Source organism: Nicotiana tomentosiformis, chromosome 7 (assembly GCF_000390325.3).
Source record: "Nicotiana tomentosiformis chromosome 7, ASM39032v3, whole genome shotgun sequence".
Classification (NCBI taxonomy): domain Eukaryota; kingdom Viridiplantae; phylum Streptophyta; class Magnoliopsida; order Solanales; family Solanaceae; genus Nicotiana; species Nicotiana tomentosiformis.
Genome location: NC_090818.1, coordinates 46,854,175 through 46,926,263, shown reverse-complemented (window position 1 = coordinate 46,926,263; position 72,089 = coordinate 46,854,175). Strand labels below are relative to the sequence as shown.

At 39.6% G+C, this 72,089-nt stretch overlaps 3 protein-coding genes and 1 long non-coding RNA gene across 6 annotated transcripts; 3 read left to right on the top strand and 1 right to left on the bottom strand.

Moving 5' to 3' along the window:
• The first annotated feature begins 686 nt into the window (after window positions 1-686).
• LOC138895561 (secreted RxLR effector protein 78-like) lies at window positions 687-1,094 on the top strand. The gene has a single exon (XM_070180263.1). The coding sequence runs from the start codon at window positions 687-689 to the stop codon at window positions 1,092-1,094; it is 408 nt and encodes a 135-aa protein (XP_070036364.1).
• Window positions 1,095-14,813: 13,719 nt separating this feature from the next.
• LOC138896480 (uncharacterized) lies at window positions 14,814-34,813 on the top strand. 2 transcript variants are annotated; one of them, XR_011409662.1, is made up of 4 exons: window positions 14,817-19,398; window positions 28,192-28,861; window positions 33,561-33,628; window positions 34,577-34,813. It is a non-coding gene; the product is annotated as an uncharacterized lncRNA (long non-coding RNA). The 2 variants fall into 2 exon arrangements; XR_011409661.1 differs by having other exon boundaries at window positions 14,814-28,861.
• Window positions 34,814-54,672: 19,859 nt separating this feature from the next.
• LOC138895560 (uncharacterized) lies at window positions 54,673-55,434 on the bottom strand. The gene has a single exon (XM_070180262.1). It carries the CDS (start codon window positions 55,432-55,434, stop codon window positions 54,673-54,675), a length of 762 nt encoding a protein of 253 aa, XP_070036363.1.
• Window positions 55,435-61,281: 5,847 nt separating this feature from the next.
• Window positions 61,282-65,713, top strand: LOC104104925 (G-type lectin S-receptor-like serine/threonine-protein kinase At4g27290). 2 transcript variants are annotated; one of them, XM_009613120.4, is made up of 7 exons: window positions 61,282-62,863; window positions 63,485-63,625; window positions 63,742-63,905; window positions 64,215-64,425; window positions 64,654-64,891; window positions 65,005-65,155; window positions 65,258-65,713. In XM_009613120.4, exons 1-7 carry the CDS (start codon window positions 61,588-61,590, stop codon window positions 65,525-65,527), a joined length of 2,451 nt encoding a protein of 816 aa, XP_009611415.1. In that variant the 5' UTR covers window positions 61,282-61,587; the 3' UTR covers window positions 65,528-65,713. The 2 variants fall into 2 exon arrangements, with proteins under 2 accessions (XP_009611415.1, XP_009611414.1); XM_009613119.4 differs by having other exon boundaries at window positions 63,479-63,625.
• Window positions 65,714-72,089: the final 6,376 nt, after the last annotated feature.

The following is a 72,089-nucleotide window of genomic DNA, read 5'->3' as shown; positions in this document are numbered from 1 at the left end:
TGGTTTCAGGAGGGAGACTACAATACTAAGTATTTTCATTGTGTTCTAAGAGAAAGAAGAAGAAGATTACAACTTCATAGAATAAAGGATAGCAAGGGAAGATGGGTCGAGGGGGATGAAAAAATTGCCAAGACTGTCATTAACCATTTTAAAAAGTTGTCTAATCTTCCTCAACCTGTGATCAAGCACAATGTACTTATTTGCATTCCGAGGTGCCTAACTGATTTTGACAATTTAATACTCTCATCTATCCCTGATGAAACTGAAATAAAAAATGTTGTTTTCAGTCTTAGTGCATAGAGCACAATTGGTCCTGATGGCTTCAATGGGACCTTTTTTCCAACACTGCTGGGAGATAATTAAGAAGGATGTGGTTGAGTTTGTCTTGGAATTCTTTAATGGGAAGAATCTTATAAAGTTTTATTCTCACACATGTTTAGTTCTTATCCCTAAAGTTGAGTCCCCTTCTAGTTTTTATGAACTAAGACCGATTAGTCTTAGTAATTTCACTACCATTATTTCCAAAGTTTTGGCAGAAAGACTCAACGTTCTTCTTCCCAATCTCTGCTAATCAAAGTAGATTTGTTAAAGACAGGCTCATTTCAGAAAATATTTTGTTAGCCCAGAAAATCATTCAAAATATTTCCAAAACCAATAGGGGAGGGAATATGGTTATAAAACTACATATGGCTAAGGCATATGACAGGATGTCCTGGTCATTTCTGGTAGAAGTTCTAAAAAGATTTGGTTTTGATGACCATTGGATAGACATGATTTGGAGGATGATCTTAGATGTTTGGTATTCAATCATCATTAATGGCACTAGAAGAGGGTTTTTTACTTCGTCTCAGGGACTCAAGCAAGGGGATCCCATTTCCCCCTCTTTATTTATCCTGGCAGCAGAGGTCTTATCTAGATCCCTTAATGCCCTTCATGAAAGTGCTGATTTTGTTCCTTTCACCATGAGCTCCAGAGACCCTCTTATTAATCACCTGGTATATGCTGATGACATAGTCATTTTTACCGGTGGCAACAATAGATCAGTCAAACTCATTATGAAGCAGATAAGAAACTATGAAACCTCCTCAGGATAAAGAGTTAATAAAGATAAGAGTTTCTTCCTCACTGATCCAAAGGCTGGGGCATATAGAATAAACAGGATGAGGGAATGCACGGGGTTTATGGAAAAAAACTTCCTATTCAATTATCTTGGTTGTCCTTTATACATATGAAGGAAGAAACTTGAATATTTTGATGGAATGTTGACTAAAGTGACCAAAAGACTTAACAGTTGGCAGGAAAAAATGTTGTCTTATGGTGGCAGGGTGATTTTGATTAAAAGTGTCTTGCAATCCCTGCCTTTGTACACCTTGTCTGCTATGAGTCCTCCTAAGGGCACCTTGAACCTACTGGAAAAACACGTGGCTAGATTTGTTTGGGGATCTACTAGTGATAAAACCAAATACCACTGGAGCTCTTGGAAAAATTTATGTCTTCCCAAAGATGAGGGTGGTATTGGCATTAGAACCATGGTTGATATTAATAATATGCTTGCTATGAAAAGGTGGTGGAGACTCCGAACTCAACCATCGCTATGGGCTTCTTTCCTTAAAGCCAAATATTGTATAAGGTCTCATCCAGTATCTAAAGTTTGGGCTTCTGGAGACTCTCATGCCTGGAAACATCTTACTCTAGTTAGGAAGAATGTGGAGTCAAATGTCACTTGGAAAGTTAATGCTGGCAATTGCAGCTTTTGGTGGGATAATTGGATAGAGAAAGGCATTTTAGCAACTTTGTTCCCTGAAGTAGTTGGTAATAAAATGAGCTCTGTTAAGGATTACATTATAGGAGGTCAATGGAACTTGAAAAAGCTTGGCAGGGTTCTTGATGTACAAACCGTGCAACACATTACCAGTATTAATATTGAAGATCAGAATGAAAATGATTATGCCATATGGAATCCTACAGAAGATGGAAAATACTCCAACAAATCTGCCTGGCAGATCATAAGATGCAAGAGAATAAAAAATAAAACATTGTACAAATTATGGCACAAATGCATTCCTTTTAAAATTTCCTTCTTCGCCTGGAGATTATATCATAGTAAATTACCTTTTGACGAGGCAATTACCAAGTTTGGCAATCAGTCAGCCTCTAGATACAATTGTTGTCAAAGACCTAATTGTGATTCTATTCATCATACTTTTAGTGAAGGTGAGGCTGCTTGTAATCTGTGAAAGAAGTTTGGTATGCCTTTGGGTATTAGACATAAAAAATGTCTGTTAAGAGGATTCTTCAAGAGTGGTGGGAGGTGAAGCCTAATAACAACATTCATAGATTTCTGCTACACATTGTTCCTATTATTATTATTTGGGAAATCTGGAAAAGCTGGACCTCTTGCAAGTTTGGAGATAAAAAAAGATTTATGCTAATTAATATGGAGCAGAAGGTTAGCTGGACAATTCAAGCAGCAATGACATTTGCCTTTCCTAACTGCAAACTTAATGGGCCTTGGGTGAAAGTCTGTAAAGAGGTGGAGAGGATGCAAGAGGTAATGAAATACTGGACAGTCACAGGGACGAAACCAATAGGAGATATGGTAAAAGTAAATATAGATGGTAGTTTTATGGACACGGGGAGAGCAGGTGTAGGAGGGGTGGTAAGAGACTCTAATGGAGATCTCCTCATGGCTTTCTCAATATTTGTTCAATGCAAAAGCAACAACGAGGCAGAAGCTGTAGCAGCTAAAATTGGTGGTGAATGGTGTATACAACTAGGCTACACTAGATTTCATCTAGAGCTTGATTCTCTGATTGTGGCCAACATGATTACAGAAGGATGTACCAAAAATGTAAAGATGAAGCAGATCATCAGAGATGCCAAAAGAAGTATCAACCAAGCAGAAGTTGTGGTCTCTCACTGCTATAGAGAAGCCAATCAGGTGGCTAACGCTTTAGCCAAAAGAGCTGCAATCTCTGGCAACAACTCCTATTTCTACAATTTTCAGCATCTCCCGAAAGAAGCTAGAGGTCCTTTCCTACTAAATAAATGGCAATTGCCTAGTATAAGAAGTAGATATGACAAAAATAACTTTTCTGTAAGCTAATTCAGTTAGTTTTTCTCATGGAAGTGTAGTAGTAAATTTCTCTATCTTCCATGGGTTTTTTGAAGACTGTCTTTGCAACAGTCTTGGGTATATGGAAGGTCAGGTCTATGCCCCCTTCTTTTGTCAATGGTATATGCAGAAAATTAAAATAAAAAAAAAGTTTGTTCCTTACTTAATCGAATAAACATAAGCATGTACCTTTCTTGATCCAAAGTGACATGTAATATATTATTTTCATATTGATCTCAAGATAATTTCCAAGATTTTATGTAAGCTTAATTCATGTATTACAACCTTGTAAACAATCTGCACATATTTTCATGAACGGTACCTAAATACCTAATCTATACCAACACACTAATTTTATTTGGTTAAAGGAATATAATAGCAGAAATTTACCTCCAACCACATGTTATGTTTAATCATGTCATATAATATAATAAAAATATATTTTGAGATGCTGACATAACGAAAACACATAACATTTGTAGAAACAAGATATCATAAATTAGAAGGATAAAAAATTAAAGAGTGAACAATATTAAGAAAGTAGAACCCGTTTTTATGGACACTTTCTTCTCATATCATGTTAATGCTGTGCCTTTGTTCATCTTCATAGTGAAAAGTATAAACACTTTCACCTTTTTTTCTTTCTCGGATATGCAATTCTTTGAGTAATGAATTTGAAGTTGCATTGTCCTTTGGATTACGATTATACCACCACCATCGATCCTTAATTATTGTCCTTTGTTGCTCAGCCTCATATGTTCACATTCTAATACTTATTAGATGTACATGATAATTGACTTCTACTTCCTCCATAATAATCCAAGCGTAATCAGACACTTGTTACTTGTTAGGCTAAGTGCACTTGGTACCATTATCATACCTTGCAGAGTGGAAATCAAAATCGGAGACTTTAATTTGGTCCCCATTAACAACATCCATTTCCCCGCTTGGACATGCATGCAATGCCTTCTATGTCCCATATCATAATAAACTCTTCCCTATGTCAAATATATACTCGGGGATCTATTTTGAACCTGAGAAAAATGTTTCAAGCGTAATCTTTTATTTTGCTTCTGGATAGCTAGCGTAAATTATTCCATTCTTCTTGACTCATGAAACCGACGTCGACTTCATCATCAAGATGGAGTTATTTAATTTCTGAATTTTACTTCTCTATTCATATTTCAGAGTAATTCCATGTAATGATGGAACAAAGTGTCTCCAAAGAAACTCCAATTACTAATGATCTGTGGATTCCAAAACTAAATAATGCAGCGTAACTCTTTGGCTGAGCAATGTCTGAAACGGGGTTTTCTCTAAATTAGGCTCTAAAGCTTGTTGTAGGCATTTTTTTTTAGAATCAAAAGCGTTAAACGTTGGTTTCTGTTCGATTTCTCTTGTTCTCAAAATTGGACAATGACCATGTCAGAAGACAACAAAGTATGAAGAACCAGTAAAATAATGACAAGAAAAGTATAACACAACAGAGAGATTTATAGCCTATTTGGCCAAACCGGAGAAATCAAACTTATTTTGATAAGTATTTTTTTTCAAAAGTATTTTTGAAAAAAGTAATTTTGGAGAAAAGCAGATTGTGTTTCGCTAATCACTCTGAAAAGCACTTTTGAACAATAATTTGTGTTTGGCCAATCTTTTCAGAAAGTGTTTTTAAGTATCAAATTACGAATAAGGACATGAATAGATTTACTTAAAAATTAATATTATAAATAAATAAATAATCTTAAAAATTTGTTATTACAGGAAATAATTAATTCCCTTGCTTTCTAATAAATTAGCTGCAGCAATCAAAATTTGCTAAAAGAAAATATCATGAATCGAGTTATTCTTTTGTTTACAGAAAAGAAAGCAAAATACTTGGCAAAAAGTGAGGCCTAGTATACTAAAATAATGCAAAATAATATAATACACCAAATAAAAATCTTTCATGCCCAAGCAGCGAGTAGCCAGGAATTTTGTCAAAAGTGTTCAAACTTAAAGAAGTCAATAATTTTTTTTCGATGAATAGGTGCACCAAAATTTTAAAATCAAACTATACTACATTTAGCTAAACAATAAAAACACTTATAATCGAACTATAATTTTATAAATCAAAACTAACATTAAGAAGATAAGAATAAAAATTTTACTGACAAAAGTAAGCATAAAACTAAAAGAAAGAGAGAGTAGAAAGGATTTTTTGTAGTATGCGGAGAGCTTTTGTTAAAGAAATTTTTGTAGAGCTTTATTTTTAAATTATAAAATTTATTTAAGAAACAACTTTAAATTAAAAAAACTACTTTTAAGACTACTTGTTTGTTTTTACACATACGATTATCTCTGTTTAGTTTTGGCAAACAAAATGAGCAAATATTTAAACAAGAATTTGAGTCCGTGAACAACACCTCACTATGAACACCCTAGACTACTGGACTGTCTCACTCAACTATATTAGAGGTGTTCAAAATGTAAGATATAACGATATAAAGTTGTAATATTCCTCAAATCTATAAAAGTTTCAAGGCATACTCAATATAGAATTTATTTTTATTTTTAATCTTGCCTTGAATGCATAAAAATTATACTATTATTAAGAATTTAAACCCTTATGATTGACTTTTGAGTTACTTCTCTATTTATAAATAATGTGATATACAAGCAGGAAAATATTAATAATTTTAATATTACTAATTATTAAAAGTGAATATCATCAAATATTAGTTAAGTCGGGGCGGGGGACAAACCTAAAGCCCATAAAGTGGGCCATAGAAAGGCAAAAGGCTTAAAGCCTTATACGAAACAGAATTAGTGCTCTGTTTACTCACGAAACAGAGGCAGCCTTGCTGCTTACTCACGCATGCAACGGAAAGTTCTAGGTTTCTTTACAAATCACTAGTTCTTGAACTTAGGTATATAAAATTTTCTATTATCAGTTATCCTACAATAGTAGTAGAAACGAATTGAATAGTTAGTTCCCTTCTTTCTCTGTATCAACAGTAAGTTCCATGTTTAGGTGTGAAACTTTAAAATTAATTAAAATGCATTGGTTGTTATAGAATCGATTGTTTGACGGGTATAAATTGGACTGGGGCCTACGCATTAGCTTGAGGAGTTTTGAGGTGAGTTGATATAATCCTTTACTAAAGTGGTTTAACTCACAAAAACACACATACAAGGTGTTTGATGAATTGGTTAAAAGAGTTAATATGTACTTAATTGGAGCGAGTGAGTACCTATTAACTTAGAATTGTTCTAGCTAAAGTTTAGATAATTTATTCTGATATATGTATATAAATTTTTAGATTTTTTTGTTATTCTTATATGCCATTTTCATGTTGAAAATTCATGAAGAAGCAAGAATCTTTAGAAATACTTTTGAATGTGTATTTCATGCTTATGCCATGCTTTACATTTAAGGATATCAGTATGAGTATGTATTAGTTGTTCGAGAAAAGAATTAGACTTGAATGGTCAATAAAGTTGAGAAGTTAATTTAGATCCTAGCGAGGTCACACAAAATAATTTATTATTAAAGTATTTTTGGTAGTATCTTCTATTCTGAGAAGGGGTCATCGTCGAGGCCGAGGGTCCTGATCAAGGCATTGACTTCCTAAAACTACTTGTGTCAAAGTAGGGGGTATACGAGCCGAGGGACTCGTTGCTAAGAATTTGCCTAGCCAGGCTAAGGTATGATACATGAGAGCTGAGAACCATGAAGCGAGTGGCACCTCGTGGATTGGGCTTATTCAATCAAGTTGGGATCGAACCCGTGCCGATCACAGGGTGACTAAGATAGAAATAAGTCGGGATAGTTGGAACCCGTGAAGCATAAAGTGAAGTACTTTTTTAGATAAGAAAGAAAAAGAAAAGACTTTCTTTTAGAATATTCATAAACTGCTGTTATGCAATTATTTTAGAATTGTTCTTAGAAGCTTTATATTTTTCATGCATTTAGAATCTTTGCTTGTAATGTATATTTTATTAAAGTTTCGTTCCCTGTCATTGAGACTCACTGAGTACGATGGATGGTACTCACATTCTCTTTTAAGAACCTGCGTTGGTCTGTGGTACAACATAGGAACCAGTTTTGCAGGCGAGCAGGCTACGTGTTAGGACTTCCCTCACTTCCAGTACTATTGGTGAGCTTCGCTTTTGTTTGTGGAGTATTCCTTTGAGTCATTATTATTTAGCTATATCTTTGTTCACTTAGAGAACTGGCCAGGAAATCTCATATCCTGAGCAGTGCGTCGGTTTATCAGTAGAGGCTTCATAGACATAGTCGATAGGTTAAGATTCAGGTATTTTTGATAATAACTTTGTAGTATTTCAGTAGCTACTACGAATAAAGTTTTGGAGTTAGTTTATTTTAAATATTCAAATTAATTAAAAGTATTTAATTAATGTATTGCCTTGTTGCATATAAAGTCTGAAGTTATAATAGTTTTGATAAGCGCATATGGTTCGCTCGGTCAAATTTAGCGATCGGGTACCGATCACAGCTTGTTTAGAAAATGGGTCGTGACAAATTTGGTATTGGAGCATTAGGTTTATGGAGTCCTAGGGGTCTATAAAGTCGTGTCAATAGAGTCTTATTTATGGGTATGAAGTGCAACATACTTATAAATAGGAGGCTACAAGCATTTCAGAAAAGTCTCATTTTTTCATACTTTAGATCGTGTAGTAAAGCCTACCTCTAAGAAATTATCTAATGTATTTGTTTCTCCAAAACTCGTAGAAATGGCTCGTACTCGCAACTATGATACCGATATTCAGGATGCTGCTTAAGAAACTATTGCTACTATTGTGGCTCAAGGTAGAACTAAGAAGGATTCAACTCAGAAATGGAAGGGTAAATCCACAAAGGGGGTTCAAGTACCCCGGATTGAACATGAAGAAGGGGTGGAGCATGATGAGCAAGTACTTTAGGATCCAGTGCCACCCCCAACATTAATTCCAACTCAAACAACTATATCTCCAGAGGTGGGTCAGATGTTTAATGTTGCCAACAATGCTATGGAGTTGTTTAAAGCCTTCATGCCAACCAAAACGAGACAAGAGCTAAGATTCCACCTCAATCAAATAGACAGAACAATTCTGAGTCCTCAAGAGTGAATGAATTTTTGAAGTTAAGTCCTCTATTGTTCCGTGGTACTATAGTTGATGAAGATCCAATGTTGTGGCTGGAGGGTGTCAAGAAGGCCCTCGGAGCATTGAAGGCATTTGATGATGAAGATGTGGAGATGGCTGCCTACCGACTTAGAGATGTGGCTAGATCTTGGTTTGAGATGTGGGAAAAGGAAAGATATAAAGATGATAGTCCGCCTACTTGGGAAGAATTTGAAGAGGCCTTCATGGGTAATTTTATACCAGAAGAGGATGGGGAAGCTAAGGCTACAGAGTTCGAGCAGCTCAAGCAAGGGAATAAAAGTGTGCAAGAGTACTACATAGAATTCATAAGTTTGGCTAAGCATGCTCCCCACATGGTTAAGACAGAAAAAGCAAAGATTCGCATGTTTGTTGGCGGTTTGGCTTACCATATTAAGGATACAACATCAGCTACAGCAGTAGGAATGACAGCTTTATACTCTGTTGTGGGTTTCGCCAAGCACCTTGAAAAAGACAGACAACAAAAGAGAGAAGAAAAAGAGCATAACAAGAAAGCTCGGACAACGAGCTGGTTTAGTGGTACATCCAGCGGAGAAGGAAGGGGTTCCTTCAATAAGGGGTCATTAGCACCTGCTCAATCCAGTCATCAGTCAGGTGGTGGGTCTTCCTTCATACGTACTCAGAGTTATGCACACCATTCTCCCCAGAATCAGAATTTCAGGACACCATCCTCATATAGCCAGAGTCATATTGAGCAACATTCACAACAGCAAGGTCTTTGTGGTACAAGTAAGTAGCAACATTCGGGTCAGTGCAAGCTAGGGTTTAGAGGTTGCTATCATTGCGGAGACAATGGTCATATAAAGGCAAACTACCCAAAGTTGCGACGTAATTTTAGTGGGGGTCAAATCATCCTTCTAGTTCCTTAGCTACTATAGTTGCACCACATTAGGCTTATGGTTCTTATAATCAGACCGGGCGTGGGGCAGGTAGAGGCGCAGATCAAGTTACTTAGGGAGGGGGACAACCCCGTTTGTTTGCTACACTTAATCGTCAGAGTGCAGAGGCATCTACAGAAGTTATTACATGTATACTTCTAGTCTACTCATATAATGCTTATGCCATAATTGATCCAGGTTCAACGTTTTCGTATGCGACTCCATATTTTGCAATTAACCTCAAGCTAGAACCTGAACATCTTAGTGAGTCATTCTTAGTATCTACTCTATTTGGTTAGTAAGTGAAATCTACAAGAGTCTGTAGAGGTTGTATAGTTTCATTCCAAGGTCGCAACACCGAAGCCGATCTCATAGAGTTAGAAATTGTGGATTTCGATGTGATCATGGGTATGGATTGGTTGTCTTCCTGCTATTCCATGTTAGATTGTCATGCAAAGATAGTCAGGTTCTGATTTCCAAATGAAGAAGTCTTAGAGTAGAAGGGTAGTTCAACATCGTTTGTAGGTAAGTTTATTTCTTACCTTAAGGCACAACGAATGATCGGTAAGGGGTGTCTCGCCTATTTGGATCACATCATTAATCGAGAATCATAACCACCATCTCTTCAGTCTGTGCAAGTTGTTAGCAAATTTCTAGAAGTTTTCCCAGATGACCTTCCGGACTTCGTCCTGAAAGAATCATAGACTTTGGCATCGATCTCATGCCAGGCACTCAGCACATATCTATACCTCCTTATATAATGGTTCCAGCAGAACATAATGAGTTGAAGGAACAGTTGAAAGACCTTCTTGACAAGGGCTTTATCGCGCCTATTTTTCTTGTGAAAGCGGGTTTCGACGTGTGACAACTCTTTTAAAGGAGGTATTAAAAGAGAAGAGTCTCTACCTAACGATTTTAAGGTGTATTAGGGAACCTACTTGCAAATAACTCTGTTTGACTAGTCAACGCAACCAAAGATCGGGTAAGGGCTCAAATTACCTCAAAGAAAAGGTGTTAGGCACTCTTCGAGGTCCACAACTGTAGGTCCCGGCCAAACTTTAAGCTAAGTGGATTATGTAATTAGGCTAGGTGATCAAATAAATAAAGGAAAATTTAGAAGTCGAAGAGTCTTATTATAACACATGAGAATCGGTATAAATCTTAATGACTACAAGGATGCAACCACATTGATCTATGTTAAGTGACTAAGTGTAAATAACAAGTACATAATGAAAGGGGGGTCCTAAGTTTTTTAGTCGAAAGGATCACCCCGCGCAACATAAATAATATTTCTCAACTCTCTTAAGGTAGGGATTGCTCATATTATTCAGCGGGCACATACTATCATCTCCTACTACCTAATTACTATGTTGAGGTTGTTACTTAAAGACGCTCTAATTCAATTCTAAATCGTACCCTATGCATGCACTACACATCCCATACCTATGGTCCAGGAGGCTTTGGACCTAATATTAGGCGGTTGTAAACTCAGCTTAGGTTGCTCAAAATGATAAAGTTAGGTGACATTCAAAATAGATAGGACTTCACGTAAAGACAATTAAAGTCCTAAGTTAGCCTCCACACATAAACAACAAATGCACGCGGGCGGTTCAGGCAATATATAATTTCAGAATCAAAATTTAAAGTCCTATAGGCATGGTTTCTAGGTGATTCTGGATTCCAGTATTATATAAGCAGCGTATAAGCATGTTAAAATATCGCAAGTCCTATAGACATGATTTCTAATTGTTGGTGAGGCAATAAAGCTATACGAGTTACCACGTTACTAATGTTGATTTTATAAGCGCGGTTCTTAGGCAGACGTTAATGTCCTATAGGCATGGTTTCTAACAGTTACATAATTGGGCAGTGAGACAACTTTGAGAGTCTAGTACTAACAACGTTGATATCATAAACAAGTTCTTATGCGCGTAAAATTATCCTATAGGCAGGATTTCTAACAATTGACAATTATGCTTGATTTTATAACACTTTATTCCTATAAACATATCATATAGGAGGGGAAGCGTAATTAAAACAACGTAAATAGTCGATTAAAGATTAGAATCCTATAGTCATGATATCTATATGGGCAATACACTAAACTAATAGAAGCAATTGACCAATTGATTATTTGTAGTCCTAGGGACGTGATATCTAGATTAACAAAAACATATACATCCTATAGGCATGTTGTCTAAATATACAGTAGTAACATAGAAATGAGTATGGTAGATACTTAGACTAACATGTTTGAACAATGTACAAGTGAGGTGTGCATGATTCTTATAGGCATGCTTTCTATTTGTAACGACCCGGCCGGTCGTTTTGAGTATTATAACCCTATTTTCTCATTTACTGCTCAATTTATACTTTATAGTCATTTTATGACTTACCGGGTTAGTTGGTTCGGGTCCGGAAGGATTTCTGAGTGAATTGAGACAATTAGTCTCATAATTGAAAACTTAAGTTGGAAACGTTGACCGGATGTTGACTTATGTGTAAACGACTCCGAATTTGAATTTTGATAGTTATACGTATTATGCTATTTTAAACAAGTGATAAGTAAGAGTCGTGAAGGTCAGAGGGCAAACGAGTTGAAGAAAATGAGGTTGGTCGAAATTTGATTTTTTGGGATAAAATATGGTCCAAGCTATAATACCCCATATTTATGTACTAGTGTTATACTATATGGCTTTGATAGTAAGGTATATGAATTATATTACTATTTAAATGAAATGAGATTTAGAAATTAATTATGTAGATAATTAGTTAAATGCAAGGATGTAATTAGGGATTAATAGAAGACAAGTGTCCGAAATAGGGGACAATTATGGAGTCCACGTAGGACTACTCAAATCTCCACTTTATGACTCATGTTCCATGGATAGGTATATCTTGGTGGCTGCTCCACGACCAAGCTTCTTTTTCTTATTAAATGATTATTATGTGGGCCCCACAACCCACTAAGTATTAGTAAACTTCAAAGTTTTATTTTCAGAATATGTATATTATTAACAAGCATCACCACCTAACCTTAAATTCACAAAAACGTGAGAGATTGAGAGGCAACTTTGGGATTTTATTTTCAAAAAATTTCTATCTTTTGGTGGGGCAAAACTTGGGCAGTAAAATCATAATAGAGAATTTATCCCTCCATCTCTCATAGATTAGCTTGTCGTAACTGCTTATGGTATGACTGTTTGGAGCATAATAGGTAGGTCCTAGTTTATTAAGGTAAGATTCCATCTCTCCTACATATTCTTGAAGTTGTTGTTGTGTTATTATTGATATGCTTCTTGAAGTTGGAAGATCTCTCCTACATATTCTTGAAGTTGTTGTTGTGTTATTATTGATATGCTTCTTGAAGTTGGAAGAAGGAAGTGTATACGGTGCCGTATAAGAAGTATTTATTGGATTATCATTAAGTATTTCGACTAGATTACGTGTTTTTGAGGTGAAATTAGAGGATTTGGACCTAGGAATTTAAAAATAAGATTTGAGGATTTGAAGGTTGAGTTGTTATCGGAATTTGGTATGGTTGGACTCGTGGGTGAATGGGCGTTCATATTTTGTAACTTTTGTCGGGTTCCGTGACATGGGCTCCACAGACGATTGTTAAGTGCAATTTCGGGTTTTTATTTGAAAATTTGTATTTTCATATGAAATTATTTCCTATAATTTGTATTGACTGAATCAAATTATTTGTGGCGAGATTCGAGGTATTTGGAGGCCGATTCGAGAGGCAAAGGCATTGCAGAATAAAGAATTATACGGTTTGAGGTAAGTAATAGTTGTAAATTTAGTTCTGAGGGTATGAAACCCCGAATTATGTGTTATGTAATTGGTTTTGAGGTGATGCACATGTTAGGTGATGGGTGTGTGGGCGTGCACCGTATAAATTGTGACTTGGTCAATTCTATGGATCTCTGTTGTTGAATAAATTGTTGCTACCCGTACATTATTTCACGTATTAGGAAAATTGAACTATAAATCATGTTTAAACTATGTGTTGATACTGTTGGGACCTACAGAGGTCTTGTACATGTTGAATTATCTGTTAAATTACTATTTTGTACTCAGTCACGGTTTTACTTGAATATTACATCTTAGTCTCTCTTGTTCATTATTGATACATCATATTATTGTTGTTGGGCTGCTTATCATGATTTTTGAAAGCCCGAGAGACTGGAGAGGTTGATGACCGAGTGAGGCCGAGGGCCTAATTATGAGGATATTTATGGGATCGGGTTGCACGCCGCAATATATTTTATTAATTTATGCCATGATTGGCTTGTTATAGCGCTTGGGCTGAAGGAGCCCCTCCGGAGTTTGTACACACCCAAGTGGGCGCAGGTACCTACTGAGTGCGAGTGCCGAATGCCGAGTGCTGAGTGATTGAGAGGAATGAGTGACTGTGAGGAATGAGTGACTCTGAAGAAAGAGTGACTGTAAGGTTGGAGTGAATGGGAGGACTGAGTGACTGTTGCTCTAAGAGGATGCATTGATTTCATTATTGCTGCATTTCAGCGGTCATATATCACTGTTTTGAAATTTTTTGAAAGACATTATCTTCTGTTTCAGTCGAAGTTGATATGAAATTACTGTAAAATTTTAAATGTTGAACTTGAAAGCATGCCTACCTTTTTATGTTGGAAATTACTGTATTTGGACTTAGTTGTGAAGCTCGTCACTATATTCGGTTATTTATTTAGTATTGTTACTCACTGAGTTGGTTGTACTCATGCTACACCCTGCACTTCGTATGCAGATCCAGGTGATCCCAGACACAGTAGATGTTGATTCTTTCACACAATTGATTTTACGGAGATTTTGATGTAGCTGCCGTATTTCGCAGACCTTGTCTCTCTTTTCCTATCTCCTTATTTACTGTATTTGATCTCAGATTGTTATAGATTGTGTTGTCTAGACTTGTAATATATAGATGCTCATGTACTCAGTGACACCGAATTTTGGGAGTGTATATATTTTCAATATTTGTGGGATTTACTCTTAAACTTAATTATTATGTTTTCAGTATTTAAAAGAAATTGTGGATTATTGTAGACATGTAATTTTTGACCCTCTCCGAAATTTTACACATCTTAGTGCTTATATATTTCTTTTTGGTCTAATTTGCTATTTTTATTAGTTTTGACTCTTTTGCTTTATCTTATCTTAAAAATCAAAAACTACAAAAAATATTTTCTTAGTTGATATTTTGTCTAATTAGTTGTACTCTTGAAAAAAAAAATGCAAAAAATAGCCTTGACATTTTATTTTTTAAAAGATAAGAAGAAATGTTTTAAAAATATATTTACTTAGTTTAGTTTTAAAGTTGTAGGCTTTTAATAAGTATTGAGTAGTACTAAAATTTCTTTAATTTGGCTATTTTGTTTTATTTTTAGTTATTCCCTATTTTTTAGACAATTAGTATTTTTGGTTTAACTTTAGGAAAAAAGAAAGGAAAGAAAAATTAAAAACAAACAAAAGAAAAAAAAAGAAGAAGAAACGAGAATAACAAAGTTGGAAATGCAAAAGTAAGAAAGAATTTTAAGTGGTCCCCTTTCCCTTAATTTTTGCTCTCAAAGATTCTTTTTTTTAGAACCAATTGCTTTGTGACATCTAGCCTTTCTCCATAACCATATTTATTCCCTCTTATCCAAATTCACCTACACGCTCCCGTTCAGCTACGTAAACACACAGATTGATACGGGAAGGGCCTGGGGAAAACAGAGCTGGAAAAAAACAGAAAAAACCAGAGAAAAAAACGGGGAAGGGGGAAAACGGAAATAGAATATGGGAAGGGATTGATACCAAAAAGCACAGCTTCCTTATTCATTAAGAGACCAGCCTCCAACCATCCAAAAAAGGGCACCTTTCTCTTCGTTAAAAATTTCAGCGAAAACAACCTGAAGCAGCCCGAAACAACTCCAAATCATGAGTTACTGTCATGGAGTTTGTTGGGTTCGTTTTTTTGGTTTAGTTTGAGTTTTCCGGTGAGCGTCGAGGTCATCGAAAGTCCATGTTCGAGTTTCCCTTTACGGTCCGAGTCCTTCTTGCCGAATTTCCGTCGAAATCTGATTTACAATTTCGTTTGGAGGGTCTGTTCATTGGCCTAAATTCACAGGAAAGTTAATCTGCTTTGAGTTCCATTATCTCATCCTTTTATTTATTGACTTTATCTTATTCTTATCTGATGTTTGTGTGATAAATTTGTGAGAATTTCATTCTTATTTATGGTACCTTGAGCTAAAATTGTCTAATTTGGAAACGAAATTTCATTACTTGATTTAAAGGAGATTAACTTAATGTTCATTAATGCAACAATTTACACAAAATGCTTGCTGTTGGTGTATGCACTTTAGACTCATGCTTAATTAGGTAGTCACTCGGAAGGAAACTGAAATTGAAAGGAATCCGGGCACAATAACATGAGGCGACCCAATTTCTTTCACAAACAATTTTCATAATTCTGAGACCGATCAAAGCAATCTCAAACTTAGGAAAATGAACAACGCAGTAACATCATAGCTTGCTTTATGAGCGATTAATAATAAACTCATCTTGATTATGAGTACGGTTCTTGTGGCATAGTTGCGATACATAAATTTCAATTCGAGTGCGCGTTTCACGCGACTCGATCATAACTTCAAATAATAATAAATCAAACATGTTGTAAGTCGCGGGTGCGTTTCACGTGACGCGATTCGCAATATATACAAAATCAACGAGTGCGCGACATCGTGACTTGTTCAATCAAATTTCATAAATATTAAAAGCGGTCAAAGGAGAAATGCACAATATGTTTTAAATATGTATTAAATCAGATAATTAAGTCAAGTATTAATTGTTAAGCGACCGTGCTAAAATTACGAAATCCGGGAGTGCCTCACACCTTCTCCCGGGTTAACAAAATTTCTTACCCGGTCTTCTGTGTTCGCGGACCATAAATATAGTCAATTTCCTCGATTTAGGATTTTAAAATAAACTGGTGACTTGGGACATTATAATAATTATTCCAAGTGGCAACTGTGAATAAATAAATAATCCCATTGTGATTAGCGTCACTTAAATTGGAAAAACTCCCTATCCCCTCGGAAAAAAAAGAGGTGTGACAGTTATTGGTATTGTCGGCTTGCCTAGTATTGAGATAGGCGCAATCACGACAGGTTAGGATTTTGGTTCGTGACAAGTTGGTATCAGAGCCTAGGTTACATAGGTCTCACGAGTCATGAGCAAGTTTAGTAGAGTCTTGCGGATCGATACGGAGACGTCTGTACTTATCTTCGAGAGGCAGTCGAATCCTAAGGAAAAAACATTCACTTTCTTGTATTCTGTCATGCGAATTTGTTGATTCCGAAGACTAAATTTCTATTATTCTATTCTCTCACAGATGGTGAGGACACGTACTATCGGATCGGATGGTCAGCCACCAGTGCCACTAGTTAGGCCGCGATAGGCCGGGGCTGTGGTAGAGGCCGAGGTAGAGGTGTAGCTCGTACATGAGTTGGAGCAGCACCTGTAGTACCACCAGTTGCTCCAGATCAGGAGAAGATTCCAGATATAACTGAGCCGACAGGACCAGCTCAGGCACCAGCTGTGCCCATTGTGATTCCAGGCCTTCAGGAGGCTTTGGCCCAGATATTGACAGTTTACACTGGTCTTGCTTAGGTGGTTTCGGCTCAGGCCGCACCAGCCACTTCTCAGGCCCGGGGAGGTACTCATACCCCTATTGCCCATACTCCAGAGCAGTTAGTCCAGGGACTTTAGATATCAGAGGCCCAACTGGTTGCAGCTATTCAGGCCCCGCTAGTCCCCGTTGTGGCATTACGATGAGCAGAGGAGACTTGAGAGATTTGGGAGGCTTCGACCTCCATCATTTAGCGGTGCTAAGTCAGAAGATGCTCAGGGTTTTCTAGATAAGTGCTAGTGGATGCTTCGGACAGCGGGTATTCTGGAGACCCGTGGGGTCTCGTTCACTACTTTTCAGTTTTCTAGGGCTGACTTCAGATGGTGGGAGGCTTATGAGAGGCGCATGCCGGTTGGTGCAGTACCACTTAGATGGCAGGAATTCTCCGTTCTCATTTTGGAGAAGTTTGTGCCGCAGTATCGTAGAGAGGAGCTGTGCAGACAGTTTGAACAATTATGCCAGGATGGCATGCCTGTGACGTAGTACGAGATGCAATTTTATGAGTTGGCTCATCACGCAGTTTGACTGGTTCCCACTGATAGGGAAAGGATTAGGAGATTCATTGATGGCCTTACGTATCACTTGCGGTTGCTTATGACTATGGAGAGGGTATCTGGTGCTTGTAATGACCCGATCGGTCGTTTTGAGCTCTAGCACGTCATTCAGCAGTTTGAGGCCACGAGTAGCTTCACTTCAGGTATTATGACTTGCACGCGTGGTCGGAATTGAAATTTTGGAAGTTCAGAGTTGATCTGAAAAGAAAATTCTCATTTCAGAAGCTTTAAGTTGGAAGAATTGACTAAAGTTGGATTTTTGAGTAAACGATATCAGAATCGGGATTTGAAGGTTCTAGCAGGTTCGTATGATGATTTCGGACTTGGGTGTATGTCCGTATTAGATTTTGGATAACCCGTGAGTGTTTCGGCACCTATTGTGGAAGTTAGCATTTTGGAAGAATTCCATAAATTTGGGTTGAAGTGCATTTCAAGGTTATCGATATCCCTTTGGGATTCCGAGTATGGGTAAAGCTCCGTATAGTGATTTTGGAATTGGGAGCGCGCCCGGAAGTGGATTCGGAGGTCCGTAGTTCATTTTGGAGTCATTTGGCTAAAGCTAGAAATTTGAAGGTTTTTGAGAAGTTTGACCGGAAGTGGACTTTTTAATATCGGGGTCGAATTCCGATTCCGGAAGTTGGAGTAGGTCCGTAATGTCGAATGTAACTTGTGTGCAAAATTTGAGGTTAATTGGACGTGATTTGATAGGTTCCGGAATCAAATATAGAAGTTTGAAGTTCTAAAGTTCATTAAGCTTGCATTGGGGTGCGATTCATGATTTCGATGTTGTTTGATATGATTTGAGGCCTCAAACAAGTTTGTGTTATGTTATGAGACTGGTTGGTATGATTGGACGGGGTCCCGGGGGCCTCAGGTGTGTTTCAGGGTGGTTTCAAATCATTTCGGGCTGTTTTGCAATAGCTGATACTGGTGTCTGGTGTTGTTCTTCGCGTTCGCGAGGATCCTCTCGCGTTCGCGAAGAAGGATTTGGCTTCTGGGATTTTGTTCTTCGCGTTCGCGAAGAAGAAAATTTCTGTTCCGCAGGTCTAACTTCGGAGGCTCATATCTCACAATCTATAAGGAATTTAGAGATGATCCAAACATATAAATTGTAGTCTTTTGTGTCTAGTTTTCAGAAAGGTAAACCAATGAGAATTTGGATTTGTGTATAAAAAGTTATTGTTGGTACACTACAGGTTGTCCAGGAAGATGAAGAAATTTATATTTCACAAGGCTGACTTTGACAGCTTATATCTCAAAATCTATAAGGAATTGAGAGATGATCAACATATGAAAGTTATTGCCCTTGTTGTCTAGTTTTCAGAAAAACAAACCATTTGTTATTTGGATTTTTGTACAAAATGTTATGACCATTATACTAGAGGTTGTTTGAGAAGAGTTTGAAAATGGTTTCTGAGAATTTTGTTCATCGCGAACGCGATGGGGGTTTCGCGAACGCGATGAAGGGTCGCATGGGCAGTGTATAAGTTTGAAAAAATGGGTTTGGCTCATTTCATCTCATTTCCTCCATGGGAGCCGACCTAGGAGCGATTTTGGAGCTCCATTTTCATCATTTATGTCAAGTTAAATGATTCCTACCTATTGCAAGTTAAATACTAGGTTTATATACGAATTTAGGCGTGAAAATTCTTGGAAATTAGTAGACATTTGGGGTTTTGAAGAAAAACCTAGAAATTAGTATTTTTGGATTTTAACCACGAAAATTACTATGGGATTGGATGGAAATGGTATATTTGAGTTCTTGAGATTATGGGTAACGATTCCCTCCGAAAATTTCTGAAATTCGGGCACGTGGGCCTGGGGTGAATTTTAAAAATTTTACTATTTTGGATTGGGTAATTTATTTAATAGATAAACTTTGAATTATTTAACATGTATTAATTATTTCATATTACCTTTGGATAGTTTCGGATTTTCGGCACCGAATTTGGATTTTTACATGACATCGTGATCGGAAGTGGGCATTGAGACAAGGTAAGTCTCTTGTCTAATCTTGTGAGGGAGAAATTACCCCATAGATAATTAAATTAATAATTATTGCTAATTGTGGGGGCTACGTACGCACGATGTGACGAGAGTCCATGCGTAGCAACTATTAATGCTAAAGTCGGGTAGTTTAGGACTCAAAGCATGAATTACTTGTGTAAATTGTATCCGTTATTTAATTACATTATTTGATATATATCGTAAATTGTTAGTGAGAGATAGTAAAAGATGAAAATCTCATATGCTTATTTCTGTTTAAATTAATTAATTGTTAAAAGAAAATTGTTCATCATCTTGAATTTATCTTATAATAAACATACTCTCATTACGGAGGTACATAAGAAAATGTCCTCATTTCTTGTGGAGCGGGCCGAACGCCTCGGCAGGATAGATGCATCTATGGATCGTGCCGCACGTCCCTCGGTAGTGTACACGACACTCTGGATCGGGCGGTACGTCCTCGGCAGAAATCGTGCATAATAATAATAATAATAATTACACGATACTTTGATAATTTATTGTAGCTTGTGAAGCTAATTGATAAATTAAAAATTATTGGGATTTAAAGAATTTATTTATCTCTGTTTGTTAAGGAATTAATTGTTATTCTTATAAATGAGATTAATTGATAAATTGGAAATTATTTGAAGTGAAGGAATTTAATTAATATATTGAGAATTGTTGCATTTGAAGGAATTTAATTGTTTATGCTGGTTCAATAAAAATTATTGTTAACTCTATGAATCATGTTGATAAAAATATTTCTACTTTTATGTTACTTGTTATTATTGACCCTTAGTGAGTGTCAAGGTCGACCATCTCGTCTCTACCACTTCGAGATTAGACTTGATACTTTCTAGGTACACGTTATTTTCGTACTCATACTGCACTTGCTGCACATTTTATTGTACAAGTACATATATGTATAGCGGCCTTGTAGGTACAGAGGTGTGGTTAATAATTGTGGGGACATAGGTGAGTTGCATTCTATATTACGATCTGCAGCTAACAGAGTCTCCTTCAGAGTTATTATATTTTCCTGTCTAATTTGTATTCTGGACAGATGCTGTATTTTATTTTAAATTTTCTAGTAAATGCTCATGCACTTGTGACACCGGATTTTGGAATTGGTTATGAATTGTTTAGAAATTTAGTTGCTAAAAATATTTATCATTTATTCTATGAGTTTTATATTTATTATTTCATTGAGGAAATTTTGATTTCAAAAATACTAAATGGGTAATTAAGTTAATTGATTATGGTTGGCTTGCCTAACAGTGGTGTCCGGCGCCATCACGACCTTTTTGGATTTTGGGTCATGACAATATGGTATCAAACACTAGGTTCACTTAGGTCATAAATTCTCGAATCAACGATATTACCACAGTCTTCATACTTGGTTTCAATCTTCACCCAATCAAGTGACTACATGTCACTCTTACACAATCTTTCCGTGAGACACGCTCCCACGACCTTCCACACCAGGTAACAAGTCTGCACATCCATGCTACCGGTTACACTAATGCTGTAAAGCATATCAAGAATCCACAAATCCATACACAAGGTCTCTTACACCTAACATCGACCTTAGATGATGCCGAAAACAATACCATCTTACTTTAAACATCTAAATCCTTTTCCTGCTCATCCGAGCTCATGACATCCTTGTCAACACCGAACCAAAATCTTGAATCCTCAACTTTCGAATCCCATGCTACTTAGTGCACTTAACCACGCCAATGCGCAGGAGTACAAGAATTCCATCATAACTCCCGAACCACTAATAGGGTAAACACTTCATCATATAGAAGCCTTCTGCTTAACTTATTTCAAGAGAACCATTACAACACCTAACTGAATTCCCATATCCGCAGAATATACCGGCCTCAAGTAGTGGTCTAAACCACCGTATCTCTTCTGGGATCCCTCTACACATAACATGTCATAATACTTGAATTCCTCCAAATAAAATCAATTACGGCGGCCGTCGAGCCTCGCACGTACCGCCACAAATCACATGCATAACTCAATGCGCTGAAGGAACTGATCATTGCCACAATCATGCCGATTCAACCATTGTTAGCAGGTCATCTTTTCTCAATTTATTCTCAACTTGCCTTAGAAATAATAATAGCTCCATTCATTACATCATGAACTCAAATCCGTACTCATCCCGAGTGACCTTATTTTACGAGACCACGCTGTTTCAAAATCCACAAATCATCTCATACCCCTCATTGTGCGCACTTTTATATCTTCAACTGGTACACCCATTCTGATACTCCTTTTATGAATCCGAAGTTATTTTCTTCCATTTCTCAAATGCTACACCACAACCTGAAGATAAAGCAGAGTACTCCAAGCCCCGTTTCATAATCTGTTGCAAAAGCTCGATACTCAACCATACTACGGACTCGAGATCCTTAGACACCGCACTTTAAATTTTTGAACCCGCTAAGACCGTTATTGAGAGTCACTTGTTCTGATTTGTTCCCAAACATGATCAACTCCAAGGCCCTGCTAGCACATGGATACTTTCTCAAGGAGACACCCGACTGTCTCACTTTCCCTGTGCATTACATCTACACGAAGCATAAACTCCGAGTCTTCCAAAAACCTGAATATGAATCGATACGGCCAAATATGGTACACATTCCCCAAATTCTTTGCTCAGATTACCACTAATGTTTTCTTTCCTTAGTTGCAATGACCCATCAATACACCGATAACCAGGAACCTCACAAATAGACAACCATGCAATCTAATTGTAGATAGTGCGGCTCTCCCACTTAGCTTGAAGATACAATTACATAACTCTGGAACCCACTGAGATTCTTTCTTTATTGTTGACATGATCCTGCACATGCAACTCGCCAAATTTCTCAAAATCCTTCTATTAACCTTTAATAAACACTCCGAACCACTAGCCACATTTACATATTAAATCTCTTACTGGGTAGCCAGTAGAATTTTTCGCAGAAGCTTCGTCAATACCACGCAACTGCTAACTTGCTCATAGGAGATAACCCACCTATGGAAATTACATGCCGACATATTCCAACGCCACTGCATTGGGTGCAAATACTACAAAATCAGTAGATCATCCTGAGTCCGAGCTCATTCACCAGCTGCACTAGTCCGTTCACTCCTCATGAACATCAACTAAAGGTGCAACAATACATTCTAATCCAAAGTCATGTTGTATCATTCTTCATATCAAGCAACTCCCTCCTGTTGTATCCAATCTTCCTCAATATAGCAGTTAATATTACAACTTAAGTTTGTAGACCTAGTCACTATCCATCCTAAATCCCAAATCACTTCAAAATTTCCTCAAGCCGTGTAGTTATCCTACCACGTAACTCATATGCTACCTTGCCACTCTTCTTTAAGCAACTACTCAACTTCTGTTTCTCACACTTGGCCACCTAGGAACTTAACCACCACAAGACACCTTTCACATGTCCTTCCTCATCCTTCGCTGCCCAGTTGTTGCCTTAACTAAAAATCCGTCTCTGTAGCACTTGATCCAATTGCTCGTTACCAGCTTTAAACCTTTCTGACGATCATCCTTCTCGGGACATCAATACTAGGAACGCTGCTTCGATCCTGAATCACTGCACACCGTGATCTCTAACGACTGCTTCCCCTATAAAAATTCCTAACACCCTGTCGTGAAGGCGAGTTGAGGAAAACCATAACACTGGCGAACCTTAACGCATTTTACAAGGCGATGACACTACATCAAAATTGATAACTCTACCATACTCGAAAATATCAAGCTTCGTTACTCCATCAGCCCCAAACCTGAACATTCATAGTCTGATTGCCTTTTTCTCCTCTGGAATTAAAACTTGGAACCTCTGAATCATGTACTGAGAAAACCTTCTTTCAAGTCGTTTACTGTCCTGGTACATAGATATGCATTCTACCATTACATAAACAATGTGCGATAACAATGCACGAATCGTCGTAACAATCAATGCCAAATTTTAAAACCTTAGGTAGTATTGATACTTAACTTGAAACGACAGAGCGTCCTTTCGCAAGGCGACGACAATAGCCTAATTAATTACACAGGGAGAAGCATCCTGCACTACATCTGTAGTACCATTAACAATTTCCTCGATCCCCAATTTATAACAATCGCTTCGCGTCGCATAAGATTGAATAAGAAGGAAATGAAGGCATAAGCCTCAAAGAAATCAAATCGCATGATGAGGAATCAAAAGGGAGGTATTCCTAACAACCTTGTAGCCTCTCGAAGATAAGTACAGACGTCTTTGTACCGATCCGCAAGACTCTACTAGACTTGCTCATGACTCGTGAGAGGTATCATATTTGGGTTTGTAGCTTATTAGCACATTGTGGTACCGTATGAGACTTTTGGCAGCATCTGTGGTGGCTTATTGCCCGAACATCTTATACTGGGTGAGTTGAGACTATTGGACCGGAAATAAGTACAATCAAATTTATATAAGGTATAATAAGGAACAAATATCGTTATTCAGTTCAGAAGAAGGTAATGGTCCTTGTCAGGAGGGGCAACCCCATGATTTGATTGATTCAGCAGGTGGTTATGAATTTCTACACATCTCTTCTGTCGTGGCGGTATTGCAAGAGTTGGAACAAGACTTATATATGTCATGAGGTGCATTGTGAGCATCAGATTCGTGGAAATTCAACTATTGTTATCAGAGGATGTTATTATGGTCATGTGAGTTATGCAGTGCATAGTGTTAATTCAGCAAAGGTATGCAATCATGTATCAGTGCATCGTGTAGTGATTGATACGGTGTTCGTATGATGGGAACATGCCTAGCAGAGAATTCCGGATGTTGGAATTGGACTCTAAGGCTTATTTGGCTAAGTAAAAAAGGAGAATCTTCAGACTGGCTCGAGCTAGTGTACTCAACTAAGTTGTGGAAGCACAGGTAAGTGCACGAGGTATTAAACAATAATTACGAAAAACCCTAGAGCAATCCTTAGCACGTTCGAGAACGAACGTATATTTAAGTGAGAGAGAATGTAACGACCCGACTGGTCGTTTTAAGCTTTAGCGCATTGTTTAGCAGTTTGAGGCCACGAGTAGCTTCACTTCAGGTATTATGACTTGCACGCGTGGTCGGAATTAAAATTTTGGAAGTTCAGAGTTGATTTGGAAAGAAAATTCTCATTTCAGAAGCTTTAAGTTAGAAGAATTGACTAAAGTTGGATTTTTGAGTAAACGATATCAGAATCGGGATTTGAAGGTTCTAACAGGTTTGTATGATGATTTCAGACTTGGGTGTATGTTCGTATCGGGTTTTAGATAACCCGTGAGTGTTTCGGCACCTATTATGGAAGTTAGCATTTTGGAAGAATTCCATAAATTTGGGTTGAAGTGCATTTCAAGGTTATCGATGTCCGTTTGGGATTCCGAGTATGGGTATAGCTCCGTATGGTAATTTTGGAATTGGGAGCGCATCCGAAAGTGGATTCGGAGGTCCGTAGGTCATTTTGGAGTCATTTGGCTAAAGCTAGAAATTTGAAGGTTTTTGAGAAGTTTGACCGGAAGAGGACTTTTTGATATTGGAGTCGGATTCCGATTCTGGAGGTTGGAGTAGGTCTGTAATGTCGAATGTGACTTGTGTGCAAAATTTGAGGACGTGATTTGATAGGTTCCGGAATCGAATGTAGAAGTTTGAAGTTCTAAAGTTCATTAAGCTTGCATTGGGGTGCGATTCATGATTTTGATTTTGTTTGATGTGATTTGAGGCCTCGAACAAGTTTGTGTTATGTTATGGGACTGGTTGGTATGATTGGACGGGGTCCCGGGGGCCTCGGGTGTGTTTCGAGGTGGTTTCAGATCATTTCGGGCTGTTTTGCAATAGTTGATGCTGGTGTCATGGGCCCAAATTCTTACATTGGGTAGTGGCACCTGCTCGCCCGTGCGGCGCCCGCGGACTCCCCTTCGGCCGCGGGCCAGCCTTCTTCCTGTACTAGGATTTCCCAAGCACGATCCTGTGCCTATCGGTGGGGCTCGCCCGCAGGCTCGCCCCAACTTGTGCCGCCCGTAAGATGCCTAGGCCCTTGTCCCTAGACATGTCGTGGCACTCCATCTTAGGATCACAATCCATGCGCGCCCTGGGGACTGGCTTAGGACATGCCTTGTCCTTAGCCCAAGACTGAGCATCGCTCCCGCGTGCACAGCCCAATCCTCAAGCTTGACACTCGCCTAGTGCATCCGCGACTAGCTCGTGCCTCGCCCGAGTAAGGCAACCTTTAGCCCTTGGCCATTGTCATGCGCCTCTTTCGTGCCATGCCCATACATAGCCCTCTTGCAGCACGCTTTCATTCCGAAGTAGTGCAGTGTCGCCCACACCTGCACCTTTAGGCCAACGGACCCTTGCTTGCATGGCTGAACCAAAGCCATGCTCACAAGTCGACACATGATACCCCTATGACAGGCGCGTCAAGTATCCAATCGGCATCAAGGATCCTCTCGCGTTCGCGAATAAGGATTTGGCTTTTGGGATTTTGTTCTTCGCGTTCACGAAGAAGAAAATTTCTGTTCCGCAGGTGTGATATTGGAGGCTCATATCTCACAATCTATAAGTAATTTAGAGATGATCCAAAACAAAAAATTGTAGCCCTTTGTGTCTAGTTTTCAGAAAGGTAAACTATTGAGAATTTGGATTTGTGTACAAAAAGTTATGGCTGGTACACTACATGCTGTCCAGGAAGATGAAGAAATTTGTATTTCACAAGGCTGACTTTGACAGCTTATATCTCAAAATCTATAAGGAATTGGGAGATTATCAACATATGAAAATTATAGCACTTGATGTCTAGTTTCCAGAAAGTCAAACCATTTATGATTTGGAGTTTTGTACAAAATGTTATGACCATTATACTAGAGGCTGTCTAAAAAGAGTTTGAAAATGGTTTCTGAGAATTTTGTTCATCGCATGCGATGGGGGTCTCCCGAACGCGATGAAGGGTCGCCTGGGCAGTGTATAAGTTTGAAAAAATGGGTTTGGCTCATTTCATCTCATTTCCTCCATGGGAGCCGACCCAGGAGCGATTTTGGAGCTCCATTTTTATCATTTATGTCAAGGTAAGTGATTCTTACCTATTGCAAGTTAAATACTATTTAGGCGTGACAATTCATGAAAATTAGTAAAAATTTGGTGTTTTGAAGAAAAACCTAGAAATTAGTATTTTTTGATTTTAACCACGAAAATTACTATGGGATTGGATGAAAATGGTATAGTTGAGTTCTTGAGATTATGGGTAACGATTCCCTCCGAAAAGTTCCGAAATTCGGGCATGTGGGCCCGGGGTGAATTTTAGGAATTTTATAATTTTGGATTGGGTAATTTATTTAATAGATAAATTTTGAATTATTTAACATGTATTAATTATTTCATATAGCTTTTGGATAGTTTCGGATTTTCGGCACCAAATTGGGATTTTTTCACGACATCGTGATCGGAAGTGGGCATTGAGACTTGGTAACTCTCTTGTCTAATCTTGTGAGGGGAAAATTACCCCATAGGTAATTAAATTAATAATTGTTGCTAATTATGGGGGTTACGTATGCACGAGGTGACGAGAGTCCGTGTGTAGCAACTATTAATGCTAAAGTCCGGGTAGTTTAGGACTCAAAGCATGAATTGCTTGTGTAAATTGTATCCGTTATTTAATTACATTATTTGATATAAATCGTAAATTGTTAGTGAGAGATAGTAAAAGATGAAAATCTCATATGCTTATTTCTGTTTAAATTAATTAATTGTTAAAAAAAAATTATTCATCATCTTGAATTTATCTTATAATAAACATACTCTCATTACAGAGGTACATAAGAAAATGTCCTCATTTCTTTTGGAGCGGGCCGATCATCTCGGCAGGATAGATGCATCTATGGATCGTGCCGCACGTCCCTGGGCAGTGTACACGATACTCTGGATCGGGCCGTACGTCCTCGGCAGAAATCGTGCCTAATAATAATAATTACATAATACTTTGATAATTTATTGTAGCTTGTGAAGCTAATTGATAAATTGGAAATTATTGGGATTTAAATAATTTATTTATCTCTGCTTGTTAAGGAATTAATTATTATTCTTGTAAATGAGATTAATTGATAAATTGGAAATTATTTGAATTGAAGGAATTTAATTAATATATTGAGAACTGTTCCATTTGAAGGAATTTAATTATTTCTGCTGGTTCAATAAAAATTATTGTTAACTATGTGAATCATATTGATAAAACTATTTCTGCTTTTATGTTACTTATTATTATTGACCCTTAGTGAGTGTCCAGGTCGACCATCTCGTCTCTACCACTTCGATATTAGACTTGATACTTACTGGGTACACGTTGTTTTCGTACTCATACTGCACTTGCTGAACATTTTAGTATGAAGGTACATATATGTATAGCGGGCTTGTGGGTGCAGAGGTGTGATTAATAATTGTGGGGACATAGGTGAGCTGCATTCTATATTACGATCCGCAGCTAACAGAGTCTCCTTCAGAGTTATTATATTTTCCTATCTAATTTGTATTTTGGACAGATGCTGTATTTTATTTTAAATTTCCTAGTAAATGCTCATGCACTTGTGACACCGGGTTTTGGAAATAGTTGTGAATTATTTAGAAATTTAGTTGCTAAAAATATTTATCATTTACTCTATGAGTTTTATCTTTATTATTTCATTGAAGAAATTTTGATTTCAAAAATACTAAATGTGTAATTAAGTTAATTGATTATGGTTGTCTTGCCTGACAGTTGTGTCCGGTGCCATCACGGCCTTTTTGGATTTTGGGTCCTGATAGTGCTACTTTTAATGAGGTAGTTGACATTGCTCGGCAAATAGAGATGGTCCGTAGCCAGGAGCGTGGAGAGAGGGAGGCCAAGAGGCCTCGTGGACCGGGTGGTTTCAGCAGTGTTCCTTTAGGGGTTCAGGTTTACCGCGGTAGGGGTCGTCCTTACAAACACGCTCAGACGGGTCGTCCAGCTCACCGTGGTGTATCATCCAGCCATGGTTCATATAGTTCTCATCAGAGTCAGTCATCTCTCAGTGCCCTTCCAGCCCAGAGTTCGTCCCGTGCTCCTTCAGTTCAAGGTTCATTTGCACCGGGTGCTTATAGAGGTTATTTTGGTTCTCGGGGCCCGATTTAGTCCTCACCACCACCAGTACCGGGGAGTTTCTTTGAGTGTGAGGTGTTTGGGCATATGTAGAGGCAGTGTCCTTGTCGCCCGGGAGGTCCAGTGCCGCAGAGGAGTCAGACTACGACTTCAGCACCAGTTACTTTGCCACCCGCCTAGCCAGCTCGGTGTGGGGCTCTGTCATCTAGGGGTCGCCCAAGAGGGGGAGTCTGATCAGGTGGCAGTCAAACCCGATTCTATGCTTTTCCTGCCAGACCAGATGTCATTACCTCATATGCAGCAATCACAGGTATTGTCTCAGTGTGCCATAGGGAGGCTTGTATATTATTTGACCCTGGTTCTACTTATTCGTATGTATCATTATACTTTACTCATTATTTGGATATGCCCCGTGAGTCCTTAGTTTCACTTGTTCAGTGTATCTATTCCGGTGGGCGATACTATTATTATGGACTGTGTATATCGCGATTGTGTGGTAACTATTGGGGGACTGGAGACTAGAGTCGATCTCTTACTACTCAGTATGGTTGATTTCGATGCAATCCTGGGCATGGATTAGTTATCTCCATGTCATGCTATTCTGGATTGTCACGCAAAAACCGTGGCGTTGGTGATGCCGGGGTTGCCGAAGGTCAAATGGAGAGGTTCTCTAGATCATGTTCCCAGTAGGGTAATTTCTTATTTGAAAGCCCAACGTATGGTTGGGAAGGGGTGTTTGTCATATTTGGCTTTTGTGAGAGATGTTGATGCAGATACTCCTACTATTGTTTGTTATTTCCTGCAGACCTGTCGGGTATGCTGCCCGACAGGGATATTGATTTCGGTATTGACTTGGTGCCGGGCACTCAGCCTATTTTTATTCCTCCGTATCATATGGCACCAGCTGAATTGAAAGAATTGAAAGAGCAACTTCAGGAACTTCTTGATAAGGGGTTTATTAAGCCTAGTATGTCACCTTGGGGTGCACCGGTTCTGTTTGTGAAAAATAAAGATGGTACTATGCAGATGTGCATCGATTACAGGCAATTGAACAAAGTTACAATCAAAAATAAGTATCTTTTACCGCATATTGGTGATTTATTTGACCAGCTACATGGAGCGAAGGTATTCTCCAAAATTGATTTGAGATCGAGGGATTACCAGTTGAAAATTCGGGATTCAAATATTCTAAAGACGGTATTTAGGACTCGTTATGGTCACTATGAATTTTTTGTGATGTCATTTGAGCTGACCAATGCCCCAGCAATATTTATACACTTGATGAATAACGTATTCCAGTAGTATCTTGATTCATTTGTCATGGTATTTATTGATGATATCCTGGTGTACTTACGTAGTCAGGAGGAACATGCACAACACTTGGGTATTGTATTACAGAGGCTGAGATAAGAGAGACTTTATGCTAAATTCTCTAAGTGTGAGTTCTGGCTTAGTTCAGTGGCATTTTTAGGACACATAGTATCTAGTGAAGGGATTAAGGTTGATCCAAAGAAGATAGAGGCAGTTCAGAGTTGGCCCAGACCATCTTCAGCTACTAAGATTTAGAGTTTTCTCAGCTTGGCCGGTTATTATCGTCGCTTCGTGAAGGGTTTCTCATCTATTGCATCACCTATGACTAAATTGACTCAGAAAGGTGCTCCGTTCAGGTGGTCGGATGAGTGTGAAGAGAGATTTCAGAAGCTCAAGACAGCTTTGACTACAACCCAAGTATTGGTGTTACCTACTGGTTCAAGGTCTTATACTGTGTATTGTGATGCGTCGCGTATTTGTTTCAGTGCAGTGCTTATGCAAGACGGTAGGGTGATTGCCTATGCATCCCGACAGTTAAAGGTACATGAGAAGAATTATGCGGTACACGACCTTAAGTTAGCAGCTATTGTTCATGCCTTGAAAATTTGGCAGCATTATTTGTACGGTGTCCATTATGAGGTTTATACTAATCACCGGAGTCTACAACATCTGTTTAAACAGAAGGATCTTAATTTGCGGCAGCGGAGGTGGTTGGAGTTGCTTAAGGATTATGATATCACCATTCTTTATCATCCTGGAAAGGCCAATGTGGTGGCCGATGCCTTGAGTTGTAAGGCAGAGAGTTTGGGCAGCTTAGCATACTTACCGGTAGCAGAGAGGCCTTTAGCCTTGGATGTTCAGGCCTTGTCCAACCAGTTTGTTAGATTGGATGTTTCCGAGCCGAACTGAGTTTTGGCTTGTGTGGTTTCTCAGTCTTCTCTTTATGATCATATCAGAGAATGTCAGTATGATGACCCTCATCTTCTTGCCCTTAAGGATATGATTCAGCACGGTGATGCCAAGGAAGTCACTATTAGGGATGACGGTGTATTACGGATGCAGGGCAGGCTATGTGTGCCTAATGTAGATGGTTTGCGTGAGTTGATTCTCCAGGAAGCTCACAGTTCGCGGTACTCCATTCATCCAGGTACTGCGAAGATGTATCGGGATTTGAGGCAGCACTATTGGTGGAGGTGAATGAAGAAAGATATAGTTGGGTTTGTAGCTCGGTGTTTAAATTGTCAACAGGTGAAGTACGAGCATTAGAGACCGGGCGGATTTCTTCAGTGACTTAAAATTCTGGAGTGGAAATGAGAGTGTATTACCATGGATTTCTTGGGCTCCCACGGACCTTGAAGAAGTTTGATGATGTTTGGGTGATTGTAGATCAATTGACAAAATCCGCGCATTTTATTCCAGTTGGTACTAATTATTCTTTAAAGCGGTTGGCTGAGATTTATATTCGCGAGATTGTTCGCCTACATGGTGTGCTAGTGTCCATCATTTCAGATCGGGGCAAGCAGTTTACATCGCAGTTTTGGAGAGCAGTGCAGCGAGAATTGGGCACACAAGTTCAGTTGAGTACAACATTTCACCCTCAGATGGACGGACAGTCCGAGCGCACTATTCAGATATTGGAGGATATGCTACGCGTTTGTGTCATTGATTTTGGGGGTTCTTGGCATCAATTTCTGCCACTGGCAGAGTTTGCTTACAATAACAGCTACCAATCGAGCATTCAGATGGCTCTGTGTAAGGCTTTAAATGGGAGACGTTGTCAGTCTCTGGTGGGTTGGTTTGAGTCGGGTGAGACTAGGCTATTGGGTACTGATTTTGTTCAGGTTGCTTTGGAGAAGGTTAAATTGATTCAGGAGCGACTTCGCATGACGCAGTCTAAAAAAAAGAGTTATGCCGACCGAAAGATCCGTGATGTTGCTTACATGGTTGGGGAGAAGGTTCTGCTCAAGATTTCGCCCACGAAGGGTGTGTTGAGGTTCGGGAAGAAGGGCAAGTTGAGCCTTCGGTATATTGGGTCGTTCTACGTGCTTAAGAAGATTGGAGATGTGGTTTATGAACTTGCCTTGCCACCTAGTCTATCATATGTTCATCCAGTGTTTCATGTATCTATGCTCCGAAAGTATGTCGGGGATCCGTCTCAAGTTTGGGATTTAGTTCATTTGGATGGTAATTTGACTTATGATGTGGAGACGGTGGCCATTTTAGATCGACAAGTTCGAAAGCTGAGATCAAAGAACATAGCTTCAGTGAAAGTGCAGTGGAGAGGCCAACCAGTCGGAGAAGCTACCTAGGAGATTGAGCGAGAGATCCAGAGCAAATATCCACACCTATTTGAGGATCCGGATATGATTCTAAACCCGTTCGAGGACGAACATTTGTTTAAGAGGGGGAGAATGTAACGACCCGGCCAGTCGTTTTGAGTATTATAATCCTGTTTTTTCATTTACTACTCAATTTATACTTTATAGTCGTTTTATGACTTACCGGGTTAGTTGGTTCGGGTCCGGAAGGATTTCGGAGAGAATTGAGACACTTAGTCTCATAATTGAAAACTTAAGTTGGAAAAGTTGACCGGATGTTGACTTATGCTATTTCAAACAAGTGATAAGTAAGAGTCGTGAAGGTTAGAGGGTAAACGAGTTGAAGAAAATGAGGTTGGTCGAAGTTTGATATTTTGGGATAAAATACGGTCCAAGCTATAATACCCCATATTTATGGACTAGTGCTATACTATATGGCCTTGATAGTAAGGTATATGAATTATATTACTATCTAAGTGAAATGAGATTTAGTAATTAATTATGTGGGTAATTAGTTAAATACAAGATGTAATTAGGGATTAGTAGGAGACATGTGTCCAAAATAGGGGACAATTATGGAGTCCACGTAGGACTACTCAAATCTCCACTCTATGACTCATGTCCCATGGATAGGTTTATCTTGGTAGCTGCTCCATGGCCAAGCTTCTTTTTCTTATTAAATGATTATTATGTGGGCCCCACAAGCCACAAAGTATTAGTAAACTTCAAAGTTACATTTTCAAATTATAAGGGTTTTATAACAAGCATCACCACCTAGCCTTAAAAGCACAAAAACATGAGAGATTGAGAGGCAACTTTAGGATTTTATTTTCAAAACATTTCTATCTTTTGATGGGGCAAAACGTGGGCAGCAAAATCATAATAGAGAATTTATCTCTCCATCTCTCATAGATTAGCTTGTCGTAGCTGCTTATGGTATGACTGTTTGGAGGATAATTAGCAGGTCCTAGTTTATTAAGGTAAGATTCCATCTCTCCTACATGTTCTTGAGGTTGTTGTTGTGTTATTATTGATATGCTTCTTGAAGTTGGAAGAAGGAAGTGTATAATTGGATTATCATTGAGTATTTCGACTAGATTACGTGTTTTTGAGGTGAAATTAGAGGATTTGGGCCTAGGGATTTGAAAATAAGATTTGAGGATTTGAAGGTCGAGTTGTTAGCGGAATTTGGTAAATTTGGTATGGTTGGACTCGTGGATGAATGGGCATTCATATTTTGTAACTTTTGTCGGGTTCTGAGACATGGTCCACGCAGACGAATTTTGAGTGCAATTTCAAATTTTTGTTGGAAAATTTATATTTTCATATGGAATTAATTCATATAATTGGTATTGACTAAATCGAATTATTTGTGGCTAGATTCGAGGTATTTGGAGGCCGATTCGCGAGGCAAAGGCATTGCAGAATAAAGAATTATACGGTTTGAGGTAAGTAATAGTTGTAAATTTGGTCCTCAGGGTATGAAACCCCGAATTATGTGTTATGTGATTGGTTTAGAGGTGACGCACATGCTAGGTAATGGGCGTGTGGGCATGCACCGTATAAATTGTGACTTGGTCAATTCCATGGATCAGTGTTGTTGAATAAATTGTTGCTACCCATACATTTTTCCACGTATTAGGGAAATTTAACTATAAATCATGTTTAAACCATGTGTTGACACTGTTGGGACCCACAGAAGCCGTGTACAGGCTGAATTATCTGTTAAATTACTATTTTGTACTCAGTCACGATTTTACTTGCATATTACATCTCAGTCTCTCTTGTTCATTATTGATGCATAATATCATTGTTGTTAGGCTGCTTATCATGATTTCTGAGAGCTCGAGAGACTGGAGAGGTTGATGATTGAGTGAGGCCGAGGGCCTAATTGTGAGGATATTTATGGGATCGGGTTGCACGCCGCAGCATGTTTTTTTGATTTATGTCATGATTGGCTTGTTATAGCGCTTGGGCTAAAGGAGCCCCTCCGAAGTTTGTACACACCCCCAGTAAGCGCAAGTACCTACTGAGTGCGAGTGCCGAGTGCTGAGTGACTGTGAGGAAAGCGTGACTGTGAGGTTGGAGTGAATGGGAGGACTAAGTGACTGTTACTCTGAGAGGATGCATTAATTTCATTATTACTGCATTTCAACGGTCATATATCATTATTTTGGAAGTTTATGAAAGACATTATCTTCTGTTTCAGTCGAAGTTGATATGAAATTACTGTGAAATTTTAAATGTTGAACTTGAAAGCATGTCTACCTTTTTATGTTGGAAATTACTGTATTTGGACTTAGCTGTGAAGCTCGTCACTATCTTCAGATCTTTATTTAGTATTGTTACTTACTGTGTTGGTTGTACTCATACTACACACTGCACTTCGTGTGCAGATCCAGATGATCCCGGACACAGTGGGTGTTGTTTCTTTCGCACAGTTGATTTTACGAAGATTCAGAGGTAGCTGCCGTATTTCACAGACCTTGTTTCTCCTTCCCTATCTCCTTGTTTACTGTATTTGATCTCAGACTATGATAGACTGTGTTGTCTATACTTGTAATGTATAAATGCTGATGTACTCAGTGACACCGGGTTTTGGGAGTGTATTTATTTCCATAATTTGTGGGATTTACTCTTAAACTTAATTATTATGTTTTCAGTATTTAAAAATAATTGTGGGTTATTAGTGTTGTCGGCTTGCGTAGTATTGAGATAGGTGCCGTCACGACAGATTAGGATTTTGGGTCGTGACACTATTAGTGTGCAACATAACAAACGGAATAACAAACAAGGCATGCTGAATGGAATAACAAATATTACACAGAGACCCTATAGGCAGGTTTTCTACCCTTTCATGCAAATATTAGGCTACCTCAGCCTCTTTTCATTAATCTCCCCATTATTCGCTATTATAAATTATTACGTGCTCAATGACAAGAGAAGAAACAGATATAATATTACAGAATCGAGAGGATTACAAGCCCAATAAATAGAGTAGACTCAAAAGAAGCTAACCCAGCACTGACAGGGCCTTCAATAGACTTTCTTTTGCTCGACTAGCTGATCCAGATCCAAACACTTCCCATAATAGGAGAGTATGTCCATTTGCATAACCCAAAGCCGCGCATGGACTCATTTCCACCCCAATAATGACAATATTGACCACTCTACTAAATAAATTAATGGACCACACATGGAAATCAACTAAACAGTTTTTAAAGAAACACCTCATAGCGACATGATTGTGTGACATTTAGCAAAATTCATGAACACGTGGTCATTTAGAAGCAAGAGTGACAGATTTGATTAAGTAAGGAACATGAAATAAATTCAATTTCAACATGGTAAATTTGACATGGAAAACTAATAACATGGGTTAAATCTTTAAGTATGTGAGGACATGCTAAAGATAGGCATAACATCATGAGAGTTGAGGAAACACGCCACTTAGAGTCAACAAGGTAAGCGTACACAAGATACATATATTAAGCTTTCCAGAGTGGGTCTAGGGAAGAGCATAGTTCAGAATTAGTCCAACGGGATTTTAAAACTATGAATCTAAGTTAGGAAGGTCTGATAGAGCCATAGTCAGAGGAGGACAATTACACACAGTAAGCAAGTAGACATGCATGATCTATAGCAACTAATAAGAATCTTAATTGTGTTAAGTACAACACAGAGATTCCCAAGTTCAAAATTATCATGGTAGAAGAGATTGCCAACTTAGGGTCAAGCAGAGCAGATAGATTTCAAAACTTAAATCAGTCGACCAGGCATAATAAAGAAAAACCAAGTGTATTAGAATTCAACTGGGAAGCTAGGTAATACTAAAGAGCACAGGGTTTGCTAAACACCATATTACGATTCTTAAAGTCACATGTTTGATTAAAGCAAAGATTCATGTAAATAAGGACAAAAGTAGAGCCTATACAAAGGATTTAAAAATAAATTAAGACAAATTCTGGGCAGACAGTAATCCCATGTAGTTTCAAGGTAAACGTTCAAATTGAGACAGTATTAAACAGTTAATATGAGGCAGCATGTATTTATCAACATAACAACTTCAAACAAGTGTCATAATCCAGAGAACCTTCTAATCAAGCTAACTTACTCAAATCCGGATGATGAATTACAATAGGAAGATCAAACAAAGTTGGCATAACATCATATTGGATCTAAAAGCACACATAACAGGGATATTCAGAAGCATGAACACAAGTAGGGAGGAAACATAACTGAGGGAGCTTGAGCACTTACTAGTTTGCAAACAAATGAATAAAGAACAAGAAACTCTAAATCTCAGGAATAACATCAATTGCAGGAGAGTAATGAAAAACTCCAAACCTCCAGTGCTTCATAGTTCACAAGAGCCTTGAAATGGACCCCGAGCAGTGCTTGCACTGGAAGAAGGTTAACAGAATATGGTGGCCTTGGCTTTCAGCCGGTCAAGAGCTTAATTTCAGGATAGTATCGAATAAGTGAGAGTGAGGGGATAGTCCCTCTAAAGGAGAAATTGGGGAGGGTTTATATAGTGGTAGAACCAAGCAAGTAAACATGGAAATTAATTAATCAATCACAAAATAAGGGGAGAATTCTCATGCAATCAGTAATAGAATCGGTAAAGAGAAAATCAAAATTTCAAACCCTAGTTGAGTCCAATGGCCATGAATCTGGTTGGAAATGCGAGAATCGTTCATTGTAGAGTATATATAGATGAAACATCGGCCAAATCTTTACAAAAATATACCCAAATCAGGCTTGTCTTGCAGGTAGCGTATAACAAAGTTAGGTAAATATCAAGTAACACCATAAACGCGTGAGTAGTAGCAGAATAAGGCAAGAAAATCACAAAAAGATTCCATATCAGGGCCGGATTCAGAGAGGATTTGAGGGTATAGTGGCTAGGGTTTCTCAGAGACGAGTGGTATGGAGAGGCTTTGTTGCGACCAAACACACTCACGCAAGTATACGCGGTCGTCAAGTAATAAAGTGACTAAAAGTCGGATATCGAACCCACGAGGACTTATGATTAGCTATTAACTAAATTAGACTATCCTAATTATCTAACCAAGAATTAAATCTAAAAATATTTTATTCCAACTAATTAAATAAGAAAAATATAAATAATGAACTTTGAACAGAGAAAGAGCAGATTTTAATGATATCAATGTAATGAAAACGATCTAGGGTTATGGGCTATCTAACAATCCTATTGTATTCTTCAATTGAATTGACCGACTAATTTATCTAGCTTATTGGTTGACAGGGTTAATGCTCATAAGAATCTGTCGAGTTCTTACTCGCCTATTCAAGCTAACCTAACGCCTATATGTCTATGGAGTTAGAATCAACAAGAACGCATTTATAATTCCTGTAAATCAACCAAGCAAGGCAATTAGGTATATGTCTATCCTAACCACGAATCCGTTCCCCGATGCCCGAGTTCAAGAACTTGCCCTACTCAATCCTATATGCAATATAGAATTCCCACTTTCGAGTTCAATTCTAGATTCGTAGATAATATTCAATTGATGATCAAGCAATTAAATAATTAAGTGCAAGATTGAATAATTAAACTAATATGATAAATCAAGAAGTCAAAATCAATATCCGAATAACAATAGTCATGAAAGAACCACAACCCTAGAACGTGAAGTTTAGCTCCACATAGACATGGTAGCCAAACAACAAATCATACAAAGAAACATAAAAATTACTAAGTTTGGTGGGAGAAAGATGAAACTTGATGAATTCCGGCCTCCACAGCTTTTTCGTGGCTTTTTCCCCCTTCCCAATATGTTTTTTATCCTAAAAGAGGCCTTTTTGGCTTATATATTGCGTACAAAAGTCGTGGGCCAAAGCTCTCCTATTCCTAGTCCAAATCGGCTTCAGGGATTGATGCTAAGGTGGATGCGACGCATCCACCTTGTCCTCCATTTCAATTTTTGCCTGCGAAGGTGGATGCGACGCATCCACCTTGTCCTCTATTTCTCAGCTTGCATGCGATGGTGGACGCGACGCATCCAGCTTCACTTCTACTTCCCAGTTTCGCATGCGATGGCAGACGCGATGGCCCAACTTCACTGCTAAGGTTGCATGCATGATGATGTTTTCCTAGGTTGGATGCGACGCATCCAACCCTTCTTCCTCTAGCTAAACCACCTTTTCTTCATATTTTGCACTCCGAACACCTTAAATAGTCACACATAACTTAATTAGTCATCAAACCAATAATTACACCATGTTGGGTGTTTTAAAGATTAAATAACATCAAAAAGTGGTTAAAGCATGGGCAAAGTAACATCAACACATATCGAAATATGCCAAACATCACTACCCCACACTTAAACCTTTGTTCGTCCTCGAACAAACCATCCTATAGTAGACGAGACAAAATTAAACTCTTATCATTCAAAGCACACTGCACCTATGACCGTGGTTATTTGCTACAATTAGGCTCTAGACTATGCATCAACACACTTCCCTTTTCTTAGGCCCTTCTTTAAACATATTCGAACAAAGACAACATGCTCATAACAATCCTAACCTCAAAAACCGACTCAATGTCACAATGCACTCATGGCTTGAACACCCAACATCATAGAGAAGTCTAATAACGTTACCTATCCCTCGTGAAACCATGTGCCCTCACAACAAAAGCAAAGAGAGTAGAATCAATCCACACATTCGAATCTCATGCTCACAAAGAAAATCGCTCACTCTCACAAAAGAAGTCGCATGCATGCAGTTGGTACCATAGGCTTGCCCTTAATGTAAATCTCTACTAATGTAAGCTCGCTCGATCTAAAATCAATTAGGACTTTTTCATGGTTGTAATGTGGGCTAAGGGACGGGTAGGATATATTTAAGGAATAGTGATTCACCCTCCTAAGCACTTTAACACATCATCAAATAACTTAAGCGCAAATTCTTCAACACCACTTCAATTTCACAAATAATATCACCCCAACAATATTTCCTCTTTCTTTAAGCACTACTTTAATTCATACCCACTAGCAAGAACAAGACAACAATTTATTCATTTATATTTTTCTTTCTTTCAATTTCCGCTAGTGGTGTATTATTTTACAAAATAAGTGCACCCTTCTTTCTTTCATTGGTTCCACTCAAAAGTCACCCCACACTTAGTCCCTTCTTACTTCTTTTAGCGCTCATCTAACACTTAAAGTGCTTTAAGAGGTAAAAGGATCAAAACAATGTCAATTAAGAATAAAAAGGGTATAGGCTTGTAATGTGGGTACCAAATAAAAGGTCTACAGGCTCAAAAGGTTTAACTAGGGATAGATTTTATTTGTGATAAGCAATAAGCTCAAAAAGATCAAAGAAAGCCTAAAATCATTTTTCAAACCGAGCATCACCTAAAATTTCGCTTCAACTCACATACCGGGCAAGTTCTAGACACAAGTACACTACATGGACTACACAAAAACCTCACCACACATGGCACATGACTCGCTAAGGACGGTCACATTCCGACTCTCAAACAATGCAAGTATTCACGGAGCAACGAGATATTAAGCATTAAGCGCAAAGTGAACACAAGTCAAGAAAATGAGAAATAGGCTGCAACAAAACATGCTATCCGTTTTAACAAGGCATCATCAATAATTTCAGAGTGAGAAGGGAAGATATTACATATGTAAAAGCTTAAATATGCCAGTATCAACCAAGTCAAGGTCACCTAGGTTCATCATTCTTCCTCCTTTTATTCCCTAAATTCCTAATCTACTCGGAAAGAAAAAAAACTACCCGGTTCAAACTACATCCCATGGAAAAGAACCGAGGCACAAAGAAAAACCACAGGGGATTATTACTACCTAAAGAAAGCTAAAAGATATATTTTGGATTTTTGTTTAGACTTTAATCCCTCAAGAAAACTGTCTAGGAGATCAATCGTCGGGAAAAGTCCAATTTTTCTAATTTTTCATTTTTTTTTCCTTCACAAAAGCTACTACACTTAAGAATGAGTACTACAACTAAGCTAAAATAGCACAGAAACTTATCCAAACGATCTCCTCACCCCACACTTAAAATTTTGCAATGTCCTCAATGCACATTATAAATAATAAGAGGGTAAACGAGACTCCCTGGTAGGCCAAAGGCCGAAGCAATAGCGGCTCACGAGGTACTCAGACTTCCCCCAGGCATCGTCCTTTGTGTGGGCACCCCACACTTAGTCCTCACCATCTAGCTCGCTTTTGCACTCTTCTAATGGCTTTGCTTCCTATGCTCATAATCCTACAAAACAAAAATAAATACTACAAAATAATAAAAATAAAATAAAATAAAAAGTAAACAAAAATAAAAGAAAGCAGTAACGCTGGGTTGCCTCCCAACAAGCGCCTGATTTAACGTAGCGGCACGACGTGAACCACTTTTTGCCTCCACCTCGAACTTATGAATTGAGCCCCTAACATGGCATCCAGTTTGCGGCTATGCTCCAGTGGTGGGGCTACAAAGATAACCAGGCCAAGTAATAAATTTTTCACTCTACACTTCTCGGCCTTTAGATGAGGAATGTATTTTTTGCTTTTTGGCATGACAAATTTAAAAATATAGGCATCATCTTTCTCTTCCATTGACTCCTCCAAAGGCTTAGATGACTCGATTTCCATGTCATCATCCAAATACAATGTCGAAAAATGTTTAGAATGAGGACCAACACGCCCCAACTTTAGAATTGTATTACTATTTATATCCTCATATGTGCACACATTAGAGTCTTCAAATATAACATTATCTGCTACCTCGCATGGCTCTAGTGTACTTTTCTCAACATGGGCATCATCAACAGAAATATGCTCGAATGATTGGCTCTCCACTTTTAGCTCCTCAATTTGGCGTATAAGCTCCTTTTCAGCTTCTGACAACTCATTACTATTTTGTTGGGCGATAGACGCAACAACCTTTGCATTTAATTTATCTTGCAAGTCGTGAATAGTAGTGACAAATTTATAGATCCCTTGTCCCAGTTTAGATCTTCCCTCTATAAAGTGTCTCATCCCATCAGTAAGTTCCTCATGTTGAGCTTCATATATTTCTAACTTTTCAGCCTGTTCTGCCAGCCAAGTTTGGCTCAAAATCTCCTCTTTTTCAAAAATTTTCTCTTGCTGGTACTCGCTCTCTTCATTCAATTCTTCCATATTGGCCTTCATTCTTGTGATTGCTGCCCTCATTCTTTTCATATCTTTTTTGAGTTCATCCTGTTGCTCTGCTACTTGCCTCAGAATATCCCTAATATATGCATCAGGCTCCATATCCTGCACTTCATTGCCCCTATCAAACTCAGAAATATCATTAGAAAGATCATAATAAGGGCTCAGAGAAGGATGAACAAAATTAGGACAACCATCCCAATGGCCATCTTGACCACCACACATATTACAAATATTCCACTCAAAGGATTGAGATTGTGCGCACAACTCGCTCCTGGGAACATTCTGACAATTTTTCCACCAGTGGGGTCCTCCACAATATGGACAAGGATCATCAAAATAAGAATAACCATCATTCGAACAATTTTTATTCCAAGATGCCATGCTAAAATAAATAAAAAATACTAACTAAAATAAAATAATAAAAAAAAACATGAATAGATAAAAAATTTATCTAATCTAGAAAAATAGCAAATCTCTAAGTCCCCGGCAACGGCGCCAAAAACTTGTTGCGACCAAACACACTCACGCAAGTATACGCGGTCGTCAAGTAATAAAGTGACTAAAAGTCGGATATCGAACCCACGAGGACTTATGATTAGCTATTAACTAAATTAGACTATCCTAATTATCTAAACAAGAATTAAATCTAAAAATATTTTATTCCAACTAATTAAATAAGAAAAATATAAATAATGAACTTTGAACAGAGAAAGAGCAGATTTTAATGATATCAATGTAATGAAAACGATCTAGGGTTATGGGCTATCTAACAATCCTATTGTATTCTTCAATTGAATTGACCGACTAATTTATCTAGCTTATTGGTTGACAGGGTTAATGCTCATAAGAATCTGTCGAGTTCTTACTCGCCTATTCAAGCTAACCTAACGCCTATATGTCTATGGAGTTAGAATCAACAAGAACGCATTTATAATTCCTGTAAATCAACCAAGCAAGGCAATTAGGTATATGTCTATCCTAACTACGAATCCGTTCCCCGATGCCCGAGTTCAAGAACTTGCCCTACTCAATCCTATATGCAATATAGAATTCCCACTTTCGAGTTCAATTCTAGATTCGTAGATAATATTCAATTGGTGATCAAGCAATTAAATAATTAAGTGCAAGATTGAATAAATAAACTAATATGATAAATCAAGAAGTCAAAATCAATATCCGAATAACAATAGTCATGAAAGAACCACAACCCTAGAACGTGAAGTTTAGCTCCACATAGACATGGTAGCCAAACAACAAATCATACAAAGAAACATAAAAATTACTAAGTTTGGTGGGAGAAAGATGAAACTTGATGAATTCCGGCCTCCACAGCTTTTTCGTGGCTTTTTCCCCCTTCCCAATATGTTTTTTATCCTAAAAGAGGCCTTTTTGGCTTATATATTGCGTACAAAAGTCGTGGGCCAAAGCTCTCCTATTCCTAGTCCAAATCGGCTTCAGGGATTGATGCTAAGGTGGATGCGACGCATCCACCTTGTCCTCCATTTTAATTTTTGCCTGCGAAGGTGGATGCGACGCATCCACCTTGTCCTCTATTTCTCAGCTTGCATGCGATGGTGGACGCGACGCATCCAGCTTCACTTCTACTTCCCAGTTTCGCATGCGATGGCAGACGCGATGGCCCAACTTCACTGCTAAGGTTGCATGCATGATGATGTTTTCCTAGGTTGGATGCGACGCATCCAACCCTTCTTCCTCTAGCTAAACCACCTTTTCTTCATATTTTGCACTCCGAACACCTTAAATAGTCACACATAACTTAATTAGTCATCAAACCAATAATTACACCATGTTGGGTGTTTTAAAGATTAAATAACATCAAAAAGTGGTTAAAGCATGGGCAAAGTAACATCAACACATATCGAAATATGCCAAACATCACTCAGAGGCGGCTGTTTAGGTGGGAATGTCCCTAGGGTTACGGTTAAGGGGATATCAGGAAATGGGGAAGGTTATTGTGGGTCGTTGATCATCTGATATCAACGGCCATGATTAAAGGGAAGTGGGGAGGGTCAGGATATGGGTATAAGATAGTGGGCTGTTGGTTTTGGGTTAAAGGGTATTCGGCCACGGTTTTTGGTCCGAAAATTAGTCCTATATTGGGCTAACAATTAAATACATGAAAATTATTTAAGAAATAATTTATAAAAAATAATTAATAGATAATAAAATATTACTTGTGAAATAAAATGGTTGAAAATAATAACTCAACATTATAAAAAAATATAAAAATGCTATTTTAGCATGAATAATGTAATAAATATAATTATGCATAGAATATAGGTTATTATTGTAAAATTATGTAAATGGATCAAAAAATGCAAAGATGATTATATGAAATGAAGTAAAATATTATAAAACATATATGTAGATATAAATAATAAATTTGGATGATTAAATTATCACAAAATAATTTAAGGGGTAATTAATACATATTCAAGTAATTTAAATGCAACAAAATCAATTTTTAAAGCTTTAAAAATTGTAAAACATTATAGAAAATACTTGTATGACTCTTGTAAATTGGTGATAGTGCAGGAATGATATTTAAAGCATATATGACATTTAAAAATATGAGGACAAAAGTGGGTATCAACAGGCTTCATCAGGCCGAGTGTTTCACCGTGGGGTGCCCCGGTCCTGTTTGTCAAGAAGAAAGATGGGTCTCTTAGAATGTGCGTCGACTATCGGCAGTTGAATAAAGTTACCTGTAACACCCCAGACTTTAGATAGAGTCTCACAACGGGAAAACACAAGAGAGATGCTGGGTATATAAGTTAACAAGTCTTAGACCATAGTAACGCATTTTAAACCCGTGAGAGCCTAGGCCTAGAGCGAATAATATTACTAGCAGGCTGGGCTGTTACAGGTGGTATCAGAGCCACTCTTGTATTAACCTTGCTGATGATGGGTCAGAGTTCAACTGAGTTTAGGCAAATGCCGATTAGGCGGGGCAAACCTCAGTGCTGAGTTTAGGCGAATCTCATGCGGTGGGGCATACCTCGGCGTCCTTGCTGAGTCTATAAGAGGGGGTGTATGTAACACCCCCGACTTTAGATAGAGTCCCACATCGGCAAAATATAAGAGGGATGTTGTGTATATAATTTAACAAGCGTTAGACCCTAGTGACGCATTTTAAACCCGTGAGGGCCTAGGCCCAGAGTGAACAATATGACTAGCGGGCTGAGATGTTATATTACCATTAAGAACAAGTACCCACTGCAAGAATTGATGCTTTATTTTATCAACTTCAGGGTGAAAAGTACTTTTCAAAGATAGACTTGAGGTCTAGGTACCATCTGTTGAGAATCAGAGAAGAGGATACATCTAAAACAGCATTTAGAACTCGTTACGAGCACTAAGAATTTCTAATAATGTCCTCCATGTTGACAAATGCTCCAATTGCATTCATAGACCTCATGAATAGAGTTTTCAAGCCATTCCTTAATACCTTTATTATCGTGTTTATAGATGATATTATGGTATACTCTAAATGCAAGGAAGAGCTTGTAGAACACCTCAAGATAGCCTTACAGACTTGAAGGAGGATGAGGTTTATGCCAAGTTTTCAAAATGTGAGTTCTGGTTGCAGTTAGTGGCATTCTTATGCCAAATGGTATCTTGTGAAGGCATAAAAGTAGACCCTCAGAAGACTGAAGCAGTCAAGAACTGGCCAAGGCCAACAATGCCAACCGAAATTAGGAGTTCTTGGGGTTAGCTGGCTACTATAGAAGGTTTGTAGAGGGATTTTTCTCACTTGCAACTCCATTAACTAAGTTGACTTAGAAAGTAGTTAAGCTCCAGTGGTCAGACGCTTGTGAGTAGAGTTTTCAAGAGTTAAAGGATAGGTTGACCACTGCACCTATGTTAACCTTGCCGACATGTTTGAGTGGGTTCACAGTTTATTGTGATGCCTCCAGAGTTGGTCTTGGTTGTGTTCTTATGCAAGATGAAAAAGTTATTGCTTATGCTTCCAGTCAGTTAAAGAATCATGAGAAGAACTACCCCACACACGACTTGGAGCTTACAACAGTGGTGTTTGCATTAAAGATATGGCGACACTACCTTTATGGCGAGCACTCTGAAGTGTTTACAAATCACAAAAGCATCCAGTACATTTTCAAGTAGAAAGAGTTAAATTTGAGATAGAGAAGGTGGCTCGAGCTATTGAAGGATTATAAAATCAATATTCTTTATCACCCGGGCAAGTCAATGGGTGTCTTGGCCCATCTTGCAGTACAAAGGCGAACTTTGAGTCGAGAAATTCAAAAACTGGCATATGATGGAATTAGATTGGATGAGGCCGAATAAGGAGGTATAAATTCTTATGCCTTAGGGAAATCCTCTCCTATTGCATATGTTAAGGCTATGCAAGACGAAGATCTGTACTTGGCAAAGTTTAAAGAAGGAGTCAGAAGCAAAGAAACCACTGCTTTCACTCTAGGAAGTGACAGAGTTTTGAAGTTGAATGATCGGTTATGTGTGCCGGATGTAGATGGTCTTAGGAAGGCCATAATGGAAAAAAGCTTACAGCCCGAGGTACTCTATCCACCCAGGTTCTACCAAAATGTATCTGGACTTGAAAGAGTTGTATTGGTGAAAAGGCATGAAGAAGTAACTAGCAGATCAAGTGGCCAAATGTTTGAATTGCCAGTAAGTCAAAGCCGAGCATCAAAGGCCTAGTGGCTTAGCTCATTATATATAGATACCACAGTGGAAATGGGAGATGATTAATATTGATTTCGTGGTAAGTCTATCTCGCACATACCGTAAGCATGATTCAATTTGAGTTATCGTAGACTTACTCACAAAGTCCATCCATTTCCTACTAGTATAGACGATAGATTCCGCTTAGCAGTATGCATAATTGTACATCAAAGAAATAGTCTGATTGCATGGTACTCCAGTTTCAATCATATATGACAGAGGCCCTTAGTTCACGATGCATTTTTGGCAGGCAATTAAGAAAAGATTAGGTACCAAGGTCAATTTGAGCCCTGCTTTCCATCCACAGACCGATGGTCAGACAGAAAGGAGCATTCAGACTCTCGAAGATATGTTGCGAGCATGTGTTATAGATTTTGGAGGTAATTGGGATGATCTCTTGCCACTTATAGAATTTGCTTACAATAACAGCTGTCAGGCCAGCATTGATATGGCTCCTTATGAAGCATTGTATGGGCGAAGATGTACGTCTCCAGTAGGTTGGTTTGAACCAGCAGAGGTGCCGTTGATTGATCTAGAGTTTGTTTGTGAGGCCTTAGAGAAAGTCCAGCTAATCAGAGAAAGACTGAAAGCAGCTTAGAATCGTCAAAAGTCCTATTCTGACAAGAGGCATCATGACTTAGAGTTCATGATTGGTGACAAGCTATTTTTTTACAGTTTCACCAATGAAAGGAGTTATGAGGTTCGGTAAGAAAGGGAAACTTAGTCCTAGGTTTATCGGACCTTATGAGATTGTAGAAAAGAAGGGAAAAGTGATTTATGAACTAGCGTTGCCCGTTGAATTGTCCTATGTTCATCCCGTCTTTCATGTGTATATTCTTAGAAATTACATTCATGATGAGTCGCATATAATACCTGCCGATACCATAGAAATTAAAGAAGGCTTGACTTATGAAGAGGTACCTATAGAAATTCTCGATAGGCAAGTAAGAAAGTTGAGAACAAAAGATATAGCATCGGTAAAAGTTTTGTGGAGTAATCATGATTCAAAAGAGGCTACGTGGTATGTCGAGGAAGATATGAGGAAGAAGTATCCTTATTTATTTGAGGAACAAGGTATGTGAACCAAGGTTTGGCTTGGCATTTATATTTTATTTATTAAATACATGTTAGCATGTGTTTATGTCCTTGCTAGATTATACTTAGTTGTTGAAGTAATTTAGTTTCTGTCAGAGTATATTTGGTTATTAAATAATTTACTATCATGCCACAGTACATTTAATTCATTAAAGTGATTTACTTTTTGCTGAAGTAATGTGCTTTAGATTTTGGTTGGTTATTGTGGTACCTCCTTACCGAAGTGTGAGTAATTAGTTTATGAGCTGTGTATGGTGTCTATGAATGGCATGCTATGTTATATTTGGTAGTTGTTGGTGTAGTTGTGGTATTGGTGATAGGGATATATGTTTTGGATAGTCTAATTTACAAAGGAGACTCTGCCGAAATTTTTGAAAATTTAGGGAGTTAGCCAAAATTTTGAGTCCCTTGGGAAAGTTAGTAGTGCTAAAAAAACTTAAGAATTTCAAAGAATTAAGGAATGATTGTTGGCTTAAGAATAAGGCCCTAGCAACATTCAGGGACGAATGTTTTTAAGGAGGGAAGATTGTAACATTTCTCAAATCTATAAAAGTTTCAAGACACGCTCAATATAGAATTTAATTTTTTTAAATCTAGGCTTGAGTGCATAAAGATTATACTTCTATTACGGATTTAAACCTTTATGATTAACTTTTGAGTTACTTCTCTATTTATAAATAATGTGATATACAAGCAGGGGAATATTAATAATTTAAATATTACTAATTCTTAAAAGTGAGTATCATTAAATATTAGTTAAGTCGGGGGGGGGGGGGGGGAAGGTAAAGCCCATAAAGTGGAATGTTGGAAGGAAAAAGGCTTAAAGCTTTATACGAAACAAAACTAGTGTTTTGTTTACTCACGAAATAGAGGCAGCCTTGCTGCTTACTCATGCAGGCAACGGAAAGTTCTAGGTTTCTTTACAAATCACTAGTCTTGAATTCAAGTATATAAAATTTTCTATTATCAATTATCCTACAGTAGTAGTAGGTAATAATTGAATAGTTAATTCCCTTCTTTTTCTGTATCAACAGTAAGTTCCATGTCTAGGTATGAAAATTTAAAATTAATTAAAATACATTGGTTGTTGTAGAATCGATTATTTGACAGGTATAAATGTCACGACCCAAATTAGCACTCCGTAAGGTGTCGTGATGGCACCTAGTCTTTACGACTAGGTTAGCCTAATATTACGAAAAATATAAAGAAAACACACCATTTTAAAGATAAACAATATATTGTGAATAACCAAGAGTAGTACCACTCGGCATATACAAAATAATTTCCCAAGACCCGAATATCACTAAGTCACAAGCTGCTATAATCTATGTAGCTCTATAAAAAGGTCTGAAGATAATAAAGAAAGTCTCTAGGCGAGGGAGTAGAAGGGGACTCCAAAGATCTGCGGACGCAAGCAGAAGTACCTTGAAGTCTCCTAGAATCAGCAGCACGCACTAACCCCAAGGCTGATAGCTCGTACCTGGATCTGCACACTAAAACATGTGCAGGAAAGGGCATGAGTACACCAAAATGGCACCCAGTAAGTGCCAAGCCTAACCTCGATCGAGTATTGACGAGGTCAGGTCAAAGCCCTACCGGAGTAAATATAATAAATTAAACAGTAAAAGATATAAGTAAAATTTATGGTAATACAGTTAAAGAAATTCTCGAAATTTTAACAGTTAAGGGAGTCCTCGGCTCAGAACAAGGTAAACATAGTGGGGAATCTCCTGGGATACCGTCCCGTAGTTCTAAATGAATATGCAGTACAGGGGGATCTCCCGGAATACGTCCGTTGTCCCAAAGTAAATATGCAGTGGTGGGGGATCTTTCGGAATATGTCCGTAGTCCCAAAGTAAATATGCAGTGCTGGGGGATCTTTCGGAATACGTCCGTAGGCCCAAAGTAAATATGCAGTGCTGGAGGATCTCCCGGAATACGTCCGTAGTCCCAAAGTAAATATGCAGTACAGGGGGATCTCCCAGAATACATTCGTAGTCCCAATTTAAATATGCAACGCAAGATGACATGGCAGGTATGGCATCGAGTTATACAGTTTATACTCAACACATATAAGGAAAGTAGGGACTTAACTAAGCATGGCACACATAATGTCAAATAGGCAGTTAAAACACGTAAGCATGCTTCTCTAGTCTAAGTTTAACTATTAAACGTATTAGTGCAATTTAATAAGGAAAAACAGTTTATGAGTTAGAAAGGAAAAATGGGATTTTTGCAATAATAGCCCGTGTACTTAGTCGTCACCTCACGTACACGGCGCCCACACATCAATTAATATCAAACATCTTAAAGGAAAGTCCCCAACACAAGGTTAGGCAGGCCACTTACCTCGAACCGCTCAAATCAACTCGATATCATATTCTTGCCACGAGTATCCGACTCCAAATGGCCCGAATCTATTCAAATTAATTTCATAATTTAAATATAACTACAAGTAACAAATTTAACTTATTAATTCGAAGCTAAAGTGTGAAATTAGAAAAAATACCCAAAAAGTCTCCCCGGGCCCACGTCTCGAAATCGGGTAAAAATTATAAATTTTGAACACCCATTCACTCACGAGTCTAACTATATCAAATTTACTAAAATCCGACACCAAATGGTCCTCCAAATTCACAAATCAAACTTCCAAATCCCTAGCCTCTAACTTCTAATTTCCACCTTAAATACACACTAACTAGGTGGGAAATACATGGCAAAGCAAGATTATTGATCAAAAATAAGCACAAGGGACTTACCTCAAGAAATGCCTCGAAAATGCTCTAAACAATTGTCCTAAACCGAGTTTGCAAAGTCAAAAATGACAAAAATCGCGAAGCCCTTCGGTTTTAACCACTGCCCAGGTATTTCCGCACCTGTGGAACCTGGGCTCGCATCTGCGGGTGCGCTTGTGCGGAAAAAGTGTGCATCTGCCCAATTCACTTTCTCCCTCTACCTTCGCACCTGCGACGAAAGGGCCGCACCTGCACGTGCGCGCCTGCGAAAATCCCCTCCGCTTCTGCGTAACTTGCGCACTTGCGAATAGTTTTGCGCATTTGCGGGCATCGCATATGCGACCTTTTCCCACGCACCTGTGACCCCTAACCAATCCACCACACTCCGCTTCTGTGCGGATTTTCTCGCACCTGCGGGCAGCCTTGTGCAGGTGCGATTACAGTAGAACAACCAAAAGCACCAGATTTTTCCTAAGTTCAAATTCATTCCGTTAAGCATCCAAAACACACCCGAGGCCCCCGGGACCCCAACCAAACCTACCAACCAATCTTATAACACCATAGGAACTTAGTCGAGCCTTCAAACCACATCGAACAACACCAAAATCATGAATTAAGCACAGATTCAAGCCTAAGAATTTAAAATTTTCCAAATTCTACAAACAACGCCGAACCACATCAAATCTAGTCCGAATGACCTCAAATTTTACACACAGGTCAAAAATAACACTACGAACCTACAACCACCTTCACAATTCCATTCCGAGCTCGATATCAAATTTTTCACTATCGGCCAAAATCGCCGAAAAACTAACTTTCTCAATTCAAGCCTAAATCTACTACAGACCTCCAAAACACATTCCGGATGCGCTCCTAACCCCAAAATCACTCAACGAAGCTAACGGAGTTGATAGAATTCTATTCCGGATCCGTCTTCATACAGTTCCGACTACGGTCCAAACTCTAAGGCTTAAACTCACAACTAGGGACTAAGTGTCCCAAAACTCTCTGATTTCCATAACCAATCACTCCGGCAAGTCTCAAAAGCGGAAACAAACGTGGGGAAAACAATTATTAGGGGATCGGGGCTCAAATTCTCAAAACGACCGGCCGGGTCGTTACATTATTCCCCTCTTAAAACAATCGTTCGTCCTCGATTGAATATAAAGACATACCTGAAACTGTGAAAAGATGAGGGTACTGGCTGCGCATATCCTGCTCGGTCTCCCAAGTCACCTCCTCGACCGGTTGACCCATCCACTGGACCTTTACTGAAGCAATATTCTTTGACCTGAGCTTTCTGACCTGCCTGTCCAAAATGGCTACTAGCTCCTCAACATAAGATAGATCCTTGTCCAACTGGACTGAGCTGAAATCCAATACATGAGTCGGATCACCGTGATACTTCCAGAGCATAGACACGTGGAATACCGAGTGAACTCCTGCTAGGCTGGGAGGCAAGGCAAGCTCATAAGCAACCTCCCCAACTCGCCGCAATATCTAAAAAGGACCAATGAACCTCGAGCTGAACTTTCTCTTCTTCCCGAATCTCATGATGCCCTTCATAGGCGATACCAGAAGCAAGACCCGCTCACCAACCATAAATGCCAAATCACGAACCTTCCGGTACGCATAACTCTTCTACCTTGACTGGGCTGTGCGAAGTCTCTCCTGAATCACCTTCACCTTATTCAGGGAATCCTGGACCAAGTCGGTACCCAACAATCGGGCCTCGCCCGCCTCAAACCATCCCATTGGGGACCGGCACCGCCTACCATACAAAGCCTCATATAGTGCCATCTGAATGCTGGATTGGTAACTATTGTTGTTAGCAAACTCTGCAAGTGGCAAGTATTGGTCCCATGACCCTCTGAACTCCATCACACAGGCACGAAGCATATCCTCAAGAATCTGAATCGTGCGCTCGGACTGCCCGTCTGTCTGAGGGTGAAAGGTTGTGCTCAACTCCACCCTAGTACCCTACTCCTGCTGTACGGCTCTCCAAAACCGTGATGTAAACTGTGTACCTCTGTCTTAAAAGATGAATACTAGAATACCATGAAGGCGGACAATCTCTCTGATATAAATCTCATCCAACCTCTCAGAGGAATAAGTGGTCAACACTGGAATAAAATGAGCTGACTTGGTCAGCTGATCCACGATCACCCAAATAGCATCGAACCTCCTCAAAGTCCGTGGAAGTCCAACTATAAAGTCCATGGTGATCCGCTCCCACTTCCACTCTGGGATCTCTAACCTCTGAAGTAATCCACCCAGTCTCTGGTGCTTACATTTGACCTGCTGACAGTTGAGACACTTGGCCACAAACCCAACTATATCCTTCTTCATCCTCCTCCACCAGTAATGCTATCTCAAATCCTGGTACATCTTCGCGGCACCGGGATGAATGGAGTACCGCGAGTTGTGGGCCTCCTCGAGAATCAACTCCTGAAGCCCATCTACATTGGGCACACAGATCCGGCCTTGCATCCTCATCACACCATCATCACCAATAGTCACATCTCTGGCATTACCTCGCCGAACCCTGTCCTGAAGAACTAGAAGATGAGGATCATCATACTGGCGCCCCCTAATACAGTCAAAAAAAGAAGACCGAGCAACCACACAAGCTAATACCCGGCTAGGCTCTGAAATATCCAATCTCACGAACTGGCTGGCTAAGGCCTGAACATCCAAGGCTAAGGGATTCTCAGTTGTCGGAAGATGTGCCGAACTCCCCAAATTATCTGCCCGACGACTCAAGGCGTCGGCCACTACATTGGCCTTCCCCGGGTGGTATAATATAGTGATATCATAGTCTTTAAGTAGCTCTAACCACCTCCGCTGATGCAAATTAAGGTCCTTCTGCCTGAGCAAGTGCTGCAAACTCCGGTGATCAGTGTAGATCTCACAAGGAACACCGTACAAATAATGACGCCAGATCTTCAGGGCGTGAACAATAGCTGCTAACTCGAGATCATGAACTGAATAATTCTTCTCATGCATCTTCAACTACCTAGATGCGTAGGCAATCACCCTACCGTCCTGCATCAATACCGCTCCAAGGCCAATCCTCGAGGCATCACAATAGAGAGTGTAGGACCCCGAACCTATAGGCAATACTAATACTGAGGCTATAGTCAAAGCTGTCTTGAGCTTCTGAAAGCTCTCCTCACACTTCTCGGTCCACCTGAACGGAGCACCCTTCTGGGTCAATCTGGTCATAGGTGCCGCAATAAATGAAAATCCCTCCACAAAGCGAGGGTAATACCCCGCCAAACCAAGAAAACTGCGGATCTCCGTAGCTGATGACGGTCTAGGCCAACTTTACACTGCCTCCACCTTCTTCGGATATACCTTGATCCCCTCACAAGACACTATGTGGCCTAAGAACGCCACTGAATCAAGCCAGAATTCACACTTAGAAAATTTTGCATACAACTTCTTCTCCCTCAAAATATGAAGCACGGTCCTCAGGTGCTGCTCATGATCTTCTCGAGACCGGGAATATACCAGGATGTCGTCAATAAACACAATGACAAAGGAATCAAGATAAGGTCGGAAAACATTGTGCATCAAATGCATAAAGGCTGCTGGGGCATTGGTCCGCCCAAATGACATGACAAGAAACTCATAGTGACCATACATGGTCCTGAAAGCAGTTTTCGGAATATCCAACTCCCGAATCTTTAACTGATGATAACTTGAACGTAAGTCAATCTTGGAAAACATTCTGGCACCCTGTAACTGATCAAATAAGTCATCAATACGAGGCAATGGATACCTGTTCCTCACTGTAACCTTGTTCAACTACCGATAATCAATACACAAACGCATAGAACCATCCTTCTTCTTCACAAATAAGATCAGAGCACCCCAAGGTGGTACACTAGGCCGGATGAAACCCTTATCAAGCAACTCTTACAACTGCTCCTTCAACTTAGGAGGAGCCATACGGTAAGGAGGAATTAGATATGGGCTGAGTGTCCGGCAACAAATCAATGAAAAAATCAATACCTCTATCGGGCGACATGCCCGGAAGATCAGCTGGAAACACATCTGGAAAGTCCCTCACTACTGGAACTGACTAACTGTAGGGGTATCAATACTGACATCTCTCACATAGGCCAAATACGCATCACACCCCTTCTCAACCATTCGTTGAGCCTTAAGAAATGAAATGACCCTGCGAGGAGTATACTCTAAGGTACCTCTCCACTCTAATCTCGGCAGACCTGGCATAGCCAGCGTCACGGTCTTAGCGTGACAATCAAGAATAGCATAATGGGGAAACAACCAGTCCATGCCCAAGATAACATCAAAATCTACCATACTGAGTAATAACAAACCGGCTCTGGTCTCAAAACCACTAAGAGCAATCAAACACGACCGATATACGCGGTCCACAGCGAGAGAATCTCCCATGGGAGTAGATACATAAACATGGGAACTCAAAGAATCCCGAGATATCCCCAAATGTGGAGCAAAATAAGAAGACACATATGAATACATAGAGCCTGGGTCAAATAATACTGATGCATCCCTATGAAAGACAGGGACGATACCTGTGATGACTGAATCTGAAGCGACGACCTCTAAATGGGCTGGAAGGGCATAGTACCTGGCCTGGCCTCCCCCTCTAGGGCGACCTCGACCTCCCTGACCTCCACATCGAGCTCACTGAGGATGTGGGGTGGCAGCTGGTGCTGGAAGAATGGCCGGAGGGCCCGGTGGAGCACGTGGAGGTTGATAAGTCTATGAAGGTGCACCCTTCCTGGCTCTGGGGCAATCTCTAACCAGGTGACGAGTGTCACCACACTCAAAACAACCTCTCGGAGGACGTGACGGCTGAGACTGACTCAGACCTAGCCTGCTAGATTGGCCGGTAATAGCACCTCGAGTAGGGGACATACTGGATACTGGCGGTGCATAATAGGGCTCCTGAGGTCTAGGAGGAGCCGGAACATCGCTGACTACTAGAAGAGCTGAATGAATAGGGCGATTCACAAAACCCGTACCATAGCGTGCTGCTGGTACATGAGCTCCTGAATAATGACCAGTCTCTCGAGACCTCTTGGCCTCTCTCTCCTTTCTGTCCCGGGAAAACATGCCCTCCACTCTCCTGGCAATTCTCACTGCCTGCTGATAAGTGATGTCCATCTCCAACTCCCTGGCCATACTGGTTCGAATGCTAGGGTGGAGTCCCTCAATGAAGTGACGAACTCTCTCTCTGACTGTAGCAACCAGAGCCGATGCATGGTGAGCTAACTCACTAAAATGGACTGCATACTCTGACATAGTCATAGCAACTTGATGCAACTGCTCAAACTCTGCGCGCCAAGCATCCCCGAGGCTCTGAGGAACATACTCACGCAAGAACATCTCTGAAAACTGAGCCCAAGTGAGTGAGGCTGCCTCGTCTGGACTACTCAGCTCATTGGCACGCCACCATTGATATGCTGCTCCCCTCAGCTGGAAAGCGGTGAAAGAAACCCCACTCGTCTCCACAATACCCATAGTATGGAGAATACGATGATACTCCTCAAGAAAACCCAGAGCATCATCTGAAGCTAGTCCGCTGAAAGTAGGTGGGTGGTACTTTTTGTACCTCTCAAGTCTAAGCTGCTCTGCCTCAGAAGTAGCTACCCTGGTCTCATGCTGAACCGGAGCCACTGGGGGCATAGGAATATACTCTAGGGCCTGATCAACCTGGACCCTCTACTCAGGAGTGCGGGCTGCGGGAGTCTGTGCCCCTCCCCCGACCTGAGATGTTGCGGGAGCTATCGAAAATAGTCCAGCCTGAGCCAGAGTGCTGAACATGCTCAAGAACTGAGCTAAAGTCCCTTGGAGGACTGGAGTAGCAATAGGGATCTCCGGTGCTGGCCCTCCAGCTAGAGCTGCTGGGGGCTCCTGTGATGCAGCTCTCACAGGTGCTCGTGCTGCACCGCGTGGTCGTCCTCTACCCCGACCCTGGCCTCTGGCGGCTCTGATATGGGGCTCGGGTGCCTGATCATCGGTCCTCCCGGTACGGGTCCTCACAATCTTTGAGAAAGAATAGAATAAAGTTTTAGAATTTTTGTGTCAATAACTCGCACAACAGGGAAATCAAAGGAATATGATTGTTCTTAGCAGTTACATAGTCTCCCAAAGATAAGTACGGAAGTCTCCGCACCAATCCGCTAGACTCTAATAAACCGGCTTGTGACCAACGACTTCTATGAACCTAGTGCTCTGATACCAACTTGTCACGACCCAAATTAGCCCTCCGTAAGGTGTCGTGATGGTACCTAGTTTTTATGACTAGGTAAGCCTAATATTACAAAAAATATAAACAAAACACAGCATTTTAAAGATAAATAGCATATTGTGAATAACCAAGAGTAGTACCACTCGGCATATACAAAATAATATTCCAAGACCCGGAATATCACTAAGTCACAAGCTGTTATAATCTATGTAGCTCTATACAAAAGTCTGAAGATAATAAAGAAAGTCTCGAGGCGAGGGAGTAGAAGGGGACCCCGAAGATATGTGGACGCAAGCAGAAGTACCTTGAAGTCTCCTAGAATCAGTAGCACACATAACCCCAAGGATGATTGTTCGTACCTGGATCTGCACATGAAAACATGTGCAGGAAAGGGCATGAGTACACCACAATGGTACCAAGTAAGTGCCAAGCCTAACCTCACTCGAGTAGTGACGAGGTCAGGTCAAGGCCATACCAGAGTAAATATAATAAATTAAACAGTAAAAGATATAAGTAAAATTTACGGTAACACAGTTAAAGAAATTCTCGAAAATTTAATAGTTAAAGGAGTCCTCGGCTCAGAACAAGGTAAACACAGTGGAGAATCTCCCGGGATACCGTCCCGTAGTTCCAAATGAATATGCAGTGCAGGGAGATCTCCCGGAATACGTCCGTAGTCCCAAAGTAAATATGTAGTGCTGGGGGATCTCCCGAAATACGTCCGTAGTCCCAAAGTAAATATGCAGTACTGAGGGATCTCCCGAAATACGTCCGTAGTCCCAAAGTAAATATGCAGTGTTGGGGGATCTCCCGAAATATGTCCGTAGTCCCAAAGTAAATATGCAGTACATGGGAATCTCCCAGAATACGTCCGTAGTCCCAATTTAAATATGCAACGCAAGATGAAATGGTAGGTATGGCATCGAGTTATACAGTTTATACTGAACACATATAAGAAAAGTAGGGACTTAACTAAGCATGGCACACATAATGTCAAATAGGCAGTTAAAACACGTAAGCATGCTTCTCTAGTCTAAGTTTAACAATTAAACGTATTAGTGCAATTTAATAAGGAAAAACAGTTTATGAGTTAGAAAGGAAAAATGGGATTTTTGCAATAATAGCCCGTGTACATACTCGTCACCTCACGTACACGGTGCCCACACATCAATTAATATCAAACATCTTAAAGGAAAGTCCCCAACACAAGGTTAGGCAAGCCACTTACCTCGAACCGCTCAAATCAACTCGATATCACGTTCTTGCCACGAGTATCCGACTCCAAATGGCCCGAATCTATTCAAATTAATTGAATAATGTAAATATAACTACAAGTAACAAATTTAACTAATTAATTCGAAGCTAAAGCGTGAAATTAGAAAAAATATCCAAAAGTCTCCCTGGGCCCACATCTCGGAACCGGGTAAAAATGACAAATTTTGAACACTCATTCACTCACGAGTCTAACCATATCAAATTTACTAAAATCCGACACCTAATGGTCCTCCAAATCCACAAATCAAACTTCCAAATCCCTAGCCTCCAACTTCCAATTTCCACACTAGGTGAAAAAATACATGGCAAAGCAAGATTATTGATCAAAAATAAGCACAAGGGACTTACCTCAAGAAATGCATCGAAAATGCTCTCAAAAATCGCCCTAAACCGAGTTTGCAAAGTCAAAAATGACAAAAACTGTGAAGCCCTTCGGTTTTAACCACTGCCCAGGTATTTTCGCACCTGCGGAACCTGGGCTCGCACCCGCGGGTGCGCTTGTGCGGAAAAAGTGCGCATCTGCGCAATTCACTTGCCCCCTCTGCCTTCCCACTTGCAACGAAAGGGCCGCACCTGCGCGTGGGTGCCTGCAGAAATCCCTTCCGCTTCTGCGTAACTTGCGTACAGTCTTGCGTTTTTGCAGGCATCGCAGATACGGCCTTTTCCCATGCACCTGCGACCCCTGACCAATCTACCCAACTCCGCTTCTGCGCGGATTTTCTCGCATCTGCGGGCTCGCACCTGCGGATAGCCTTGCGCAGGTGTGATTACGGCAGAACCAGCAAAAGCACCAGATTCTTTCTAAGTCCAAATTCATTCCGTTAAGCATCCGAAACACACCCGAGGCCCCCGGGACCCCAACTAAACCTACCAACCAATCTTATAACACCATACGAACTTAGTCGAGCCTTCAAAACACATCGAACAACACCAAAATCATGAATTAAGCACGGATTCAAGCCTAAGAATTAAAAAAATTCTAAATTCTACAAACGACGCCGAACCACATCAAATCTAGTCCGAATGACCTCAATTTTTACATACAGGTCAAAAATAACACTATGAACGTATAGCCACCTTCGCAATTCCATTCCGAGCTCGATATCAAAATTTTCACTATCGACCGAAATCGCCGAAAACTAACTTTCTCTAATTCAAGCCTAAATCTACTACAGACCTCCAAAACACATTCCAGAAGCGCTTCTAACCCCAAAATCACTCAACGGAGCTAACTGAGTCGACAGAATTTTATTTCGGATCCGTCTTCACACAGTTCCGACTACGGTCCATACTTTAAGGCTTAAACTCACAACTAGGGACTAAGTGACCCAAAACTCTCTGAATTCCATAACCAATCACTCCGGCAAGTCTCAATAGCGGAAACAAATGTGGGAAAAATAGTTATTAGGGGATTGGGGCTCAAATTCTCAAAACGACCAGTCGGGTCATTACAATAAATTGGACTGGGGCCTACGTATTAGCTCGAGGAGTTTTGAGGTGAGTTAATATAACCCTTTACTAAAGTGGTTTAACTCACAAAATCATGCATACACGGTGTTTGATGAATTTCTTAAAAGAGTTAATATGTACTTAATTGGAGCGAGTGAGTACCTATTTACTTAGAATTGTTCTAGCTAAAGTTTAGATGATTTATTATGATATATATGCATAAATTTTTAGATTTTTATGTTGTTCTTATATGCCATTTTCATGTTAAAAATTCATGAAAAAGCAAGAATCTTTAGAAATACTTTTTAATGTTTATTTCATGCTTTACATTTAAGGATACCAATATGAATATGTATAGGTTATTCTAGAAAAGATTTAGACTTGAATGGTCAAGAAAGTTGAAAAGTTGATTTAGATCCTAGCGAGGTCACATAGAACAATTTATTATTAAAATATTTTTGGGAGTATCTTCTATTCTGATAAGAGGTCATCGTCCAGGCTGAGGGTCATGATCAAGGTATTGACTTCCTGAAACTACTTGTGCCAAAGTAGGGAGCACACGAGCCGAGGGTCTCGTTGCTGAGAATTTGCCTAGCCAGGCTAAGGTATGATACCTGAGTGCTGAGAACCATGAAGCGAATGACAACTCGTGGATTGGGCCTATTTGATCAGGTTGGGATCGAACCCGTGCTGATCACATAGTGACTAAGACAGAAATAAATCACGATAGTTGGAACTCCCGAAGCATAAAGTGAATTATTTCTTTTAGATAAGAAAGAAAAAGAAAAGAATTTCTTTTAAAATATTCATAAATTGCTCTTATGCAATTATTTTAGAATTGTTCTTAGAAGCTTTATATTTTTCATGCATTTTGAATCTTTGCTTGTAATGTATATTTTATTAAAGTTCCGTTCCCTGTCGTTGAGACTCATTGAGTACAATGGATGGTACTGACATTTTTATTTAGGAACCTGCGTTGGTCTGCGGTACAACGTAGGAACCGGTTTTGCAGGCGAGCAGGATACATGTTAGGACTTTCCTCACTTCTGGTGCTATTGGTGAGCTTCGCTTTTGTTCGTGGAGTATTCCTTTGAGTCATCATTATTTAGCTATTTCTTTGTTCACTTAGAGAACTGGCTAGGAAATCTCATATCCTGAGCAGTGCTTCAGTTTATCAATAGAGGCTTCATAGACACTATCGGTGGGTTAAGGTTCAGGTGTTTTTGATAATAACTTTGCAGTATTTTAGTAGTTACTACGAATAAAGTTTTGGAGTTGGTTTATTTTATATATTCAAATTAATTAAAAGTATTTGATTAAAGTATTGCCTTGTTGCATATAAAGTCTGAAGTTATAATAGTTTTGACAAGCGTAAATGGTTCGCTCAGTCAAATTTAGTGATCGGGTGTCAGTCATGGCTTGTTCAGAGAATGAATCGCGGCAAAAGTGATATTTAATTTTATGCACTTTTTTCAGCAAATTATGTTTGCTTGACCACCCTTAGCATAGTGTGACTACGCTAATGTGGTCTGTGTCCAAGTAGATTAAGGCTATGGAGTATGGTCTGGATGAGGAAATCTTCTGTTGCTTTTCCCACTCACAATTTCCAATATTAATACTGGAAAACATACAATAACTATCTCAAGATTCTTTTCAGGTTCACATTTACAACTACCCTGTAGAAAGTTCTTACTATGTTCCCAACAACTAGTCTTGTCATGGCTCCAATGGCATCCTCTTCACTTAATTGATGAAATTACTATAGATTTCGTAACTCTTAGATTCAAAAAGTTTTGAAATAAGAAAAGGAATTTGAGGACATGTGAATAGTGTGTAGGGAAAGGCAGGGAGAAGAGGGTCAATTGTAGCAACTTGCAACCTTGCATCCTTAACATACGCAAGTTATAACCATTAGACTGCAATGCCGATCTAATTTTCATCGAACACTTTTAAATTAACTCTTTAAATATTAATGATAGTTTCTCTTCACATGTGAAAATCTATTTTTAGAACTAATAACCACGTACCTAATTCAATAGAATCAAATCTGGACCAAAAGAATATTGAAAAAATACTCTGTTTATGAGTGTAAAATTAGAATTGGTGTGTAAAATTTAAATATTTATAATAGCTTAACTTGGCCATATGTTTGGATGCTGAGATGCTTTATTGATTTACAAATATAAAAGAAAACAGCGTCTCGAGTATAAGTTAACGTCTTGCGAATATCTTAAAATCGACTGTAAGTTGTATTCACATGGATACAAGTCAGAAAGACCCAGCTATTAGAGGGTCAGGACATGGAATATATGGCAGTTATTATATTATATTATATAGGTGCGTAAGTATTATACTTTCATCTTCTTGACCTTTTTAACCACTTTCATCTTCTTCTTAATAAAATAAAACGACTAACAAGTTCGAGTCACTCAACTAAAATAAAACTCCAAACCACAAGTTTCGTATAACCAGGTTGAGTAGATGCTTCAATTATTTGTTCATCCTGCTTCGATGGCTTAATCGACTGACCATTGATTGAGAATTACATATGTGTGTAATCAAGACTTTTCCAGTGGACCAAATGACTAAAGAATATCTTTTTGTAAACAAGTCAACTGCAATCACTGTGCTGTTTCTTGATATATGAATGTGGAAGAGTCGCGACGCCCTGTGACACAACGTTGATTGGATTTCGAAGCATGAAAAAGGCATCACTAAAGGAACGTTTCTACCAATTCTTGCTCATGTATTTGTATTCCATCCACCACAGCTATGGTGCTACAGATACCATAACTGCGACCTATTTTCTCAAAGATGGCGGAGCCAATATTGCTTCAGCTGGTGAAACCTTTGAAATGGGGTTCTTCAGTCCAGGTAATTCTAAGCTTCGTTATGTTGGTATTTGGTACAAGAACATATCTGTTAGGACAGTGGTGTGGGTTGCCAACAGAGAAGCTCCTTTGACCAGTGGATCAGGTATTCTTAAGGTCATTGAGCCAGGTCTTCTTGTCCTTCTCAATGGCACTGACAATGTTGTATGGTCAACTAATACCTCTAGATCTGCGCAGAATTCCATTGCACAGTTGCTGGATTCCGGAAATCTTGTAGTCAAAGAAGCTGGTGGTGGTAATTTCCTATGGCAGAGTTTTGATCACCCGACTGATACACTTTTACCAGGTATGAAGCTTGGTTGGAATTTTGTAACTGACCGAGAGGTGTACTTATCATCGTGGAAGAACGGGGAGGATCCAGCTCCGGGCGATTTTACCTATCACTGTGATCCTTCTGGTTATCCACAGAACTTCCTGAAGAAGGGTAACAATGTTGTATATCGCTCTGGACCGTGGAATGGTCTTCGTTTTAGTGGGGCAACAAGCTCAAGAGATAGTCCTTTATATACATTTGGAATATTCTCAAGTAAGACAGAGGTGTATTTTACTTATAAGCTCCTATCTTCAGTTATCACAAGGCTGATCTTAAATCATAATGGTGACCTACAACGCTGGACTTGGGGTGACAGGAAACAGGATTGGGGCCCTTACCTCTCAATACCCACAGATAATTGTGATGTTTACAAGCTATGTGGCGCATATGGTAGCTGCAACAGTGTAAATTCTCCAGTATGTGGATGCTTAGACAAATTTGTGCCAAAGCATAATGAAAGTTGGCAAAAGGCAGCCTGGTCAGCTGGTTGTGTTCGGAGGACTGAACTGAACTGCCTAAAAGGAGATGTATTTTTGAAGTATTCGCACGTCAAGTTGCCAGACACACGGAATTCCTTGTCCAATGTGACTATGACACTAGAAGAATGCAAGAATATCTGCTCTAAGAATTGCTCTTGTATGGCTTACTCGAATCTTGACATACGCAATGGAGGAAGTGGGTGCTTATTGTGGTTCAATGATCTGCTTGACATTCGACAGCTATCGAATGAAGGACAAGATATCTATATAAGAATGGCTGCCTCTGAATTAGGTATGTTTGTTGCTGAGACACACTTATCAATGGTTACTTTAAAAATAAAAACCTGAAGTTATGGTTGCTGGCACTTGAGATAAAGCAGACCTAAACCTAAATTTGAACTGTCTATTCTTGTAAGCATCTAATAGATTAGTACTATTAATTGCAAACTCTTGCCTTCTGCATATATATACACTCCGCTAGGAACTTAACATTTTAGTAGAATTAAAAGCTAGGAGTACTACTTTAGAGTGATGAGTGGTTTGGATTTATAAGCTGAATCAATAAACATAATGATTAGTTACAACCTAGACACTTTCTTGGAACTAATTGATATACACTTGAATTCCTCTAGGACAAGCTGGTGATATAATGCATCAGTCAAGCTAAAAACCTAGTCAAAATTGAAGGGGTTTAGTTGGAATGAAGCTCATTTTGAAACTGACTTATAGTGCCTCAAATGCTTCCAGCTTATCTAATACTCAATATCAACAAATTAAAAATAAGTATACTGTTCCAAAGGCTTGCAGAACCTTTGTAACTCAGTATCATATCAACTCCTTTAAGCAATTGAGAGGTAGAAAGACGGTCAAATATATTAATCATCTTTGTTGAAGTGGACACTTGCAGTTGCAGATAGTCGGGAGAAATCAGATGGAAAGATAAGAAAAATACTCTTATGGATTCTGCCATTATCAGTTGGTGTGATTCTGGTAATCCTTATCGTTTTGATCTGCCAAAGAAGAAGGAAGAAGGCTTTAAACATCATAAAGAAAGGTAAGCTGGATAAGTCACTTTTTGCGAAGGCACTAAAATTCAAACAAAGTGAAGAACTGTCTTATTGGTCTGGTTATTGCAGATTAAAAACAATTCACTCTATTTCCTTTTGGCAGGAAAGTGTGGACGCAACGGAAATTTCAAGATGGATTACAACAGTGGTAGTTGCACTGAAGAATTTGAGATACCACTGTTCGACTTATCTACCATAACTAAGGCTACCAATAACTTTTCAGCTAAGAGAAAGATTGGAGAGGGGGGCTTTGGTCCTGTTTACAAGGTAAATACACCAATTTATCCCCAATAGAATAGAGCAAAAACAGAAGCACAGATAAATTTTGTGGGCTTAACAGAAAATGAAATGAAGTTACGATCTGGAGTAACAAATTTGGTCAGACACACTTAAACTAGTGAGCAAAGTATAATGAATCAAGGATATGGTGGAGTGATTTTTACCTAAAACTAAAACTTTACTGATTTTCATATAACTGCTGAATTCTTCTTTATTTGGAAGCATAACTGACTTTGCACTTTCTACTTTCAAGTAAGATATTGAAAATATTTAATATGCATAGATTATGATGTCTAGGGAATACTTGAACAAGGACAGGAAGTAGCAGTCAAGCGGCTGTCTAAAACTTCTGCACAAGGAGAAGATGAGTTCAAGAATGAAGTTGTATATATTGCCAAGCTTCAGCATAGAAATCTTGTGAAGATTCTCGGATGCTGCATTGAAGGGGGAGAAAAAATGTTGATCTTAGAGTACTTGCCAAACGGAAGTCTTGATTCGTTTATTTTTGGTACTACTCCCCATCCAATAGTGTGCATATTGATTAATAATTGTTCAGTCAGCTGATGCTTATAGGAGTTCTACATCCATAATCTTACCCCCATCAAGAAGGAAAAAGCATGTGAGGAGAGAACCAAGAGCTACTCGCATTAGGAATGGACTAATTTAGTCTGATGTTTTAGTACTACTTTATACTAATGCCTGACTATTGTATAATGAATCAACGATATTTTGGCAGGTGACAGACAAAGCATGGTATTAGACTGGCCTAAGCGCTTTCACATTATCAATGGGATTGCTCGGGGACTTGTGTATCTGCATCAAGATTCTCCATTGAAGATAATTCACAGAGACCTGAAAGCTAATAACATTTTGCTAGACAATGACATGAATCCAAAGATATCAGACTTCGGCATAGCAAGAATTTCTGAAGAGGACGAGATTGGAGCCATGACAAATCGAGTTATTGGAACATAGTAAGAATCTATTACCGCCTAGTTGGAAATATGAACCTAAAAACAATCCTGAGATAGTTAAGGTACATTTTCCAGCATTAGTAACTCTATTTTTTCGCGTACATTTTATGCAGTGGCTACCTCTCACCAGAATATGCATTGCACGGGGAATACTCAGTGAAATCAGATGTATTTAGCTTTGGTATATTAGTACTGGAAATTGTGAGTGGGAAAAGCAACAGAAGATTCTCTCCTCCAGACCTTAGCCTTAATCTACTTGGATATGTAAGATTTTATTTTACTTGTATCCTTTGGTGTTATATTATCTACTAGTAACAGATATCTCCGCAAAGCTAGTCAGTGCTAACAAGCTTGTAATATCTACAGGCGTGGGAGCTGTACAAAGAAGGAAGGTCAATAGAACTACTTGATGAACACCTATGCGATTCTTGTTTAACACCTGAAGTGGAACGATCAATCCGTGTTGGTCTACTATGTGTCCAACAACGTCCAGAGGATCGTCCAAGTATGTCTTCCGTGGTTCTGATGCTAAACAATGAAGGTCCATTGCCACGGGTTAAACAACCAGGTTTTTACGTAGAAGAAGATGCACAGTATGTTGAATTATTTTCTAGCCAATATGCACATACTATATAACAGATGAGATTCCATTACAATATAATTAGATTCCAGACAGAGAAAGCTGGTGACTCTCTTGTCTGCAACAAATTCTTTGTAGCAATGTGGCTAATTAAGCTTGCATTGTAACATATTATTGTTAATCCTTCTCAAAATATATGTTTGACATTCTTGTTTCAAACACTGAAGCGAGAATTTCAGTAATGTAAAGCTAGAGAAAGATAGCAGACCAATGAATGTTAGCAATAGCACTGTCAAGCACGCATATATATATTTTGGCTAATGACTAGTATTGTGTTGTGCTTGAGTATACTTTAATGCCAAGGGATTGTCACTTCAGTAGAATAAAATCATTACAAATAGGCGTGTACAGAGATCTCCATTAGTATCTTTGTTTGACCAAAAATATAGATTTTGGTTCAACTAATTAAATTTATATAAATGAGGGTTAATCTTGGTTAATAATAATATCCTAAAGACGAAATTCTTGGTAGTGTGATAAATAGCACGTAGACCTATTCCAAAAACTATGACGGTATACAATAATCAATATTTAAGAACCCAAACAGAAGTAATGTAGCATTAAATAATGATAAATAACAATAAATGATATTTATGTAAACAGAACGAATGAGTCACCCGAGAACTATTATAACTTCATACTTTATATGCAAAAGGCAATACTTTAATCAAATACTTTTAATTAATTTGAATATCTAAAATAAACCAACTCCAAAAATTTATTCGTAGTAACTACTAAAATACTGCAAAGTTATTATCAAAAACACCTGAACCTTAACCCGCCAACAGTTCTATGAAGCCTCTATTGATAAACTGAAGCACTGCTCAGGACATGAGATTTCCTGGCCAATTCTCTAATTAAATTTATATAAATGAGGGTTAATCTTGGTTAATAATAATATCCTAAAGACGAAATTCTCGGTAGTGTGATAAATAGCACGTAGATCTATTCCAAAAGCTATGACGGTATACAATAATCAATATTTAAGAACCCAAACATAAGTAATGTAGCATTAAATAATGATAAATAACAATAAATGACATTTATGTAAACAGAACGAATGAGTCACCCGAGAATGGATGAAATCAATGGATGTTCTTTCGTACAATGATGAATGATGGATAAGCCTTTGAATATCCAAGTTATTCTCGGATCCAGTAGAAAAGTGTGGACAAGAATCTTAGTGAAAAGGTTATTTTGTAGGCTTACAATAAGACCAGCTTCTCCCTTTAAAGTCAAAATGTATTTAACAAATGAATATCTCATGTCCCCTATCATTGCATCTCTTTCTATTTATAGAGAACATGTTCCTAGAAACCCTAATAGTACAAGTGCGAAAGATATCCACTAGAATATTCTCTTTAATGTCCTATCTTGAAACTAGCCGTTATAACTCTGTCAAGGGTATTCGACCTCGGCCTCGATCCTTGATGACTCCTCGACTTCAGCCCTTGCTGACTCTTCGACCAAGACCTTCATTGTTTCTTAGAGCACTTCAACATGTGGCGGCCTGGGAATGTTTTACTAATGCCATTTTGACTTGAGTATTCTAGAGATAGATTTTGACTCATATAGTTAATCCCTCCGCTTATTGAGGCCGACTTGACGGGCGGGTTCGATGAGCGAATCATGTTGTTGGTGGTCGAGTTAACCAAGCGGACTACACGAGTTGTAGTTGTTGCGGCGAGCAGGCGATGTGGCCATCTATGGGTCGCACATTTCAAATGCTTCGAATTTTTCGGGTGATTTGCTGGAGTTATGTTGTCCATGGGTTAGGATGATGTCATGAAGTCATGCGTCATTATGACACATTTTCCCAATGCGTCGCTCCGTTTTGCGTGTGACCTTTGATTAGACCTGCCGCTTCGGTTCCGGTGCCAATCATTTTGAGCCATTTTCGGTTTCGGTGCCATGACATTTATAAATAGAGACCCTTGGACCTGATTTTGGAGTTTTAAACCCTCTAACATTTCGAAACACCGTACCTTTCTCTTGCTCTCTTCTTCTCCGAATTTCTTTCCTTTGTTTCAGTGACCAATATTGTTCTTCATTCCTTCTCATTTGTTACTCTCCTCTACTATGTTGAATCATATCTAACGTATCTTCTGATGCTGGTAAGGGGAGTCATGTTGCTCCCTTGGCAGTGGTATTTCCCTTCTATGGGGAGAGCACTTCCGCCATTGTTGAGGATGAAACCTTTCCGTCGGTAGAAGAAATAGTCCCGCGTAATCCTGAATCCACATCTGACCTTAACAAAATACCGGATGCCGTGCCTGGAGTCCTTAAATCAATGATGATGCCTAAGGAATTGACGGAACTTAAGGCCAAATTCGGCCTTCCAAACCATATTGAGCTGATTTCGGATGAGGGGGATGTAGTACAGGTCCATCGTCCTGGGTACTGCGCTCTTTATGCCTATCCTTTCCTCATAGGCTATTCTTTCCCCCTCCCCCTGTTAGTGGAGAAATTTTGTCGCCATTACGGCATCTGCCCAGCTCAGCTTGCGCCGTACGTCTACAAGGTGATTAAGATGCTGACCAAATTCGCCGAGCTTATCGGGGTCGAGCTAACGTTACAACACTTGATACATTTATTCGCCCCTGGCTTTTATAGGGGGATGATGTTGAACCTTCGCCACCGAGAAGGCAAATATTTGGTTGTGAAGATGGACGATAAAGTCAATCATCAATTTTGGCTTAACTTCTTCTTCATCAGGACCGAGGACGTCCTGGCCAGCATCAACGGCTTTCCTGAAGCGTGAAACTACACTCATGAATGCCCAGTTTCTTTTTTTTTTTGCGTTTGTTTTTGGTTCCGAGTTTTGATGTTTTTACTGTTGCTCTTGCAGCCAATGTCCAACCTCCTCCTCTGGTCTCTCATATCTCTGACTGGGTCGAGCGACTCCTCCCCCACATCATAGGGATCCGTGATTGGCCAAGTTATTTCAAGAAATTCAAGGGTAATCTCCTTTCTTTTATCGTGGCCGCTCCATTTCCTATTGTGCAAGAATTTGTTTTGCTAACTTAATGTTGTCTTTTTCTCAACCAGGGGTTCTTAGAGGAGCCGGGCACTAGTGCCCTCTTTTCGAAGGGCGGTCGATGCATCGTCGGCTTCGGCTCCTTTTGCGACTACTATGTCTTCCGTGCCGGTCTCAACCTCAGCTGCTGCAGTTTGGGAGCCCGTATCCGTTCCATCTGCAACTTCTGCTCCCCAACTCTATTCGGTGGTTGATGAGGACGGAGTCTCTCCTGATGACAGTGGTTTAATGCCTCGTAAGAGGAAAACCGTGGATACGGGGGGAAGAGGCCGGCAACCATTGATGTGGGAGATTGTGGCTTTGTCCTCCAAGAAACGGCCACAGTGCATATTGGAGAGAGCTCTAAGGCAAGTCCCGAGGCCCCTTACCTGGAGGAAACGTGCATGTGTCATGTGGGGGACACGGTCGAGGGCATGGTGCATAATGACGGCCTTGCACTCCCGAGGTGCGAGGAGGCCTCATTTCTAGGGTCGCGGTAGACGTGCCTTCTTCGACTGGTGGTAGAAGGAAGTCTATCGCCGAGTAGGACGATGGGTCGATCTCCTACATGGATATGGACAAGTTGAGGATGATCGATGAGGGACTCACTCAACTTGAAGTGAGGTTGGAAGGGGGTTCAAGGAGTATTGCGATCCCGATGGATTGTTACCTACTTGTAAACACCAAGGAAATAATCCCTGCCCTTGGTCCTCTTTGTTATGAAATTTGAGGGTACGACCCTCGAGACGATAGATGACAACACTCTTTCCTATAACATTGCTGGATTTGCTCTCCGAGTAAGTACAACCACCGTCCATTCTTTTCTTTATGTTTTGCTTTCTTTTGTAAGCTCTAATTTCCTTTCTTTGTTTTGCAGATAGTTATTTTGGAGATCAAGAGTGCTCTCTAGGAGAAGAAACGTAAAGATATTTACGTGAAGTTGAAAGAAAAGTATTTCAAATTTATTGAGAAGTGTCGGGAGCTCCGGCGTCGGATCCGCGGGGGCGGTGATGTGCGACAACTGAGGGAGGATTTGAAGGAGTGGGACGAGGAGTTAATGTGGGTTATGGAGAAATGCAGTGTTTTGGAAGGGACGTTGAGGAGCAAAGAGGAGGAGCTCGAGCTTAGCAGGGGTGTAGAAGCCCAATGCAGTGATCTCTAAGCCTAAGTGGTCCTGCTACGAGGCCAACTCGAAGAATGTCAGTTTAGGGAGGAGGCTCTTGTGGCGAGGTCACCGATAAGTAAGATGAGATAGAGAAGGCGGAGTCTGCTCGGTCGGAAGCTTTGAGGAAGAAAGAGTCCCTTGAAGTGGTGATCCGAACTCTCTATCCCGAGCGAGAAAATGACTTGTCAATGGCAAGTCTTAAAGAATAGAGGCTTGATGAAAGGATTGGGGAGTTGGAGAAAGAGACCCCTGATCTTTATGATCGGGTTGCTGCTCCGGAGACCGAGAAGGCCAAACTACTTGAACGGCCTTCTTTATCTGCGGCTTCTGGCTTCCCCGATATTCCTTGTGAGTTATACAAAGAGTTGATTCATGCCGAAGCCCGACTGGATGTGCTTCGTGAGTTGCATGTAGCGGGCTCCGTTTATGTCGCAGACTTCGAGGGTGCTTGTGTCAAGGCTCGCGAGGCCCAGATTGCTTGTGGTTATGATATGACTACTCCTTGTCCTGGTGAGGAAGATGAGGGTGATGAGGATGCTATAGATCACCTCGAGGGAGAGGCCTGGTATGATTCCATATACTCTCTGGGCGAGGATGGACATGGCGATGAGGGTTAGACTGACGAGGGTGTTGCGGGCCGTGATAGTAGTGGTCAGCAGTAGTTCTTATTTGTTTTTGCTTTTTCTGAAGTTTTTTGTGTAGTTTTGCTGGCGTCTTTACGAGACTATGTAAGAAACTTTTGTTTATAATATCAGAGTTGGCTTTTCCTTTATTTCACACCTTTCTTATTTGCTGTGGTTTGTTTCTGTACTTTGCGTGTTTTGCTCCTTCATGTTTTTGTTGTTGTTCTTGTATATATTAAGGTTTGTCGGAACGAGGCCGAGGATTAATAGGCGTTATTCGAACTTGGTCGAATCTTTACTTCTTTAAATCGTGGCCGAAGGCCGGTAGGTGATGTTCGTACTTGGTCAAACTTATCTTTTAATAATCTCAACCGAGGGCCGCTGGGTGTTGTTCGAACTTGGTCGAACTTATATTTTAATAAACTCGACCGAGGGCCGATAGGTGTTGTTCGAGCTGAGTCGAACATAACCTTTTCATAGTCATGGCCGAGGGCTGATCGGTGTTGTTCGAACGGGGTCGAATACAACCTTTTCATAGTCGTGGCCGAGGGCTGATAGGTTTTATTCGAACGGGGTCGAACATAACCTTTTCATAGTCGTGGCTGAGGGCCGATAGGTGTTGTTCAAGCGGGGTCGAACATAACCTTAACACAAAAAAGGTGTCTTGATAAATGTAATTTTCTTATTACTTCGACGTTGTTGCTTTTGTTACATACTTGGAGAGAGTTACAAATTTTGGGTGTTGGCTGGCGTTCCAGTCCCAGTCCCAGTCTACCTAGTCCCTTCATTATTTGGCTTGGAGAGTATCAAGAATTCGAGAATTGAAAGAGTGAAAACAGTCCCTCCCTCCCGTACTTCGTCTCGAAGTGTTCCCTTTGCCGCCTCGTTAAAAACCTCCTTGAGAAAACCCAAAAGGGACAAAACTCAAGTGAGGGAAAAAAAGTACGACTTGGGGGACACTTTTTCTCTTAGAAGTTGAAGTATTTGTGGTGGCTGATGTTCCAATTGTTTGATAGTTGCTTTCCTTCCATTGTCTCTAGTTGGAATGAACCCTTGTTTGCTTTGGCTGTGATTTTGTATGGACCGTCCCGATTTGTTCCCATTTTTCCTTCCCTAGGGTCTTTGCTCGCTTGAGTTTTGGCTTTCAGCACGTAGTTCCTGACTTTAAGCGGCCGGACCTTTGCTTTCTTGTTGAAATATCGTTCTGCTTGCTGTTTTTGGGCGACCATTCTTATGTATGCCATATCTCTTCGTTCATCGCTTTTGTCGAGTTCCTGGCTTCAACTCTCATCATTACTCGTACCACTTTTATGGAGTACCTTAGGCTGGGTTCTTCGACTTCGACCGGTATTACTGCCTCGGTCCCATAGGCTAAAGAGTAAGGCGTCTCTCCGCTGCTCGTCTTTGGAGTTGTTCGGTATGCCCATAATACTTCTGGCAGTATTTCCGGCCATAGTCCCTTAACGTCCTCGAGCTTTTTCTTCATGATGTTTAGTATGGACTTGTTTGAGTACTTTGCTTGTCCGTTACCCGCTGGGTGATATGGGGTTGAAATTATCCTCTTGATATGACATTTCTCGAATAATTCAGCGGTTTTCTTTCCTGTGAACTAGGTTCCGTTGTCACAGCTGATCTCATTGGGTAGGCCGAATCGGCAGATGATGTTCCTCCATATAAAGGTGATTACCTCTTGTTCCCGTATTTGGGCGAATGCTCCTGCTTCCACCCATTTAGAGAAATAGTCGGTTAAAACC

Bases quoted from the DNA above. Each gene is read 5' to 3' on its own strand.
- LOC138895561 (XM_070180263.1), top strand. From the start codon at position 687: ATGGCTAAGGCATATGACAGGATGTCCTGGTCATTTCTGGTAGAAGTT.
- LOC138895560 (XM_070180262.1), bottom strand. From the start codon at position 55,434: ATGGGTATTGTGGAGACGAGTGGGGTTTCTTTCACCGCTTTCCAGCTG.
- LOC104104925 (XM_009613119.4), top strand. From the start codon at position 61,588: ATGAAAAAGGCATCACTAAAGGAACGTTTCTACCAATTCTTGCTCATG. The intron at 63,906-64,214 runs GTAAATACACCA...TATGATGTCTAG, and splicing joins GCTTTGGTCCTGTTTACAAG to GGAATACTTGAACAAGGACA. The intron at 64,892-65,004 runs GTAAGAATCTAT...CATTTTATGCAG, and splicing joins AATCGAGTTATTGGAACATA to TGGCTACCTCTCACCAGAAT.